Source organism: Anomaloglossus baeobatrachus, chromosome 2 (assembly GCF_048569485.1).
Source record: "Anomaloglossus baeobatrachus isolate aAnoBae1 chromosome 2, aAnoBae1.hap1, whole genome shotgun sequence".
Classification (NCBI taxonomy): domain Eukaryota; kingdom Metazoa; phylum Chordata; class Amphibia; order Anura; family Aromobatidae; genus Anomaloglossus; species Anomaloglossus baeobatrachus.
Window position 1 is genome coordinate 760511009 of NC_134354.1, and position 72089 is coordinate 760583097.

Sequence of the window (72089 nt, forward strand, 5' to 3'; positions counted from 1 at the left end):
ATAGACCAGTACCACCGGCTCACTACCAATGCGCCAAAGACATGCTCAAAGAAATGAAAGAAGCAGGGGTAATAAGAGACAGTTATAGCCCCTGGGCAGCCCACTAGTGCTAGTTAAGAAAAAAGATGGGACCATGAGGATGTGCGTAGACTACAGACAGATCAACCGCATTACACACAAGGATGCATACCCATTACCTAGGATAGAAGAGTCATTGGCTGCATTAAAATCCGCTACTTACTTTTCCACCCTAGATCTGACTAGTGGGTATTGGCAAGTTCCTGTGGCAGAGGCTGACAAGGAGAAGACAGCGTTCACCACGCCGATGGGCCTCTGTGAGTTCAATTGTATGCCGTTTGGACTCTGCAACACGCCTGGTACCTTCCAGCGACTGATATAGTGCTGCCTAGGACATAAGAACTTTGAAACTGTCCTCCTGTACCTGGATGACATCATAGTCTACTCCAAGACCTATGAACAGCATCTACAAGACCTGGCAGAAGTGTTTGAAGCCTTATCTGGATATGGCATGAAAATCAAGCCATCCAAGTGTCACCTTCTAAAGCCAAGGGTACAGTACCTGGGACATGTCGTGAGCTCAGAAGGGGTAGCACCAGATCCTGAAAAAGTTACCGTGATCAGAGATTGGCCGAGACCCACCAGCGTGAAAGAGGTGAGGCAATTCCTGGGACTGGTGGGCTACTATAGAAGATTTATAAAAGGGTTCACGAAGCTAGCAGCTCCCCTACAAGACATCCTGGTAGGACAGTCAAAGAAGTCTGCAGCCCGAAATCCTCCTTTCCAGTGGAGTGATGAGAGAGAAGAGTCCTTTAAGAAGTTGAAGTGGGCACTGACAGGAGAAGAGATCCTGGCATATCCAGATTACCATCAACCCTTCATTTTGTACACGGATGCCAGCAACGTAGGACTGGGAGCAGTATTGTCTCAAAAGCAGGAAGGCAAGGAGAAAGTTATTGCCTTTGCAAGCAGGAAGCTCCGGCCTACAGAAAGAAACCCAGAGAATTACAGCTCCTTCAAGTTAGAACTACTGGCAGTAGTTTGGGCTGTAACAGAGCGTTTCAAACACTACCTGGCAGCTGCAGAATTTACCATCTTTACTGACAACAATCCGTTGATCCACCTGGACTCTGCAAAATTAGGTGCGCTGGAACAGCGATGGATAGCCCGACTGTCAAACTACAACTTTGTCATCAAGTACAGGGCAGGCCACAAGAATGGGAATGCAGATGCCTTATCCCGGATGCCACACTCGGGGAACGTGGAAGAGGAACCGGAGGGACTGGAAGAAATTGAGCTGCCGGCCTTTCACCGTCCTAAGGTGGGACAGTATCAACCGAGTGTCTACCAAAAACAACAGCAGGCAACTCTCAACCCATTAGCACACCACGGATGGGCTGACACACAAGACAGCGATCCAGCTGTGAAGCTAGTGAAAGAACTGCTTACACAACAAGGTGCATACCCTAATCAGAATGCCCCAGCTGAGACACAACATCTCTGGAAAGAGAGAGGTAAATTGTTCCTGTACCAAGGGAAGCTCTGTAGAAGGCACACCAATCCAAAAACACATGAGTTGGTCTGGCAGATCATCGTGCCTAAGAGAGACGTCAAGATGGTTCTGGAAGCTTACCACGACGGTGCTGGTCATTTTGGTTGGAAAAAGTTGGAAGTGCTCTTAAGAGAAAGATTCTACTGGGTTGGCATGAGAAAATCAATTGAAGATTGGTGTAGAAATGCGGACCGTGCAACCTCAGAAGAAAGGATCAACAGAACCAGAGAGCTCCACTCCAGTCCATAGTAACCAAGCAACCACTTGAGCTAGTCGCATTAGACCACGTCAAGTTGTCACCAAGCCGGTCTGGCTATGTCTATGCCTTAACCATCGTGGACCATTACTCACGCTTCTTAGTGGTGGTACCCATGAAAGACCTTACAGCTAGAACAGCAGCTAAAGCATTCCAGACGTACTTTTGCAGACCCCATGGTTACCCAGAACAAGTCCTTGCAGATCAAGGTCCAGCTTTCGAATCACAGATCTTCCAAGAATTCTGCAACATGTATGGCTGTAAAAAGACCCGCACAACAGCATACCATCCCCAAACAAATGGCTTATGTGAGAAGATGAACCATATTGTGATTGACCTGTTGAAGACCTTACCAGAGTCAGAAAGAAATCAATGGCCAGAGAAATTGCCAGACTTGGTGGACTTGTACAATCATGTCCCGGTGAGTTCTACAAACTGCACCCCCGCTTACCTCATGCGTGCAAGGCCCGGTAAACTGCCAATTGATTTAGATATGGGAATTCTGAAGCCAGATGCGGAAGTTCAAGAATCCAATTAGGATACCCTACATCAGCAGCAGTATCGCCAAGTACAAGAGTGCGTAGAGAAAAGTCTCCAACAAGCTAGGGGAAGACAGGAGAGAACCTTCAACCAGCATGTTCTAGCAACCCCATTGCAACCTGGTGACCAAGTTCTCAAGCGGAAACGGCGCACAAACAAATTGGATAATCAGTGGGAAACCACCCCATATACAGTCTTACCATCCAGTATGGATAATCCCAAAGTGTGTCTCATCAGTAAGGATGAAGGAAGGACATCAGCTGTCGTGTCAAGAGATCAACTCAAACCGTGTCCTGAAACCCTGAAGACACCAGAAGTCACCTTACCCGTACAGGTACAACCTGTCAAGAAGGAAGAAGATGTATTCCATACAGTCTTAGGAGATTTCCCAAAAACATGGCCAAATTACTATGGAGCAGTAGTAGTCCCAATGATCGCCTTCCCTCAAGTGGTGGAACCACAATCAGAACCCATACCACAAGAAGTCTCAAGACAAGAAGAACTGGAAGTTGAAACCGTAGAGGAAGAACAGATTCCTGGTCCCAGTGAGCTTGCCAGTCCTACAGTCAGCCCCCCATCCTCACAAGTACCAGAAACACCAAATAGGTACACTTCCACCCACACCATTATGCTAAGTACATCCAGTACACCAGCAGTACGCAGGTCACAGCGTAGTACTCAGGGTCAGATACCAGCAAGATATAAAAACTAATGTGGAATTGCATATAAAATGTACATATGTTATAATGTTTATATGAAAAACCGTAACAGTTTAGTGTACAGAAAAGGTGAGAGAAGAGTGGTGTAAGGTGGCAGCACGGAGAGTTACAACTTGATCACATTGTTGGTGGCCCGAGGGCCGTGAGGCCTACTGCACTTACGACCAGAGTAGAGTAGAGACACCTGTAAGAAGCGTTTGGTTGTTTAAATGTTTATATAATTGCAACGTTAAGACCAAAAGCCCAGTACCTACAGAGACTATACTGTATGAACACTTATATATTTTTGAACATTTTGGACTCTTTTTGAGCTTTAAGGTTTTTGTATTTTTTCCTTTTGAGACTCTGTATATATATATAATTGTTGTGATAACTTGTTTGTTTGTTTCACAGTCCCAGAGTACTGTTCTTCACTAAGGGGGAATGTGGCACCCCAGGGTTGCCACAGTAACAACACAAAGGGTTAACTCCCCACACACAACACCAAGACCTCCTGGCCAGAAGGGGGAGACCAAGCTGCTTCCCTGTATATTCTGGTGGGAAGGGGAAATGGTCAGTAGTTTCAGTTTGTTTGTTTGTGCAGAGAGTGCAGTTCAGTGCAGAGAACTGAGGAGAAAGGATCTCTGCAGGTTGGAAGCTGGCTTTAGCTCACCTCAGGATCCACTGACCAATTCCAGGCCTAAGCCAAGGGTCTGAGGAAAGGAGACAGATTACACAGAGAACATTCCTGAGAGGCAGAGCATTGCAGAGCTCACCCCAGTGGAGCACACAGAACGGATGCTGGATCCGAGACTGCAGGTTACATACTGTACAGTTACCACCAGAGAAGTGAGGATTCCACATTCTCTATCTGTACCACAGACACAGCAACAAGCGCAGAGTTCAGGAACATACTAGGAAGGACTCGAGTTGCCTGTCAGGTCGGTACCTAGGAGCAGAACAGAGCCGGCTGCCTAGTTCACACAGCAGCAGGGCCACAGACACACAGTGCAGGCAAGGAAGCCAAAACAGCCCGGCTGGGTGGGAGAAACCCTGAACCCCTCACAGACTCCGTGGACAGTACTCTGCTGAATACCATCATCAATAAAGGACAAAGAAACTGCAAAACCGTGAGTCTGCCTGTTTATTGTGCTTGTGTCCTGCACTCCCCCCATAGACTATCTGTCACGCTCCCTGGGTCCCCTGCCACGCTCTCCGGCTCCCCTGCCTCGCTCCCCGGCTCCCCTGCCACACTCCCCGGCTCCCCTGCCTCGCTCCCCGGCTCCCCTGCCTCGCTCCCCGGCTCCTCTGCCAGGCGTCCCCCGCTCCACAGCCTCCAGGCCCCATCACCTGCGGTCCCCAGGCGGCCCGGTCCCCGCTCCCGGCGCCCGTCGGCAGCGCTGCTCCAGCCCGGCTCTCCTGCCTCCTGTTCACCGCTCCCTGCTCTGGCTTCTGGCACCCGGGCCTCGCACATGCGCATTAGGGCGCGCGCGCGGTCATTGACCCTCTCTTAAAGGGCCAGTGTCCTCCAACAGGATATTGAAGAATCAGGTACAGGGTATATAGGGGGATCCTTTCCAAGTGGGCGGGGCCTGTTCTTCGTGTTTTGCTAAGCTAGGAGTCAGGTCTCCTTGTGTTTTTGTGGTATACTTACCTATCTCTCTCCTAGAGCCGCTCCTGCCTCGCCAACCGGTTCTGACGATACCCGAACCCCGAACGGTGACGGTCTGCCATCCCGTCAAGTTCATACCATCTCCGATCCCTGTGGTGACCCGTCTTCTCGCTCCGTTGGTTCCGGACTCTGCCTGACGTCATCTCGGCCTCCGAACCTGAGCTCCGTCACCCGGACTACCTTCAGTGACTCCGTGGTCCCAGGGACTTCTACACTCCTCTGAACGGACTGTCCTGCTACCTGTAGTGCTCCGGCTACCGGGCACCTTGCCCTCGGTGAGGTGTTCAGCCCAGTGGATCCACCTCCTGGGCCTGCCTGTCCACCTGGCCCTAACAGTAAGAACAGGCCATGGATCCCGCCGAAGCACTAGCGGCCCAGCTGGGCACCCTGCAGCAGGAACTCGTACGACAGCGCGAGACCCAGTCCCGCATGCTGGCCTTCATGTCCTCTGTGGATACCCGCCTGAACACGCTGCAAGCATCTGCCACGTCCCTGGCATCTCAGGTTACTACTGCACAGTCCACGGCCACGGTTCCCGTGGCGGCTACCTCGGAAGCTTCTAAACTCCGCCTGGCCTCTCCACCCCGATATGCCGGAGATCCCAAGACCTGCAGAGGATTCTTAAACCAGTGCTCCCTCCATTTCAAGCTGCTTCCGCACTTGTTTGCCTCCGACCAAGCCAAGGTGGCGTTTGTGATGTCCCATCTAGAGGGTGAGGCACTGGCCTGGATTAACCCCTTGTGGGAAAAGGAGGACCCTGTGACCACTAACATCCAGGACTTCCTGCAGGCATTTAGAAACACCTTTGACGAACCCGGACGTGCCGCTGCATCCGCCTCATCACTCCTCAGGCTACGTCAGGGGACCATGACGGTGGGGCAGTATGCCATCCGCTTCCGCACTTTGGCCTCAGAATTGGGGTGGAACAATGAAGCCCTCACCGCCGCCTTCTGGGAAGGACTCTCCAGCCGTATTAAGGACGAGCTGGCAGGCCGCGATGTTCCTTCCACCCTGGATGCCCTGATCGCACTAGCCACCCGCGTGGACCTCAGACTCCAGGAACGATCCAAAGAGGTGTCCCGTGAGAGACGTCCGATACGGCATTCCTCTCCTCCGCAGAAGCCCGACGTACTACAGTCAGCGTTGTCTGGTGTCTCTGTCCACGAGCCCATGCAGATTGACCGTTTGCGGCAGTCCGAACAACGCCGAGCAGAACGGCTCGCCAAGGGCCTCTGCTTCTACTGCGGAGAGGGCACACACCTTCTACGCTCCTGTCCAGAGAGCCCGGGAAACTCCAAAGCCTAGGGTTGGTAGGAGAGGCCACCCTAGGTGCTGGGACTCTCTCAGACCCGGTTACGTGGACTGTTCAAGTGACAACGGGAGAGACGCGGTTCACGGCCGAGGCGTACCTCGATTCCGGGGCAGCAAGCAATTTCATCCAGCAGGCCATGGTGGACAAGTACCAGGTGCCTGTTACTCCACTCGACAAACCCCTCGTGATTGCCTCTGTAGATGGGAGACCCCTCTCTGACACCATCTCGTGGATCACCAAGCCGGTGGAACTACGTATCGGTGCCCTGCACACCGAGAACATCGCTCTCTACGTCCTTCCACACATGTCTCATCAAATCCTGCTGGGACTCCCCTGGTTACGGACACACGAACCGTCAGTCAGCTGGTGTACTGGTGAAATCACCCGATGGGGCTCCTCTTGCCACGAGAACTGTCTGAAGACTATACAGCCCATCCGACGACCTCCGGTTCCGGAGTCCCTACCGGGACTGCCCTCGGCCTATTGGTCCTTCGCGGACGTCTTTGATAAAAAGGAGTCAGAGGTACTTCCGCCACATCGTCCTTATGACTGTGCCATCGACCTACTCCCGGGAACTACACCACCTCGAGGACGGATATATCCGCTGTCTCCTGCTGAAACAAGGGCCATGTCTGCCTACATCACGGAGAACCTGGCAAGGGGATTCATTCGGAGATCCTCCTCTCCTGCGGGAGCAGGCTTCTTCTTCGTTAAGAAGAAAGAGGGCGACCTACGCCCATGCATTGACTACCGGGGATTGAACCAAATCACCGTGAAAAATAAATACCCCCTGCCGCTCATCCCCGAATTGTTTGATCGGCTTAGAGGAGCTCGTGTGTTTACCAAGTTGGATCTTCGGGGTGCCTACAACCTGGTCCGCATCCGCTCTGGGGACGAATGGAAGACCGCATTCAATACTCGCGATGGGCACTATGAATACTGTGTGATGCCCTTCGGCCTGTGTAACGCACCAGCAGTCTTTCAGGAATTGGTGAACGACGTGTTCCGGGACCTTCTCTACGTCTGTGTGGTGGTGTATCTGGATGACATCCTGGTCTTCTCTCCGGACCTCCAGACCCACAGAGAGAACGTGCAGCTGGTACTACAAAGACTGAGAGAGAATCGTCTGTACGCCAAGTACGAGAAGTGTGTCTTCGAGCAGTCTTCTCTTCCCTTCCTGGGTTACGTAATCTCCGATACCGGTCTGCAGATGGACCCGGAGAAGGTCTCTTCCATTCTCAACTGGCCCCCTCCTTCCAGACTGAAGGCAATCCAACGCTTTCTGGGATTCGCAAACTATTACCGTCAGTTCATCCCTCACTTCTCTGCTCTGACTGCACCTCTCTCCGCCTTGACCAAGAAGGGGGCTAATCCAAAGGACTGGTCACCTGCGGCCGATGCCGCGTTTGGCTCCCTGAAACAGGCATTTGCTTCTTCCCCTGTGCTCCACCGTCCTGAGTTAAACCGACAGTTCACCTTGGAGGTGGATGCCTCCTCCTCGGAAGCCGGAGCAGTGCTCATGCAGAAGTCCTCCTCCGGGAAGATGGTTACTTGCGGTTTCTACTCCAAGGGCTTCACAGCGCCTGAACGCAACTACACCATCGGTGACCGAGAGCTATTGGTAGTCAAACTGGCTCTGGAGGAATGGCACTACCTTCTGGAGGGAGCAGTGTACCCCGTGATCATTTACACGGACCACAAGAACCTGGAATACCTGCGGTCCGCTCAGCGACTGAACCCACGGCAAGCCAGGTGGTCCTTGTTCTTTGCCAGGTTCGATTTTCAGCTCCATTTTCGACCCGCGGACAAGAATGTACGAGCAAATGCCTTGTCCAGGTCACTCATGCCCCTGGAACAGGAGGAGGAGACATCCCAGCCCATCATCTGTCCAAGTAAAATCACTCAGGTGGCCCCTGTCACCCTGGCCCAGATACCGCCCGGGAAGACCTATGTCTCTGAGACTGACAGGAAAAAAGTGTTGCACTGGGGCCATGCCTCAAAAATAGCCGGCCATGCTGGTCAGAAGAAAACATGGAGTACAATTGTACGTCACTACTGGTGGCCATCCCTTCGCACGGACGTCGCTTCTTTTGTCTCAGCCTGCTCGTCTTGTGCCAGGAACAAGACGCCCAAACACCTGCCATATGGTCGTCTTCTGCCTCTGCCTATACCCTCCGTTCCGTGGCAACACATTGAAATGGATTTTATTACGGACTTGCCCCTGTCCTCCGGACACACAGTCATATGGGTCGTGGTGGATCGGTTCTCCAAAATGGCTCATTTCGTCCCTATGGCTGGACTGCCCTCTGCCCAGGAACTCGCTGACGCCTACATACAGCACATCTTCCGGTTGCATGGCTTTCCATCTCACATCGTGTCCGACAGAGGAACTCAGTTTACCTCCCGCTTATGGAGGGCCCTCTGCAAACATCTGGGAGTGACTCTGGACTTTTCTTCAGCCTACCATCCTCAGTCGAATGGCCAAGTGGAACGAGTCAATCAGATCTTGACCTCCTTCTTACGTCACTACGTTAACGCCCATCACGACGACTGGTCCACGCTTCTTCCTTGGGCTGAATTCTCCCATAACCACCACGTCAGTGAGTCCTCCTCCAGCTCTCCCTTCCACGTCATTTACGGACTTCAGCCTTCCGTCCCTTTACCTGTATCCTCTTCCTCGGATGTCCCTGCTGCTGATGCTGTAGTCCGTGACTTTACGACAATTTGGGACTCTGTCAAGACGTCCCTTGGACGCACTTCCCTGCGGATGAAGAGACACGCAGACAAGATGCGTCTGGATCCTCCGTGTTTCTCTCCAGGAGATCTGGTCTGGCTTGCTTCCAAGTACGTCCGATTGAAGCTACCATCATACAAGCTGGGTCCTCGCTACATCGGGCCGTTTAAAGTCCTCAGCAAAATAAATGAGGTCTCCTACAAGCTGCAGCTCCCGGCCACGATGAGAATACCCAACTCCTTCCACGTCTCCCTGCTCAAGCCGGTTGTCCTTGGTCCCTTCTCCGCTGCTGCCAATTCTGCTCCTCCTCCTATTGCTGATGATGACATCTATGCGGTAAGGGATATCGTGGCCATGAAAACCGTACGGGGCCGACAGTTCTTCCTGGTGGACTGGGCAGGGTATGGTCCTGAGGATAGGTCCTGGGAACCCCGGGAGAATGTGGGCACTCCCCTGATACGTGCCTTCCTGTCCCAGTTGCGGGGAGGGGGGGGCGTGGGGGAGGGGGTACTGTCACGCTCCACGGGTCCCCTGCCACGCTCTCCGGCTCCCCTGCCTCGCTCCCCGGCTCCCCTGCCACGCTCCCCGGCTCCCCTGCCTCGCTCCCCGGCTCCCCTGCTTCGCTCCCCGGCTCCTCTGCCAGGCGTCCCCCGCTCCACAGCCTCCAGGCCCCATCACCTGCGGTCCCCAGGCGGCCCGGTCCCCGTTCCCGGCGCCCGTCGGCAGCTCTGCTCCAGCCTGGCTCTCCTGCCTCCTGTTCACCGCTCCCTGCTCTGGCTTCTAGCACCCGGGCCTCGCGCATGCGCATTAGGGCGCGCGCGCGGTCATTGACCCTCTCTTAAAGGGCCAGTGTCCTCCAACAGGATATTGAAGAATCGGGTACAGGGTATATGGGGGGATCCTTTCCAAGTGGGCGGGGCCTGTTCTTCGTGTTTTGCTAAGCTAGGAGTCAGGTCTCCTTGTGTTTTTGTGGTATACTTACCTATCTCTCTCCTAGAGCCGCTCCTGCCTCGCCAACCGGTTCTGACGATACCCGAACCCCGAACGGTGATGGTCTGCCATCCCGTCAAGTTCATACCATCTCCGATCCCTGTGGTGACCCGTCTTCTCGCTCAGTGGGTTCCGGACTCTGCCTGACGTCATCTCGGCCTCCTAACCTGAGCTCCGTCACCCGGACTACCTTCAGTGACTCCGTGGTCCCAGGGACTTCTACACTCCTCTGAACGGACTGTCCTGCTACCTGTAGTGCTCCAGCTACCGGGCACCTTGCCCTCGGTGAGGTGTTCAGCCCAGTGGATCCACCTCCTGGGCCTGCCTGTCCACCTGGCCCTAACACTATCACACTGCCCCGAGGAAAAGGCTCTACCCGTGGGGAGCCGTCTCATCACAAGCTGCCTTCCATCCACCCCGGAGGTTCTGCAGCAGCGGTGGTCATCTCTGATCACATTCCACGGGTGGCGTCACGAACATAACCCCCCCTTTTTTATGATGGAACCAGGGAGCACAGACCGGGTCACGACACCGTGATCCCCTTTCCAGAAGCAACTCCTTGGCCCAATTCTGGGTATCCCCTTAACCCCTGGCGACACAGTTACACGCTACAATATATCTAACGATATGTCGTCGGGGTCATGTCGTAAATGACGCACATCCGGCATCATTTGACATATCGTAGCGTGTGACAGCTATGAGCGAGTCTGAACGAACAAAAATACTCACCTTATCGTTGCTCGTTGACACGTCGCTCATTTTCAAAATATCGAACGTCCTTTTGCGTGCCGGTTGTTCATTGTTCCCAAGGCAGCACACATCGCTCCGTGTGACACCCCAGGAACGATGAACTGCAGCTTACCTGCATCCCGCCGGCAATGAGGAAGAAAGGAGGTGGGCGGGATGTTACGTCCCGCTCATCTCCACCCCTCCGCTTCTATTGGGTGGCTGCTGTGTGACGTCGCTGTGACGCCGAACGTCCCTCCCCCTTCAGGAAGAGGATGTTCGCCGCCCACAGCGAGGACGTGCGGGAGGTAAGTCTGTGTCACGGGGGGGTTATCTACTTTGTGCGACACGGGCAACAAATTGCCCGTGACGCACAAACGATGTGGTCGGGTGTGATCGCAATGACATTGGGCGCCACAGGCAACGAATTGCCCGTGACGCATAAACGACGGGGGCGGGTGCGATTGTCGCGGGCGGAGGAGGGGACGCTGCGCTCACCCACTGCTTGGGTCCGGCTGCTGCTGCTGCTGCTCGGTGGTGGCTCGAGCGGGGGGCCGGATCCCGGGGACTCGAGCGGCGTTCTTCACCCGTGAGTGAAAGGGGGTGGTGTGGTTTGGGGATATTGTCCGTGACGCCACCCACGGTTGTGGTGAGGTTGTGACACCACCGCTGCTCTGGACGGGGATCCCGGGAGCGATGACAGGGAGCAGCTTGGGTGTTGGTTCTCCCCTCCGTGGGTAGGGGGGTTGGTTGTCCCGGGGCCCCAGTGAGGGTTAGGGATGGCAGGCGGGTTACGGGGCCTGGTGAGGTGCAGGGTCACGGGGGCAGCGCTGTGCCGCATGGCACGGTGGTACTCACTCAGCCAATGAATAATGCAAAGTCTCCGGCAAAACAAACGGCTGGATGGATGGGTCCCACAGACAGCTGCGGTGTTTTTCCCCTGACCCCAGGTTGGTAGTGTAAGTCCTTTCCTTCACCTTTGTGTACACTCCTCCTGCGCTCCGGTTTCCAGCTGGTTCCCCGGTTCGGTACCGGACGGGCCACTACCCTGTCCCGGCTACCTATGGTTCCACCAGGACTGTCTTCCCGGCTCCCACAGACGGCCACTACCGTCTGCCTGACTGCTACACGAGGGACCTAGGCTCCAACCTAGTCCCCAGTCTGCGTCTGCCTCTCTGCAGACTTCCTCTCTCTTCCTCTGCCTGGACTTGTCTAAGCTGGTTTTTGCCTCAGGCCAGCTAGACTCCTCGGTGGGCATGCCTATCTGCTTGACTCCGCCCACCTGGTGTGTCTGTCTGAACCCGACGGAAGAAAACAGGTCTCACTGGGGATGACTGCTGTGAACTGCTGGGGGTGGGGGTGTGTGTGTTGTTACCTGTGGCCCCTGGCTTGTCCAGGGCGCCACACGATCGCTCATGCGATCGCACGATATATCGTAGCGTGTAACGCCGCCTTAAGGTAGTCTAAAGAGTGCTTTACATGCTGTGACATCGCTAACGATATATCGTCGGGGTCACGTCGTTAGTGACACACATCCGGCGCCGTTAGCGACATCGCAGTGTGTAAAACCAAGGAGCGACGATCAACGAGCGCAAAAGCGTGAAAAATCGTTGCTCGTTGTGTGACGCCCTGGACTAGCCAGGTAGTCACAGACATAACAACATACACACCCCCTTCCCTAGACAGTTACACCAGTCAGACAAAAACCCTTGTTGCCTCCCTCCAGGGTCTGATGTCCACTCCAGGTGGGGCGGAGCCAGGCAGTTGGCCCCACCGACCGAGGAGTTCACAGGCCTGGAGGCGGGAAAAGAGACAGTTTCGTTTAGAAAGTGAAAGTGAGAGGAGTAAAACGTCTGCGTGTGCCTGGGTAGGAGCCCAGGCACTGACAGCAAGGTTGGCAGACGGTGGTGGCCGTCTGCAGGAGTTAGCGGAACTCTTCAGAGCCGTAGGACCGGGGTCGGGCGTTGGCCCGCCGGTACCGAACCGGGGAGCGGAGTGAAGCTAAGCACACAGGCAGGGCCATCGGACCCCGACCAGGCTTGGAGCCGCTGACAATAGTCAAATCCGAGTGTGACAGGAACCCCGACAGAAGGCAACAGTCCACACCAAGAGGATATACAGCCACCGCCATAGGCTAGAGATCCAAGGGCCAGCGCCTGCGGGTAAAACAGGCTCCTACGGCACCTATACGCCGGGGAGCGGACTACCGGTGGGCAACCACAGGAGTCAGAACATTCTAACAGGTGCAGGGAAAGACAGCCACTATCAGCCGTCCGGGGAGAGCACAACAACACTGCAGCCGGCTGCGGGACCCGTCCATCCGGCCGTTTGATTTACCAGAGACTCTGTCACTGACTGTCTGAGTGAGTACACCAGTGCCATCCGGCACCGCGCCGCACTGCCCCTGCAACCCTGCACCCCAGCCATCCAGCCTCCCCGTTACACCTTCGGGCCCCGGGATCACCAACCCCTAACTACAGAGGGGACAACATCCTAGCTGCTCCCTACCATCTCTCCCGGGATACCTGTCACCAGCAGCAGTGGTGCCATCATCACCACGTCCCGTGGGTGGCGTCACGAACTCTCTCCCCAAACAAACCATCCCTTTTCATTCACGGGTGAGGAGCGCTTCTCGAGTCCCCGGGTCCGGCCCACCGCTCGAGCCACCGAGCAGCAGCAGCAGAAGCCCCGGACCCGAGCATGGCGAGCGCGTCCCCTCCATCTGCGACAGTTGACGCGTCGCTCCTTTTCCAAATATCGTTGCTGCTGCAGTTACGATGTTGTTCGTCGTTCCTGCGGCAGCACACATCGCTACATGTGACACCGCAGGAACTACGAATATCTCCTTACCTGCGTCCATCGGCAATGAGGAAGGAAGGAGGTGGGCTGCATGTTCCGTCCGCTCATCTCCGCCCCTCCTCTGCTATTGGACGGCTGCTGTGTGACATCGCTCTGACGCCGAATGAACCGCCCCCTTAGAAAGGAGGCGGATCGCCGGCCAGAGCGACGTCGCAGGTAAGGTAAGTCCGTGTGACGGGTACTAGCGATGTTGTGCGCCACGGGCAGCGATTTGCCCGTGACGAAGATTTGCCCGTGACGCACAACCGACGGGGGCGGGTACGCTCGCTAGCGATATCGGTACCGAGTAAAGTAACCGTGTAAAGTACCCTTTAGGCTATGTGCAGAGAAAACTTTGGGGGTGGTCATAAATGACAATTTTTCCAAGACATGTTTCTTTGGGGAGTTTGTAATTTACTGAAGCAGTTTTGAAGAGTTGTTGAAGTGTTTTGGAGAGTTTTTCTTTGTAATTTTTTTTTTGTTGCAGCGTTTTGAGTGTACAGTGCTTAGATTGGAGCGTTTTCCATTAAGGGATGATTCATAAAAGCAGTTTCAGACTGGGACCACCAGTAACATTGTCTCAGGGGTGCCCAGTGTTCAGATACATAGTAGTTCATGCAATAATTTATAAGATACAAAGAAAGAAATCAAGTGTATTTTGCTAAGTACTGCGCATGTAGAAGGGCCTTCTACTGCCCGGGCCCACCTGAGGATTTACCGGTCCTCCGGTGGGCCAGTCAATCTGCATAGAATTGAGATATACCGTACTTTCTTTTGTCCACCAGGTGTTTTACTCAATAGACGAAGCATACCAACAGCAAAGTGTTTCTACAATTAAATTGAATAGGAAGAGTCTTTAAAGATTTTAAAAACAATTTTACAGGTGTTTGGGGTTTTTTTTGGAGTGTGCTCATAGCTTAAAACTCCCCTGCTGTCCGACTAAAAGGTCAGCCTGCTGCTCTGTTCTCTCTTCTTCAACGGAAGATTGGTATATTATGATTTGCTGCAGGAGCTCATCACAAGCTTATCAGGAACGGAGGCGGCAAATCTCCCTGGTGCCTCCTACCTGTTCCTGCCCGTCACTTCTGAACTCATCATCCTCACATGGAGTCCTGCCGCCAACAAAGCATGACCGGGAAGGTGTGAATATCCCAACAATGCAATATGCACTGTGTTCCATGGTTGGTATCATTGGTTTTGACGATGTGGTTGGCATTCTTCATAGGATCACTATTTATGCTGGCATTCTGGCTGGTGGTATTCATATAGGAACTCGGGCTTATAGCACTATGTCCTATACATGGTTGCTGGCACTATTTATTTTAGTATTCTAAAGGGGGCTAAATATATATCGCTGGTGAAAGCACCCGCCCCCGTCGTTTGTGCGTAACGGGCAAATCGCTGCCCATGGCGCACAAAATCGTTTGGAGCCGTCACACGGACTTACCTGCCTAGCGACGTCGCTGTTGCCGGCGAACCACCTCCTTTCTAAGGGGGCGGTTCGTGCGGCGTCACAGCGACGTCACTAAGCGGCCGCCCAATAGAAGCGGAGGGGCGGAGATGAGCGGGACGTAATATCCCGCCCACCTCATTCCTTCCGCATTGCCGGCGGCCACAGGTAAGCTGCAGTTCGTCGTTCCTAAGGTGTCACATGTAGCGATGTGTGCTGCCTCGGGAACGACGAACAACCTGCATGCTCAACAATCAACGATTATTTAAAAAGGAACGACGTGTCAACGATGGACAATAAGGTGAGTATTTTCCATTGTTAACGGTCGTTCCTTGCTGTCACACGCAACGATGTCGCTAACGATCCCGGATGTGCGTCACGGAATCCGTGACCCCAGCGATATATCGTTAGAGCCGTCGTTGCATGTAACGGGGCCTTTACTTGCACTAATCACAGAAGTTCGCTGATCTAAAATTTTCATGTGGACCCTTCAGCTCTTGCTTTTAACAAGGTCACTGTTATGGCACTAAACTGCACACGTTAAATAATGTAAAATAAGGTCTTACATAAAACTAATGCACCAGACCCGCCCAGTTCTTGTACAGACTAGAAGTCCCAGCTGTGCAGTCCCTAAATGCACCTGTGCAGAGTGAAATGACCCCAACTGCATGATTTAAATGACTACTCTGACATTTTGCTTCTTAAGCGGCCATTGAAGGTTCCACATACCTCCTAAAGAATCCACGGGAAGGTGCAGAGTAAAATAAAGTAAACCAAAAGTTATACTCTGCCAGGAGAAACACTAGAGAAACAGGCTGTAGTTCCAAGCAGAGTCCACTTCAGAAATATCACCATCAAGAGATGAAAGTCCAGAGAAACTTTATATTGTTATACCCGTCAGGTGATAGGACAGACTAAATTATATAATAGGAAAAACTTGCTGGCAGGAAGGCAATGAACACGCAATGTGTCCACAGAGACCAAAATTGACTATGGCTCAGGGGAGAAGGAAATGGACCACAGCACATGAGGCAACCAGATCAAATTCGAGGCATGACAGACACTATAGTTGACATTATGTATGTGGACATTCTGACTGACAATAGTGTATATGTACTGTATATGTCATGGTTGTCTCTATTTTTTAGAGACTAGTGATGATTTCAGGGTTGGGATCCCTCATTTCCATCTGGGTCTCTTCATTTAAACGTGGGTTCATTTCTTTCAGTACATCAGGAGTTAATGTCAGTTTTGTTGTCCAGCAGTCCTAGCTGAGTGTTTAAGCTGCAACTGCTTTGCAGCCACACCCCTTCAAGTTTAAATAGAGGTGTCTTCCCAGCAATCCTTGCTGAAGATACAAACTCATTTGTTCTCTGGCCGCCTTGGAGGAAGGTTCTGCTGCGGAGTTCTTTTGTTGCTTTTCCTCCCTGTTTGTCTTACCTTACCTTGTGCCTGATTAGTGCAGCGGTGGGGTCTAGTGAACCTCATGTGCCTTTCAGTAGCCAGGGCATCTATAGGGTCTTCTCAGGGTCTCATGTTATTGTTCGGTGACAGTTGCAGAGACTGTATAGGGACTGGCTAGGAGAGTAGGGACAGCTGCAGGTGAGGATAGGAGGTGTCCCACCGTTCCCTCTCAGTAGTTCCAGGGCCTCCCGCTGTTTGTGTGTCAGACGCACGTAGGTCTGTCATGCCCCCACCACGCTTGTCAAAACTGTTAAGCGTGACAATATAAGGGGCAGACACAAAAAGAAGAGGGCCCCTGTGCAAGAACAGTATAGGGGCCCTTTGCAGTTTAATTATCTATCAAAATTAGTCATTTTTTTACACAATCTGTTTGCTGTTTACAGGTGGACCTGGGCCCCCTTATCTTTTGGGCTTTTGTCCACCAATGGTACGTCTATCCCTGATAAGTTGCACTGCAGCTGGCACTACTCATAAGGGCATTCTGGCTATGTTAAAATATTTTTAGGGTATACCCGTACAAAGGTAGGGGGTCGTGCCTGGGTTCTATGTGTTTCTTTAGGGGATTTGGTTTGGTATGTATTTTTTTTATAGGGGTATGGTTTGTGTTCTGTATTCATTTTGGGGTGTGTTGATGGGGTTCATATATTCTTTTCCTTGGCTGGAGAGTGTTGCATAAGAAAAGATGGGGCATAAGGAAAAAATGTTACACTTTTTTAATCCCAATATCCCTTCTCAAAAGTTGTAGTCGTAAAAACATTGCGCCTTGTAACTCTGCAGACTTGCTGATTACAACAAGCATGTCTGAACCTCCACATTTCAAATTTTCGGTAGAAAGTATCTCTGATATGATAAAGTCACTGCGTCTAGCTTGATGATTTTAGGCAAAGCAATTTTGATTATTAGCCTTCAACATCCACGCGGCCTATATAATAGATTATCTTTGCTCTTATTTACATTGTAGTATTAATATTGCATACAATTTTTTTTGGAAAAATATATGGACAACCGTCCTCTGGAAAAGTTCTCTCAACTTTATGTGGTTTGCAGGCCCACCCGCTCCTCTAGTTCGTATTCACTGAGTGACGATGAGTCCTTCTGAAATACTTGGCACACATCCCACTGAATGGGCAAAATCTTCTTCATGAATAGAAACTGCGCCAGATAAGAAGTGACAATGATGGTGATCAGACTGACCAACATGGTAAATGTCTTAAAGGGAAATAACTGCACATATATGTCATCGACGAGGATGCATCCCGGGTAGTGGAGCACCGGAGGAATTTTTAGTGAATTCTCTCCTCCGAGGAGTCGTAAAAGAAAACCTAAGAAAAATCCGGCTGCTGAACCGTAGACGTTGGTGCTGGGGATGAAGAGGGCGCAGCAGAGCTGTGGGAACAGCAGAGCGTATACAAGCTCCCCGCTCAGGAACCAAAGGTCATACACTGAATTGGAGAGGAAGGCCAGTCCCATGCCCGCTGAGCCCAGCAAGACCATCGAGAGGCGCATGACCCATAAGACTTCTCGTTCAGAGGCCTGCAAAGTAGAGAAAAGATGTCATTCAAATGTAATTCAAATAATGTCCATGACCATGATGACCATGTTGAGTACACACTATGAAAGCCAAGGGCACATGTACTAAATTAGCAGCTGTTGTGAGTCTTTAAAAAGAGGGTAGACCCTTCCTCTTTACTATTAGGTGGTGAGAACCTGTTAGACCCTGTTACAAAATGGAGTAGAAGGGGTAACGAACAGCAGTCCCTTCTCTCATCCATTATCAGTGGCAAAGCTTAAAAGGGAACCTGTCACCAGATTTTTAAATTCTAAATCAAAACTAGCACCATAAGCAGCGCCTGTGCTGCCTTCGATAAAGGTTCATATTGAGATTTGCCGTTATGTGGCTGGGGTGGCTCAAAAAATTGACCAATTGTTTGCTATGATGATGATGTTGTGAATTTACACTTTTTATTTGATGAGTGCCATTTTCAGGCATTGCTGGCTTTCCTCTTTTTTTCTGTTATTGTTGTTGTGTCCCCGATGTTCTCCCCTTGTCTGTGGTATTTTTTAGGTGTGTTTTTTGGTATACGTCAAACTTCAGTTGGTCTGAACACGCGTGCCACGCTCGTTGCATGACAATGGTCTTCATTTGGTGTACAAATTTTGTGTGAGTACACAAAAAGGACTGGGAGGAATTAGTTGTGTGGCTTAACTGTTAAAAAAATGTTTGCCTTTTCAAAAAGGGTGTCCTTCATTCCTACCCTTCAGAGTTGGGAGGTAGGTTCATGAAACTTTCCAAATCCTCTGGCAGTTGGGGAACTTTCCCATTTTTTTCAGGATCATCCTGGATGTGTATTATTTTAGCAAATAAGCCAGTGCTTGAGAATCTTTGATCATTTTCATTGGTACCACAAGAGATCATCACAATCCATGTGACCATGGGACTATGTGAAAGTCACAGAGAACACCTTATTTTTGCTATATGCTTTGATTGATACCAGGCCAATATGAAAGTCGGCGAGAACAGTTTACACTTTAATGGTTGCAACATAACTCTGTAATTAGATATTACGATGTCACAACAAGTTGGAAAGCAGCTTAGTACCAGCCTCCTCCCACCGTGGGCGCCATGTTAGTCACCTTCCCTGCCTCATATGGTAGATGCGCCTCTGCCCACGATCTTACAGACATCCTGATAGCAGACTGGCAGAAAACACATAGTTTGTGCCACAGTACAGGCGATTCTCAGTTAAGGGCTATCTGACAACTCACTGTTTTCCGTAGCATCTTCTTGTAGATATTGTAGGCAAACATAGAGCTGGCTGACAGAAGCGAAGAGTCCGCAGAGGACATAACAGCCGCAGCGATGGCTCCCAGCCCAGCGACTGACACATAGGTTGGACATAGGTATTGGAGAACCAGAGGAAGAATCATATTTGCTTCATTTCGCTCATATGGCGTTGGCAAGCTGTAACTAGTCTGGTTCCAATCTGAAAGAAATACAACAAGTGGCAGATGGAGGCATCATAACATGGAATCTGCATTTATATAATTGTCTCTTTCACATTTCAAATGATATTTTCCTCTTAAAATGTTATTCCATATCACTTTTATGCTCCATATCATTCTGATAGGAGGGGGTCCGGCCTCTGGGATGCCCACCGATTACAAAAACTGATGGACAGTGGCAGTTCTTCTGCACAGTGGTGCTCCCGGGGGCACCCAATCTAAGAAAAAAATCTCACCTACGTGATCCCCACCTGAAGGAAAATGCACAGAGGTCTACTGCCGCCTGCAGCTGCAGGTCCCTGACAGTCATGATGTAGAGAAAATGGCTCAATGAGGATGGGGATACCACAGAGTCATTACCCACTCACATCCCAAGGCATGTTATGTAAGGAGACTTTTGGGCCTAAGGGTATGTGCACATGACATCTCTTTCAGGCGCACATGATTCATAAACCCACCTCAAAAAGGGCTTAAAGGGGTTGTCCACTACTAGGATAGCCCCTTCTGATTCCACATGTTTTCCCCAGGTAAAAAAAATAAAAACTATACTCAGCTCCCATTCCGGGGCCCTTCTAACGGTGTCAGGACTCACGTTGGGTTGTGACGTCTTGCAAGCCCCATGTCCAGTCAACGCTGGTTTCTGTCTCCCCGCCTTTGGACCAAACAAGTTAATCAATAGGAAGTGATAGCAGCGGTTGCGCTCACTTCCTGTTGATTGCTCGTTTGGTCCAAAGGCAGGGAGAAGGAAGCTGGGGCTAATTGGACACGGGACTTGCATGATGACACAACCCTACATGAGAACCCTCCATGAGACGCTACACCTTTATTATTTTACCTGGGGGAAAGATGTGGAATCAGAAGTTTGAATTCGGCCAAAGTGTTTACTGCTGATATCATTGCTCATCTACTTACCAGTGGAGGCCGCCACAGCCCCAATGAGAATAGATGGAATACCCATGATGGCGCAGAGCACTCCCGAGAGGTAGGAAGTCACCATCGCTTGCTTGGAAGACGATGCAGCAAGGACTCTCTGAAAATAAGTCTGCCATGCAATGCCTCCAAGACTCTGAAATAAAAGCACTAATAATCTAGAGATATTCTATTCTACGTTTTAGAGAAAAGGACCACTTTTTTTTTTTTTTAAAGTACAACCAGATTATCCTCCAGATGGTCACAAGAGGACCAACTGAATGGTTAGAAGAAAGATGATGATTAGAAGGGAGCCTCATTTCGGAGGACTCCTCTAATGTCCTCCAGCTTTCTAGAAATTTGGCACCAGACAGGGGCAGACATCCATTTCTCCACAGAACTTATATTAGCTGACACAGAAGCACAGCTGTGTGTCTGTGTGTGTGTCTCTCTCTTTCTGTGTCTCTTTATGTGGGTCTCTTTTTGTGTTACTCGCTTTCTGTATGTGTGTCTCTTTCTGTGTGTCTCTTTTTGTGTCTCTCTTTCTGTATGTGTGTGTCTTTTTCTGTGTGTCTCTTTTTGTGTCTCTCTTTCTGTATGTGTGTGTCTTTTTCTGTGTCTCTTTCTGTGTGTCTCTTTCTGTGTGTCTCTTTCTGTGTGTCTCTTTTTGTCTGTCTCTTTCTGTCTGTCTTTTTCTGTGTGTGTCTCTCTCTTTCTGTGTGTGTGGGACTCTCTGTGTGTCTCTTTCTCTGTCCATAATAGGAGTCTATCAGATCCATTCCCAGCTCCATTGACTTTAATGTAAGTAGTTTTTTTGCCGAATTACAGTAAAGCGCTGGGTTATATTTCCCCCTCAAACCATAGTCTGTGACGTTCCCTGAGTCACATGGGGCGTTTGTGCAAAATTTCATGATTGTAATTGCGACGACGTGGATTCTTTTAGCGGACATGCATACATACATTTACATTTACACACACACACACACACACATGCATACATACACTCAGCTTTATATATTAGATATCGTGAATAAAGCCTCGTGAAGCGATGCCGACCTATACTCAATAACAAAAAAACTTACCAGAAAAGCCAAATCATCCAACCATCTTGCAATGTACTTTGGTTGTATATTACCAATCCAGGGCCCTTGGTATACTTCATGCACTGCTGTGTAAGCAATGTTTTCAGATGCAGAATTTAGAAGAGCAAATGGTACACAAATCCACTACGTTTAAAATAAGACAGATGATTAGTATTCATTTCATATGTAATAAAAGTTAAAAACAATAAGGATCGGCGCCTATCATTTCTTTCATGTCACTTAAAGGCCATGTCCACCCAAAATATATAGAAACAGCCTTTAAATAGTGATTCATAGCAGCCATTTTGAAAAACAAACAGGAAGTGCAGACATATTAGTTGTCACCAAGGCCAGACTGGGCATGGGAGGGTGGTAGGTGGAGTAAGCGGTTATTGAGGGAGGTAGTTGGGATTTAGGAACTCAAAAACATATGTACGGCCAATGAAGAATGTATCTTAGCTCTGTTAATGTTGCAGGTGCTGAGCTACAATGGGTACTTCTATTTATACATTGGTCAAAGATAGATACTAATATTTTTATTGGCAGCAAAAGGACATTTAAGTCTCCATCAGCCCTATCTAGAAAAATCCTAAAATGTTGGTTGGGTTTACTTAAATCCTGCCATTTTTAGCTGGGGGAAATCTCAAATTGACCGGGATTGTGTCTAAAAAATTAGGAGAGTCCCAATCAATTTTAGAATGTGTGAGGGCTGAGGCGTATCTATAGCAGATATATAGGGGACAAGATGCTCAAAGGTCACAACAAAAACTAGTATTATAAATGGAACATGGCTGGTGAGGCCCTAGTACAAATTCAGCATTGGGGCCCAAGACCTTATACTCAACGGCACCTCCATACAGTACAAGGAGGTTGGTTGAAGAAAGCGAGTGACGGGAGACCGATCTTACATTGGGGCAACTAGATTCAGAAAACTTCTCATAAATATAAGGAAAACTCTTATTAATTTATCGTGCTCAACTCCCTAACAAGTGACAATTTCACTTTCAGTTTCTGACAAACTATCTACAAAGTATCAACCAATATGGCCGCACTTCCTGTTGTCCCTTTTGGTAACATGGCTGCCACACCAAAACAGAAAAATGACTTCTCTAATTTCCTATTGTCTATTTGGACAATTTTACATTTTGGGTGGATATAAACGTTGAAGGGTTTTCCCGAAACTGAGATTTATGACAGCTAAAACAGTCTGGTAGCTGAGGGGCCAACCAATTTCATAGGGTTCATGGTCCCTGAAGAGATGGCGATCCATATATTAACATGAGATGAGTAATCAATTCAGTAGCAATCAAATTTATATTGAATGTCAGGAAATTCACAGGTCTGGGTGAATTTAAAGGGAACCTGTCAGGTCCAATATGCAACCTTGTGGGCGTGCTAACATGCTAAGAGGGCGGACTACTTGGGGGAAATAACGCCCCTGCGACTAGTTCCTGAGCTCATTAGCATAGCATAAAGTATCTTTAGAAATACTTTTTATGTATGCTACTAGATACAGGGACAGTTAGGCAGGGATTAGCAATATGCACCCAGAATGCTTGTGGTTCTGGGTGCATATTACATTTGACAGGTTCTCTTTAAACAATATGGGAATGGCCAAAAAGATGCCCAACGCCATTTTTCACATTGCAGAAAACTGCATCAATCAAAGAAGGTACATATGACTTCTAGTGCTTCAATATGGGCTTCTACATAATACTTTGCAGCTATCACATCACATGTTATAGTGCAGCCAATCAGGAGCCTGTATAAAAGCCAAGGCAGGGAATGCAGCAGCCATTTTAGGGTGATTTGTAATAGTGAGTGAATGTCAGCTTAGTAATAGAGCTAAGAAGGGAAAGTCCTTGAAACTTTGGACAAATACACCAGGCTGAAACATATTGTACAACTACAGCACTGAAGAACAAAAGGAGAGTGAAAGAGTCTGCGAATAATACAGATATTGAATTAATAGGGGCTGAGAAACTGTATTACAGTGTTTTACAAAATGTATAGTAAAAGAAAAAAGTGGCAATGGCAATGGATGGGGCAGTGTAAAGCAAAAGAAATGCCCTGCCACTGCCAAGAATGTGGGAGCTGCGAACAGCTGCAGCAGAGGCAACACAACCACCACTGGCACAAGCTGTCTGAGCAATAAAACCAACAAGGTTACAATTGGACTTTTTTGTGTCGGGCAAATGTAATAGTATGGAGAAAATGAACAATGTTAAGGCATATATAGTGAAACACCCCTCTCAGTCAAAACAGGATGCTGCTACCTCTGACAGTGACACCGTCAGTTTGAGTAAATGTTCTGCACAGAATGATCTGCCTAAGAGGGTTACACACATCTTTTCAGATCAATTTAGAGGCTTAGCAGTATTGCTATTCGCTGCAAATCAAATTTTTGGGAGAAAATCCTCAAACTTGGAAAGTTAAATTTCAAAAGATTTGATGAGCTCTAATAGAGACCATTTAGGGCTGCCACATAACCGGTAGACAATAATTTCATATGTCGATGTCTAATAGACGCTTCATAAATTTCAGTTTGGGGAAAACCTGTGCAAATCTCATGTTTGTGGCGGATCTGACAGCCAACAGTCCCTATGTCATCTTAGGCTTCTGCCACACTCACGTGAAATTCACGCACGTGCCGAGAGACACGTATTTTCCCTGCGTGTTGCGTGCAGGTAAGTACGTGTCTCTGGTACGTGCGTGACACGTGTGTTCTACGTGTGCTATCCGCGATAGCACACGTAGAACCGGTAATTATCATACTCACCTGGTCCTTCCTGCTGTCCGCGGTGCTGATCCTCGGTCTCCAGCCCTCCCGTCTCCCCGCTGCTGCTGCTGCCAGGCAGTGAAGTGAATATTCAATGAGAATAATGAGCGGCGGTCGGCAGCAAGAGGCAGCAGCGGCAGAGACAGGAGGGCTGGAGAAGGTGAGTAAATGTTTTGTTTTTTTTTCACTGACATGTGTGTTTTCTCCGGCGCGTGTCACACGGGACCGCATCCACACTACACCCGTGTGGTACGGGTGCGGGCCGTGTGACACCCGTGCTGCGGGAGAAAACACTGACATGTCAGCGCTTTGAAAAACGCACACACGTACAAACGCACACGGACACACGTTCCGTGTGGTTTTACGTGTGTGTGCCTGCTACAATAGGGTAGCATTGCTGAACGTGTCTCCGTGCCGCCGGGACGTGTAAAAAATGACAAACACGTGCCGGCAGCACGGATGTGTGGCGCTAGCCTTAGACAGTACTGTGCAAAAGTTTAAGGTAAGTTTGGAAAAAATGTTGCAAAGTAAGAATTCTTTCAAAAATAGAAGTGTTAATAGTTTATTTTTAGCAGTTACCAAAATTTTAAAGTGGATGAACAAAAGAGAAATCTAAATCCCATCCAAATTTGCTGTGACCTTCCAAACATCATCCAATCTCCTAGGAACTCTTGCACACTGTTTTTAAAGGCACTCAGCAAGGAGGTTGTTCCAAACATCTTGGAGGACTAACCATAGATCTTCTGTGGATGTAGTCTGGTACAAATCCTTCTGTTTCAGGACAGACCAGATGATGTTGAAAAGGGCTAAAACATTCTACAAAATTTGCACCAAACAATTTGGCTCAAAATATTGTTGATCATCAAACTGTTTAAAACCTTTGGTCCTATCTCCTATTTAGTGCATTTTTAACCATTTTTAGCTTGTAGATAATAAATAGTGTAAGTTTAGATACTATAGTAGTAGGGCATAGGATTCCAAATCCACAAATTACAAAATCAGAATTGTTCTCACGTATCACTCACCAGACTGACGATCATAAAGAGTAGTTGGATGACATCTGTGTAGGCGACGGAATAGAGGCCACCGAGTAAGGTGTACAGAATGACTGTACAGGCCGATATTATGATAGATAAGTATCCTTTGACGTCAAGAATAACCCTGACGGTGGCTCCTATGAGATAACATAGGACTGATGAGATTATTCTTACCAATATTGCAGATGGATGCATAGAGGGCACAATTAATTACTGCATTACTGTCTTCTTTTTCTAGTTTTCGGTGATTTTTGCTTATATTTGAATTACAACAAATCCTTCTTTTAATATGCATCTTTTTTTCAAAGGGAACCTCTAACCTCAGAAAATTATATTATCCTGCAGACTTATGGTTAATCTGCAGGCTAACAGCAATACAATGCTTCCTGGACACCTTATCTTCTTCCAGGAGCTGTAAGGGGTGGTGAACAGAAGATACAGTGCTGGCCAAAAGTATTGGCACCCCTGCAATTCTGTCAGATAATACTCAGTTTCTTCTTGAAAATGATTGCAATCACAAATTCTTTGGTATTATTATCTTCATTTAATTTGTCTTCAATGAAGAAAAAATAAATTGTCATAAAGCCAAATACTTATATATAATTCCACACCAAACATAAAAAAAGGGGGTGGACAAAATGATTGGCACTGTTTGAAAAATCATGTGATGCTTCTCTAATTTGTGTAATTAACAGCACCTGTAACTTACCTGTGGCACCCAACAGGTGTTGGCAGTAACTAAATCACACTTGCAGCAGTTGACATGGATTAAAGTTGACGCAACCTCTGTCCTGTGTCCTTGTGTGCACCACATTGAGCATGGAGAAAAGAAACAAGACCAAAGAACTGTCTGAGGACTTGAGAATCCAAATTGTGAGGAAGCATGAGCAATCTCAAGGCTACAAGTCCATCTCCAAAGACCTGAAAGTTCCTATGTCTACAGTGCGCAGTGTCATCAAGAAGTTTAAAGCCCATGGCACTGTGGCTAACCTTCCTAGATGTGGCAGGAAAAGAAAAATTGACGAGAGATTTCAACGCAAGATTGTGCGGATTGTGGATAAAGAACCTCGACTAACATCCAAACAAGTTCAAGCTGCCCTGCAGTCCGAGGGTACAACAGTGTCAACCCGTACTATCCGTCAGCGTCTGAATGAAAAGGGACTGTATGGTAGGATACCCAGGAAGACCCCACTTCTTACCCCAAGACATAAAAAAGCCAGGCTGGAGTTTGACAAAACTTACCTGAGAAAGCCTAAACATTTTAGAAGAATGTTTTCTGGTCAGATGAGACAAAAGTAGAGCTTTTTGGGAAAAGCCATCAACATAGAGTTTACAGTTAAAAAAAAGAGGCATTCAAAGAAAAGAACACAGTCCCTACAGTCAAACATGGCGGGGGTTCTCTGATGTTTTGGGGTTGCTTTGCTGCCTCTGGCACTGGACTGCTTGACCGTGTGCATGGCATTATGAAGTCTGAAGACTACCAACAAATTTTGCAGCATAATGTAGGGCCCAGTGTGAGAAAGCTGGGTCTTCCTCAGAGGTCGTGGGTCTTCCAGCAGGACAATGACCCAAAACACACTTCAAAAAGCACTAGAAAATGGTTTGATAGAAAGCACTGGAGACTACTAAAGTGGCCAGCAATGAGTCCAGACCTGAATCCCATAGAACACCTGTGGAGAGATCTCAAAATGGCAGTTTGGAGAAGGCCCCCTTCACATCTCAGGGACCTGGAGCAGTTTGCCAAAGAAGAATGGTCTAAAATTCCAGCAGAGCACTGTAAGAAACTCATTGATGGTCACCGGAAGCGGTTGTTCGCAGTTATTTTGGCTAAAGGTTGTGCAACCAAGCATTAGGCTAAGAGTGCCAATACTTTTGTCTGGCCCATTTTTGGAGTTTTGTGTGAAATGATCAATGATTTGATTTTTGTTTCATTCTCTTTTGTGTTTTTTCATTGCAAGCAAAATAAATGAAGATAATAATACCAAAGAATTTGTGATTGCAATCATTTTCAAGAAGAAACTGAGTATTATCTGATAGAATTGTAGGGGCGCCAATACTTTTGGACAGCACTGTACAGGCAGCAACACCTCACAATATTCACCAGGAAACATTGCCATCTGTTGGTTGGATAGAGCAGGTGGGAACTGAATAATGGGAAATGTGCTCCTTGAGAGAAGAATTTGAAGAGGACAAAGGGTCAGGTGACAACTGTGGCGCAGTTACAAAATAAAAAAGGCCGGGACAACAAAGGAGAAGAGGCATCGGCGCCAAGACTTGGAATGAAGCAGATATGTGAGCAGCAGAGCGGCCTCATAACCCCTATTCCCGCAGACATATCAAGGAGAGACCATACCCTGGAGAAGGCCTGAGCAATATCGACTTTAGGAGGAACCCAAAGACTGAATACCAAATACCAACCATCGACTTCAGGGGGAACCTGAAGACCGAATAACAAATACCAACCAACAATTTCCAGAGGAACCTGAAGACCAAATAAAAAATACTGACCATCACTTTCGGAGGAATCCGAAGACCAAATAACAAATACTGACCAACAACTTAAGAAGGAGCCTGAAGACCGAATAACAAATACCGACTGATGACTTCAGGTGGAGCCCAAAGACCGAATAACAAATACCAATTAAGAAATAACATCTGGAACACCATTCTAAGTCTGAACTGGGTGCAAAAACCCTAAAAAAACCCTTCCCTATATAAAGAGAAGGGCTGCAAACCAGTGACAGTGCTAGGGTAATAAATGTAAAGCAGAAACTGCTGTGTGAATACTGGCATGATAAATACAACAGCTATATGTAGGAAAGAAAATATGACAATGGGATCTGCATAACTGCCATGAACTTTAAGAAGAAGGAAAAATGTAGCTATTGAATCGATCAATGCAACAGAGCCCCAACACCTTGTCACGGTATTTTCTTACGTTGGGGTCCCTAGCTAATGTGTCCTCTCTTGCAGTTAAAAAACTTATCATGTGTGGGAAGGTGAGACCCAGGTTATATATGTATAATGTTGAGTGGCAATAGTTTTTTAACTGCAAGAGAGGACACACATTAGCTAGGGACCAACCAAATATCGACCAACAACATCAGGGGGAGCCCGAAGACCGAATCACAAATACCGACCGATGACCTCAGGAGGAGCCCGAAGACCAAATAACAAATACCAACCGATTACTTCAGGTGGAGCCAAAAGACCGACTAACAAATACCGACCAATGACTTCAGGTGGAACCCAAAGACTGAATACCAAATATCAACCAACGACTTGAAGAGTAGCCCATAGACCAATTAACAAATACAGACCATTGACTTAAGGAGGAACATGAATACCAAATAACAATACCAACCAACAACTTCAAGAGGAACTCGAAGACCAAATACTGAAAACTGAAGACCAAAGACTGTTTCCAGAAGAAGATCTGGGCTACTGCTTCCTGTCCAGCTACACGGTACTCAGTAAGGGGAATTACCCACTAAAATTGGACTTGTGGCTTAATGAGTTGTACTATGATGTGGGTGATGTCCTCCATATATGACTAAAGGGGGCTTTACACGCTACGACATCGCTAATGCGAACTCGTTGGGGTCACGGAATTGGTGACGCACATCCGGCCGCATTAGCGATGCCGTTGCGTGTGACACCGATGAGCGATTTTGCATCATTGCAAAAAACGTGGAAAATCGCTCATCGGTGACATGGGGTCCATTCTCAAAAATCGTTACTGCAGCAGTAACGAGGTTGTTCCTCGTTCCTGCGGCAGCACACATCGCTCCGTGTGACACCGCAGGAACGAGGAAGCTCTCCTTACCTGCCTCCCAGCCACTATGCTGAAGGAAGGAGGTGGGCGGGATGTTACGTCCCGCTCAGCTCCGCCCCTCCGCTGCTATTGGGTGGCCGCTCAGTGACATCGCTGTGACGCCGCACGGACCGCCCCCATAGAAAGGAGGCGGTTCGCCGGTCACAGCGACGTCGCCGGGCAGGTAAGTATGTGTGACGGGTCTGGGCGATGTTGTGCGGCACGGGCAGCGATTTGCCCGTGTCGCGCAACAGATGGGGGCGGGTACCCACACTAGTGGGTATCGGGACCGATATCGCAGTGTGTAAAGCCCGCTTTAGCCTTAACTAGCTGTTTTGAATATATGACTTACCCAGTGAGGCTAGGATTGATGCAAACCAAAAAATGTCTCCCAGCAGTGGTGGGATAAATAGAATACTCCCCATTGTATCTCCAAATGTTTCTTGTAATGGATCCATCATTGTCACATAATTTTTGGACCTCATTGGCTTAACAAAGAAAAGTGCACCTGAAAATACATGAGATTGTCAAAGATTAGATTCATATCTGATAGAAGTGGTTAAGGCTAATACGATAGAATATCAAATTGGTGGGACTATTACACAAAGCATTAGTATTGGTGAGTTTTCAATGTTTTAACTAGGCACTAATCTTGACCACAATCTTTAAGAGAATGTCATACGAATGGAGGGTTGAGAAGATGGAAAAACTGATAGCTGCCTCACCTGGATCATGGTGTTGTCTACCTTTGAGGAGTTTTTTTTTTAAATGCATTTAATTCAGGCTTAAAATAATTATTGCAGTTGGGTTTCAGGAAAAATATTACAGTCTCTTTTATAGCCAACACATAGGTTAAAGAAGGCAAACGGTACAACATTTTTAATGAAACTTAATTGCAAAAATAATTTTTGATGATAATAGTTCTACTTCTGGATTCATGGACTGACGATTGCTCTGGTGCTGAACTCATGTACTGATGGTAATTCTGGTGTTGGATTCAAGGACTGTCAGATGGAGCTTTGCTCAAAACTCACCAATTGTCATGGTGGCATCAGACGCTGTTCACATTACAAATTCTGACACTCCACCATATGATTTCGCTGGTGTTTCTCAGTTACACAGGCAGGTTCGGGCATCGGCCAACTGTATGCTCATTCATGGTCAGGCTAGCAAGAGTTAACCTCTGCTAGCCTGCTGGCTATCTCTGGGATCACATGTTGTTGGAAAATAGAAAAATATTCAGCAAACCGATCTTCTAAAAATCCAGATTCTTTATTTTCAAAAGATTAAAATCAAGAAAATGGTAGTACAATAAAGCCAGATAGCCATAATGTCGGAAAACAGACGCGTTTCGGAAAGTTTTTAGTCCTTAATCATTGTTACTGACTTGAAACTCGTGCTACATGGCGTAGTACGTCATTTCCTCAGGGTCATGTGTGATGGAAACACCAATACGAATTGATTCTATAATCGCCATGGAGCACCTGAATATAAATTTCTAAAAAGAGGAGAAAAACAAATATATAAAATCCCATAGTGTACAAATGACAAAAGAGAGAGAACATACCGTCTTAAAAAGGCATAAATGGTCAATGATTCTGAGAAAAAATTGATTATTCATTGTAATGAAATAGCAAATCCTGTTTAATATTTAACCCTTGTGGACTCCTGCTCTGCAGCATGAACATCCACAGCATTTGTTATTTCATTACAATAAACAGGATTTGTTAATTCGTTACAATGAATAATCCCTTTTTTCTCAGAATCATTAACCATTTAGGCCTTTTTAAGATGGTATGTTCTCTCTCTTTTATCATTTGTACACTATGTGATTTTATATATTTGTTTTTCTCCTCTTTTTAGAAATTTATATTTTTTACTCAGGTGCTCCATGGTGATTATAGAATCAATTCATATTGGTGTTTCCATCACACATGACCCTGAGGAAATGACGTACTACGCCATGTAGCACGAGTCTCAAGTCAGAAACAATGATTAAGGACTAAAAACTTTCCGAAACGTGTCTGTTTTCCGACATTATGGCTATCTGGCTTTATTGTACTACCATTTTCTTGATTTTAATCATTTGAAAATAAAGAATCTGGATTTTTAGAAGATCAGTTTGCTGGATATTTTTCTATTTTCCTATATTCCCCTGTCTGGAATTGCAGCATCCGAGCAATAGATCTTCAAAGGGGTAAGGTGAGCTGAAAGATTTTCTCTTCTTTCTCATGTTATACACATGTTGTTGGAAACCTATCACATTTGCTCCCTGCCTTTTTAAGATGGTGGGATCTGTCTTCCCGTGCTGACTATAGTTTATCGCTGTGTTGGTCTGTGTGCTGTTGTGTCTCAGTCCTGCTAGTGATTATATTGTGTGGTGCTTGGAATTCTTGTTGAGTCCTCCCGTTGTCCTGTTGTTTCCTCCCTGCTCCTATATTCCTCCTTACCTCTTATTGTCTTATATCTCTGTGTGAGCATGCTGTTAGATAGACAAATTGGAAAAAAACAAAACTCTATCTCTGTTGGCTTTATCACACACCTCTCCCGGCCCTCCTCTGAGGTTGGAAGAGGGGATATAAGATCAGGGCTGGTCAGGAACAGGGCCAGGAAGGTGGGTCAGACATTATTACCTTAAGAGGTAACTCTCAGAACAGGGATAGCTAGGGACCCTCTAGCCTGAAGGTCAGTCTAGGAGCCCCTGTGTACATAAGTGACAGTAATTTAGGGTATGTTCACTTTTAGTTTTTGGAGCAGAAACTAAACAGAAACTATCCAAATCCTCCTCAAAAACTCAAATCTTCTTCTGGTGATGTATTCATGCAATTACAAATTTAAATCTCCTTGGAATTGGCTGAGTATGACAATGTGGCCCATAGACCAAAAATGTTGTACTCTCCTGCTGTACAGTAGAAGGTGTCAGGGCCTGAAAATGTCTCCAGGAGCAGCACAGTGTCCATCCAGGAAAACTTTGTAATAATTGACCTTGACCAGTTTGTCAAAGTGTGATTCTCTCTATAATCAGGCAGTTGTCTGGAGCAGGAATCAGATGAAAACTAATGAATACCAATCTCTTGCCCTTTACTATAATTTCTTAAAATTAAGAACCTGTATCTAATACTTAGTTTTTAAGTGTGTAAGTGTGATGGACTGTGGCTATCGCGTTCCTAGCCCTGAAGACACCAAATGCTTCATTGTGTTGTTTTATTGTGTAATGTGAATAATGTCTTGTATCTTCTGAAAATATTGTATTATGTGAATTGTATTGTAATGTGATGTTCACTTTGTATGTAGGGTATAATATGTAGCAGTGTTATATGTAGAAATGCAATATTTTTCATGTAGGATATTTGGTAAGAGTTCTGCCCAGCAACAGACAGCAGGGTCAGAGACAGTTAAGTGTTGGGATAAGCCCACCATGGGATTGATCAAGTGAAAGGAAAAGTGACGGTTCATTCTAGAAGAATCTGTTAAGACCCAGTGAGCAAAAGCGATAGACGTATTGTCAGACGGTAGTGAAGGTTGCATAAAGTGGGTGGCTTGTGGCAACAAAGTAGTAAGAGAGGGGACAGAAGGTGAGATAGCGTGAACCTAGAGTGCTGCCAGAAGCATAGGATTTGAACAACGTTAAATGAGAGACTGATCCTCGAGAGAAACAGCTCCACACAACAGGAGTCAGAGGACGAGACCCAAGCAACCAGGCCCCTTAACACTAGAACTACTGAGGTAGTCATTTTGACTACTTTGCACCATGTATTTCTATATAGGTGTCACGAGTCCAGTAGTTCTAGTGTTAATCGTCAACGGGTTACCTCTACTGGTGTAAGACTTTAGTAGCTAAGCCACTTAAACGTCAAGGTACTGGCTTAATCTTAACTGGCATGTGAATGTAGTTGACTACCCAAGTGGTTTCCCACTAAGCGTCCAAGAATGCAAACCTTTACTCCTGCCATGATGGAATCTTTAAGTAGACTCGATGTGGGACTGCTGGGAAGATGACCTTTACGGTGTGTGCAGTAATGCTGGTATGGACTGCGCTAGGACTTACAGGTCTACAAAGAACTGTTGCAATCCAGTGGGAAGTTGAACTGTGTTTGAAAATGCTGGAAAAAACTGTAACATGCTTGAAGATATGTGCACACTATCTGCAACGTAAAATTTTTGACAGCGTATGAACTATACAGTAAAGAGTAGTTTAAAGTGAACTGTTGATTTTCTTATGAGTGTGAGTCATCATTTGGTCCTGGGCAGCCGATGTCAGTGGCAGTATGCGCGGTTTACATGGGTTCTCAGCCTGCACGGCTCAAGTTCTCACACCCAACAAGGACAAGGTATTTCATGTAGCATGTCGGGACATTTGGAGTCAATCTTTCATCCACAACTACCGCCCCGCATTACTCTACACTTGGCATAGTTGGCAGGATGAAGCCTTGCCATCGTAAGATTTGAGTGTTGCGGGGAAGGCATGGGCAATGTTGAAGATGGAGACCATGGTGAGGTCAAAGATGGTGCTGAGCATAGGCTTTAAGATGGAGGACTGTGGCAGAGCTCCAAAAGTGAACTCTGCCCATTGAGGGCATTGGAAAAGTGGAAGGATGTGAACATCTGGCCAGTTCTCAAGAAGCTATACTCATTGACAGAAATGCAACACCTTGAGATGCCAGTCCATGACGACCACTGTCCATACCCATCAGACTAAGTTGAAAGAGAAGGTCCGCCTGTTTGAAGATTCACAGCTTGTAATGGGAAGACCTGGATGAAGCGAGAGGGAAAGTCAGTAAATGCCCCACCCTTCAGACCTGTACAAATGGCCACTGAGGGGTGAGTGGGACAGTGCCATTTTGTAAGGAGAAGCTGGAGAAGTAAGGAGGATTACAGATCAAAGATCCTGGTTGGGGAGCACTGGGCTCTGGAACAGCATACCCAATCAGGGAGCACTGGGGTGTAGCGAGTTGCGGAGGTTTGTGGACTTGGTGGAAGAAGAGGCAACACCAGACGGCTTGGCGGAGAAGGTTGTCTGTTCCCCCAAACCAGAGGCAGAAGTGGGTGCCTACATTCCAGCCTGACCTCTAGCTCATGGGCAGGCCAAAAAGCTAAAGGCTCTACTAGTTGAGCATCCATTGGTTTCTTCCTTGGCCCTACTAAAGGCCCCACTCCCTGCCTATCCCTCACATCCATCAGGGCTCTCTACCCTGAATGATGCCCATTCAGCTGTATACGTGAGGAAAGAGGAGGCCAAGGAGAAATAGGTGTGAGCATGGCTGTGCACTTGAAGATGTGGACTTGGATGCCTTGAGTGGAGGTCCCTGTTATGCTGGTTGCAACCTCAATGGGGATAGTTGATAAGTCACTGAGTGCCTCATAACCAGGAGGACTGTCTTTTGTTGATAGCCGCAGACTGCCAAAGTTTGTATAACCCCTTCCTTTGTTTTGTTGTGCATGTTGCACATTTTCCTGTTGGATTGAGGGACTAGAGCTGTGAGAGGGTCATACACCATTTACCCTGGACCCTGCACAACCAGCCATAGATTGTACCAAAATTCCTCCATGGACTATGCCCCAATGCCCCTTGGACTTTGTCCCAAACCCACTGATGGACTCTGCTCTGGGAAGGGCATCATCCACCTTCTGGAGCAGAGACTGTCATTTATTTTTTGGCTGACATGATTGATATCTTATAGGTTGTTGAATGGTTGGGTACAACCATTGTAAAAGAGGGGAGGAATGTAGGAGTGGTAGACTGTGGCTGATGTGATGTTAAACCTGAAGATACCATTCGCATCATTGTATTGTTACAGTATATTGTGTAATTTGAAAAATGTCTTGTGGTTTTTGTAAATATTGTGTTGTATGAATTGTCTTGTGATGTGATTGTTACTTGTGTAATGTATAGTAGTATGTAAGGTATAATGTATAGCAGTAGGAATGTAATATTTTTTCATGTAGAATGTTTGGTAAGAGAGCTCTGCCGAGCAACAGACAGTGGGGTAAGAGACAGTTTAGTGTTGGGACTAACCCACCCAGGGCAGGGTCAACTGAGAGGGAAAGTGATGGTTTATTAAAGAAAAGTAAGTGAGCGAAAGTGACGGATATATAGTCAGTCGGCTGTGAAGGCCACATAGAATGGTTGATTTGTGGCAATGAAGGCGTAGGAGAAGAGACGGAATGCCAGGTAGCGTGAACCTCGAGTGCTGACAGAGACATAGGGTGTAAACAATAGTGAAACAAAAGACTGATCCTCTAGAGAAATGGCCCCAGACGATAGGAGCAAAACGACGGGACCCTGGAGGCCAGGCATTTTAAATGTCAATAGGTTACCTCTACTGGCGCAGGATTTTAGTAGACAGGCCCCTTAAACATCAAGGTACCGGGTCAACCTTGACTAGCAGTAGCCCGCTAAACGTCCAGGAGTGCAAAGCGTTTTGTTGCTATAATGCCTTGTTATAAAGGCATTGTACAGAATTAGAAAAAACATGGCTGATTTCAAGAACAGTGCCACACCTAACAACAGGTTGTTTATGGTATTGCAACTGATTTCTGTTCATTTTAAGCCCTGTGTAGAGTCTGTGCTCTTCACAGAGTAGTAAAGAATTATCAAAACATATATACCATACTTTGTGCAATGGCGTTACTAACTATATATGTGACACCCTGGCCTATCAGGTCGTCACAGGGTATTGTGCAATCTGCCCTTCTGTGCAATATACATCTCCTCCTTGGTTACGGGTCCCTCACCTTTGGTGTTGCCAAGAACAAGCTAATTAAAATCCTAGGAACACTCTGCACCACACCCACCAGACACACCAGTGGACGGCCTGAGTGGAATAGGGTCGCCCACTTGGGGAGGTGGTAAGGGGGGGGTCAGGAGTGTCAGGAGACAGTCAGTTAAGCAGTGACTCTCAAGAAGAGAGGTCACAAGGGAGTTAAGGAGTAACTCTCAGAAAGTTAGGAGGTCAGAAGCTGGGCTCCTTGGAACTACTAAGTAGCAGACATTGGTCTGGGCCTGGTAGGAGCTGGACCCTGGTCACAAGGGGATCATGACAAGGGGCACGGACTGTCGAAGATGACAGCCGGCGGCCTTGTGCCATCACTGGGCAGGGGCCAGGGCACGACAGGGTATGTGGACCCTAGGTAAGGGAGTAGCTTCAGGTGTCCTGACAATTTACCCGACGAGGACAGAGCCTTCAAGATCTATTCTCCACCCGCTCCAAAATCGGGGTACTAGCACAACAAGGGGGATAGGACTTTCCACTACACGGTCCAGAAAATCCCAAGCGTGAACCCTGAGAGCAAGCTTCCCCAGTTAGCCACACTGGGGAGCGGGACCCGATTAGTTTCAGACTAAAGGGACCAACTAGAAGACAAGGTGCCACAGGAAAAGGTCATAGGCCAACAGGCAACACCAACTGACATGGGACCCAGGCGTGCTCCCCCTCAGTGGCAGCGGTGTCCAGAACTTTGGTTTACTACAGTTATCGGTGTCAGCGTTATTGGACTGAGTGAGTACGCAAGTGACCCTCATCTCCCCAACGGCACCTCCCTGTCTCCATCACCGAGTCCCGGGGCATTCCCCCTACCCGTGGAAGGGTTAAACACCTAGCTGCCTACATCATCGTCACCGGGTACTCCCAACCGCAGCGGTGGTACTCCATCTTACCACGCACCAAGGGTGGCGTCACAAACTTTCCACACCATCCCCTGTACATAACCCCCTTTGTTTGAGGAGCCGCACGACTCCCGGGTCCGGAGGCCTCTCGAGCCACCGCGGATCCGGATCCGAGCAGCCCGGCTGCCGACACGGGGGCGACACACCCTCAAACTAAACTTGGCACCACGAACAGAATCCGAGCAGGACCAACTTACCCTGGTGACGTGTATTTTGAGGACTGGGAGCCACAAGTCAAGATTCCTTTTCCCGCCAATTCCGCCATTTTTTTTGCGCCAAAACGCCGTCTTCCCCGCGAAAGTGCGCGAAGCCGAAGCCCCGCTCTTCGTACCGAGTGTGAGGCCGGAACCAGAAGTTCCCAGAGGGCCACAGCGCGCGAAGGAGTGCTGAGTGAAAACCAAGGGGGCATGCAAAGATGTCGGCGCCAGACGATGGAAGTGTAGCAGCACTGCCTCCACCCGACCAGGGTAACACTGGTGCGGCGGACACCACTCCGGTCGCAGGAGCGGCGGCATTGGGACCCATGGCGATTGTTCCAATGATGCCGATAACCTTGCCCTATGAGCTGGGTGCCGCCTGGCTCCCACAGTATGATGGCCGACCAGACTTGCTGCAGGGATTCAAGAGAAAGATATGTAATGTACTTGATATGTATGCCCCGACCGGATGGCAGCGAGCGTCTGTAGTGCTCGGGCAGCTGACCGGCGCTGCCGAATTGGAAGTGGAGACATGGACTGAGGCGGATCGGGTCTCGGTACCCGCCATCTTTAAGAGACTGGGAGCTGCGTTTGAGACCTGCACTGAAGCTGAGCTGAGGATGAGGTTCTACAGCTGCAAGCAACGGCCCCAAGACAGCATTAGGGATTACGCCTTAAAGTTACAAGCGGCGCTGCGGACCCTGAGACTGACCAACAATATTGGAGAGCCAGAGGGGAACAAGATGCTGGTGGAGCAGTTCCTGTAAGGCTTATGCGGGCGTCACACGGTACGATATATCAGGCGATATGTCGTCGGGGTCACGTCGTTAGTGATGCACATCCGGCATCGTCTGATATATCGTAGCACGTGACAGCGGTGAACGAGCAGAAATACTCACCTTCTCGTTCATCGTTGACACGTCGCTCACTTTTAAAAAATTGTCCGTCCGGTTGTTCATCGTTCCCGTGGCAGCATATGTCGCTCCGTGTGACACCCCGGGAACGGCGAACACAGCTCACCTGCGTCCCACCGGCAATGCAGAAGGAAGGAGGTGGGTGGGATGTTTACGTCCCGCTCATCTCCGCCCCTCCGCTTCTATTGGCCGGCTGCCGTGTGACGTCGACGTTCAGGAAGAGGATGTTCGCCGCCCACAGCGACGTCGCCCGTGAGGAAAGTACGTGTGACAGGGGGTTAACGACTTTGTGCGCCACGGGCAACTAATTGCCCGTGACGCACAAACAACGGGGGCGGGTACGATCGCTCGTGCAATCGCACGATAGATTGTACCGTGTGAAGCCCACATTAGGGTCAGAGGAGGACCGCAAACAGCTTCAGCTGTAGGCCCTGGAACATCCTGCTTTGGACTTTGTTACTTTGAAAGAGCAGCCAATCAAGGCCCTGCAGCCCCTGGAGGCTCCTGACTCTCCACTCCCGTCTTGGTAAGCAGGTACATCATTACAAGTGAAGCCTTGGCACTGCTAGAGCCAGCTCCTTTAATAACGTCCAGGAACAGAACAAGTGATTTGTCTGCCCAAGTACAGCAACTGAGTAACGATGTCGCAAGGATTCTGGAGGCGACTGCCCAGAGGACGTTCCCTTGATGAGGAAGCGGACCCCGACATATAAAGGACGGAGCAGTGACCGGTATGGACCACCTGTTTGTTGTAAATGTAGCAAGACTAGCCACTACGCAAGGAGCTGTCCTTTAAACGGGCAACCCCAGGGGCCAAGGGCCAATCCCCAGGAATAAACTCCCAAGGCCCAGCAGACTGGGGAGAGCGGTATGTAGGGGGAAGGACCATCGTTTCCATCACCCTGGATGGGATCCCGACCTCTGCACTCCTTGATATCGGCTCCCAGGTACCGACTATTCCCTATGTACTATATAAGAAGTTTTGGCTTGATGACGAACTTACCCCACCAGATGACAGCCTTACCATCTATGCCGTTAATGGGTTACCAGTGACTCAAATCGGGTTCAAGGAGGTGACCATTAAGGTGGGCCGGGTAGAATTGATGACGCTGTGGCACCCTGGACAAGCCAGGACGTCACAGGTACTGCAACAACACACCCCACACCCCGGTTAGGCACATTAGCCGCACACACAAATCCTTGTTGCCTCCCTCCAGGGGCTGATGTCCACACCAGGTGGGGTGGAGCCAGGCGGTTGGCCCCACCCACTGAGGAGTTCACAGTCCTGGAGGTGGAAAAGGAAGTCAGAACAGTTAGAGTTGAGTTAGGGAGAGTGAAGGAGAAGGAGTGAAGTGGCAAGTGAGGAGTGGACTGACCGTGTCCGGGTACGTGGCCCGGGCACATACAGCAAGGTTGGCAGACAGTGGTGGCCGTCTGCAGGAGTGGCCTATCGACGCGGAACCGTAGGGCCGGGGCTGGTACCCTGCCCGTCCGCCCAAGCGGACCGACCTGCAACAGAAGCCCATAACCGTCCTGAACCGCTTCCCTGGAAGCTACCAAAGACGGTGCCCACCCGCGGAGATGCACCGGAGACACCCGCAGTGATCGTACCTAGTCCTGTACCGGCTCCGGCAGTCTGTCCCATGCAGGAGGAGGCGGAGGTCAAGCGGGAGAGGAACCCTGTACCCATTCCCCACGCCTCGGCTGAGGCTGCGCCGTGTCATTGCTGCGAGGCAGCGCCCCAGGCCATGACACCGCGGGACCTTCCACAGAGGGCGCCAGTGATGGGCAGCGTGGTGGAAGTCTCGCGGGGCCCGACCCGCGCGCAGGGGCAAGCAGTGGCCCCTTACTGGGACAGGGAACCGACCCCGCTAGGCCGAAAAATTGCAGAGAGAGAAAAGCGGAGAGCTGAAGTGATAGCCCGCACCATCCAGGAGAAGGAGAGTCTCCACAGAGCCACCTTCCGGGTACGGGGCCCGATCCATGAGGGGCAAGTCAGGAAGTTTGATGTCCGTCGGGGGTATGGATTCATCCTTGAGCCGGGCCTGGAGGCCGAAGTCTTCGTAGACCGCCGGGACGTTAATGCCCACTTACCGGAGGACCACCCGGGCCGTAACCTGCTCCCAGGGGATCTGGTCCAGTACACGCGACATTGCGGAGAGAGGGGCTGGTTTGGCCTGGACGCCAAACTGAGAGGAGGCCAGGAGCCCCAAGCACCAGCCCAGCCCCCTCCCCCGGTCTGTGGGGTGGACCTGAAGTGAGTCAGCGTTCCTCCGTTGCACAGTTGTCCATTGGGACCATCAGCACCGTTATGAGAGTAAATGAAAGTAATCAACCAGATTGTCAACCGTGATTGAACCAGCCGTTGCCGGCAAGTTTGTCCCAGTGGGGACCTTTTGCACCGTGCGTAAGGAACTGCTTACGGACACGCCCGAGAACTTGCAGGGCAACCACAAACTTGGGGCATGTAAATATTTGGCTTAATTCCGTTGCCGCCTCCGGAGAGGCAGATTGGAGGAAGGGCCCGCAGTGGAGTAGGCTGGGGCCCGGCCACCACCTGGACTGGTGGCCAACCTCCGGGGGTCAGGGGTTCCCCATGGACGTGGGTCCCCCTGAAAAGACCGTAGGGTATGAAATACCGTACCCGTACCCGCTCGGGCAGCCTGCAACTGGACTGAGGTCAAGGGATGCTGCCCATTTTTTTAGGGGCAGCATCAGGACCAGGTTGTTTGGGTGGGAGAGAGCGGAAGCCGTGTGTTGTTAATAAAAATGTATCGTTAGTAACGTTAAAGAAAGTGCCTCCCGTTAAGGGAAGTTTCATGAAAAATGCTTATGTTAATATGTTTGCCGTTTACCATATATTTATCTTTTTCAGTTGCAAAAATAAAACCGGTGATGGACGGGAAGCCCGCGGACGGTCTGCATTTAACCAAGGGGGAATGTGGCACCCTAGACAAGCCAGGACGTCACAGATACTGCAACAACACACCCCACACTCCGGTTAGGCACATCAGCCGCACACACAAATCCTTGTTGCCTCCCTCCAGGGGCTGATGTCCACACCAGGTGGGAGGAGCCAGGCGGTTGGCCCCACCCACTGAGGAGTTCACAGTCCTGGAGGCAGAAAAGGAAGTCAGAACAGTTAGAGTTGAGTTAGGGAGAGTGAAGGAGAAGGAGTGAAGTGGCAAGTGAGGAGCGGACTGACCGTGTCCGGGTACGTGGCCCGGGCACATACAGCAAGGTTGGCAGACGGTGGTGGCCGTCTGCAGGAGTGGCCTATCGACGCGGAACCGTAGGGCCGGGGCTGGGCGGTGGCCCACCGGTACCGAACCGGGGAGCGAAGAGAAGCCAGCACAAACCGGCAGGGCCTGCGGACCCCGACCAGGCTGGGAGTCGCCGTTAAACTGGTTAAATCCGTTAGCGACGGGAACCTCCTGGGTTTCCTAGCAATCAAGACCCGATTGAAGGCAACCGTCCAAACCGAAGCGGGAGAGACAGCTACTGCCAGAGCTAGAGCTCCCAGGGCCAGAGCCTGCGGGCAAAAGGGGCTCCCCCGGCATCTATCCAAGCTGGGGAGCGGGTTACCGGTGGGAAGCCATCGGGACCGAAGACACACACACCAGGTGCAGGGAAAGGCAGCCACTACCAACCATCCGAGAGTGATCACAGCAGCCGGCTGCGGGACCCGTCCATCCAGCCGTTTGTTTTACCGGAGACTCTGTATCTGTTATTGGCTGAGTGAGTACTACCGTGCCCTCTGGCACCGCGCTGCCCCCGCAACCCTGCAACTCACCTACCCTGCATTCCTCCCTCCACCTTACCGGGCCCCGGGACCACCAACCCCTACCCACGTAGGGGAAAACATCCCAGCTGCTCCCTAACAACGCTCCAGGGATCCCCGTCACCAGCAGCGGTGGTGCCCCAACCTCACCACGACCCGTGGGTGGCGTCACGAACCAAATTCCCAAACCAAACCAACCCCTTTCACTCACGGGCGAGGAGCGGCGCTCGAGTCCCCGGATCCGGCCCACCGCTCGAGCCACCGAGCAGCAGCAGCAGCCGGACCCGAGCCGCGAGCGCGGTCGAGCAGCGCAACCCCCCGCCCGCGACAACGCAAGGCCTCATAGTGGTACAAAATGACCCTAGTGATCAGAACCCGAAGATCATTTTAGGCACAAATGTCATTGAGAATTGTATGGGAGAAGTACTGTTTTTGCTTTCACAGCTGTCTGAGACTGCAGGAGCAGGGCTATGAAAAAAAGATTCAGAGGAATTATACATATACTACCGGGGTTGTGCAAGGGCGCACAACCTAACCAGGTGAGCAATTTCATAATATAAATATACAGAAATCACTCCAGGGGTGCGTCTCATATGCGCTATACTTTTTTTCTGCAGGAGCAGGGCGGCAGAGAGTCCTGCAACGTGAGATCCGAGCAGCCTCCTGCAGCGGCAACAGGTAAATCTCTCTGGAGGTGAGATAGGTGGTGTACAGGTAATAGATGTGACCCCTCTTGTAGTGCCCCCACGAAGTGAAATGATGATATGGTGCAGGGCAGCTGTAGGCTCCCGTGGACAGGATTACCAGGCAGTGGTAGAGCCCTCAGAGCATTGGCCCACCGTGTTTACGGCCAGAGGGGTAGTTGACGTCTGGAAGGGGAGAGTGCCCGTGCGAGTGTTAAATTGTGTGGAGGAGGAAGTCACACTACCCAGATATGCCACCATAGCCAAGCTGTTTGTAGTTAATGCAGATGACATCCATGCAACAGGTTCCTCAAACCAGCGTAGTCAGTTGCCCAGTGACAGCCCCCAGGGCCCGGTAGAGAAGTGGTGTCAGGAATTACACGTGGGCACCAATTCTACACGCGCACATCATAAACAAGGGGTCTACAGGGTTGTCAAGGAGTATGAGCAGGTGTTTAGCAAGCACCCATTGGATTTTGGGCGGATAAAAGGGGTACAACATCACATACACACAGGCACTCACCCACCTATCAAGGAGAGGTTTAGGCCCATACCACCTGCCCACTACCAATGTGCCAAAGATATGCTCAGAAACATGAAGGAAGCAGGAGTGATCCGCGACAGTTGCAGTCCCTGGGCTGCCCCACTGGTACTTGTGAGAAAAAAGATGGTACGATGAAGATGTGTGTAGACTACCGACAGATTAACAAAATCACACACAAGGACGCCTACCCCATGTCCCATATTGAGGAATTGTTAGCTGCCTTGAAGTTTGCTACTTACTTTTCTACCCTTGATCTCACCAGTGGGTACTGCTGAGGAGGACCGGGAGAAAACCATGTTCGCTACCCCGATGGGCCTATGTGAGTTTAACAGCATGCCATTCGGGCTGTGTAATGCACCGGGGACGTTTCAGAGGCTGATGGAGTGCTGCTTGGGTCACTGTAACTTCGAAACAGTCTTGCTGTATCTGGACGACGTCATCGTCTACTCCAAGACATACGAAGCACACCTGGAGCACCTGGCTGAGGTGTTTTGACGCCTTGTCCAAATACGGGATGAAGCTTAAGCTGTCCAAGTGCCACCTGCTGAAGCCGAAGGTACAGTACTTAGGGCATGTGGTGACTGCCGAAGGTGTGGCACCGGACCCCGAGAAAATCACAGCCATACAGAACTGGTTAAGGCCCACCACCGTCAGAGAAGTGCGGCAGTTCCTGGGCCTGATGGGATACTACCGGAGGTTCATCAAGGGGTACACACAGATGGCGGCCCCCTTGCAGGACCTTCTGGTGGGTCAACCGGTGCATGGCAAGTCCTCGGGACCTCCATTCCAGTGGGGTAAGGAGCAAGAAGATTCCTTTGAGTGGATGAAGTCTGTCCTGACCGGGGACGAAATCCTGGCCTATCCCGACTACGGTCTTCCGTTCATACTGTATACGAATGCCAGTAATGTGGGGCTCGGAGCTATCCTATCACAGGTGCAGAAGGGCAAGTAGAAGGTGATAGCCTATGCTAGTCGGAAGTTGAGGCCCACGGAAAGGAACCCAGAGAATTATAGCTCCTTCAAGCTAGAGTTCCTGGCACTCACATGGGCCGTGACAGAAAGGTTCAAGCACTACCTTGCTGCTGCCAAGTTTACTGAATACACGGACATTAATCCATTGACTCATCTGAATACAGTAAAGCTGGGAGCCTTGGAACAGCGCTGGGTCACAAGGTTAGCAAACTACGATTTTTTTTATAAAGTACAGGGCTGGTCGCAAGAACACTAACGTAGACGCGCTGTCCAGGAAGCCCCATCTGTTCGATGATGGGAGGGATGAAGATGACCTGGGAGAGGTTGAATTGCCTGCGTTCCATCAACCCCCGTCTGTGGAGCCGCCTCGACCATGTGCCCATCAGCAAGAAATGAACTGTGACCCATTGCCTCACCATGGCTAGCAGAAAGCCCAGGATAGGGACCCTGCAATCAAATTAGTCAAAGCCTTGCTGACCAGAGCTGATGCCCGTCTTGAACTAGGCGCCCCAGAGAGGCCAGAAAATTGTGGCAGGACCGGAGTTGGCTTCATCTTCACCAAGGCAAGCTATGCAGGAGCTTGACCAACTCCAAGACCCATGAGAGGATCTGCCAGATCGTGGTACCCCGGGCGTATGTCCCAGTGGTGCTGGAAGCATACCATGATGGTGCCGGGCACTTTGGATGGAAGAAGCTGGAGATGTTGCTGATGCTGAGAAGTCACTTCTACTGGATAGGAATGAGAGACTCCATAGAAGGCTGGTGTAGGAATTGCGGCCATTGCGCCTTGAGAAGGCAGGATGGCACCGGTCAGCGAGCACCACTTCAGCCGATTGTTGCCAAGCAGCCCCTGGAGATCGTGGCTCTGGACCATGTCAAGTTGACCCCCAGCAGAAGTGGGTATACGTATGCGATCACGATGGTCGGCCATTACTCACGGTTCTTGGTGGTGGTGCCCGTTAAAGATTTGACTGCCAGCATTGCGGCAAAGGCGTTCCAGGCACATTTCTGTAGGCCACTTAGGTACCCCGATCGAGTCCTGATGGATGAACGCCCTGCATTCAAGGCTGAAATCTTCCAGGAGTTCTGCAGTCTGTATGGGTGCAAGAAGATATGTACCACACCCTATCATGCACAGACGAATGGGATGTGTGAGAAGATGAACCACCTAGTGATCAATCTGCTAAAAACCCTTCCTCTTGAGGAGCGGAACCAGTGGCCTGAAAAACTACCAGACCTGGTAGACATCTACGACAACATTCCGGTGGGATCCACCAAGTGTATCCTAGCTGACCTGATGAGAGCTCGAAGAAGACTTCCAGTGGATTTGGAGATGGAGGTGTGATGCCCTGGAGACCCCAGGTAGTCACAGTTAGGCCCCTGCATAACATCTTCCCACACTTAGGCAACACCCAGCCAACCAAAAACCCTAGTAACCCCCCCTTAGGGAAAGATAGACACACCAGTGGGAGTGACCAGGCGATTGGTGCACGCCCACCCAGGGGTCTAGACAGCCCGGGGAGGGAAAACAAACAGAGAAATCTGAGGTTCAAGTTGAGAGGAGGTGTGCTGGGGCTGTGTGCGGCTCCAGCACAGGAGGTCAAGTTAAACGGTACCAGGGTAGGAGCCCTGGTGCCTTTGGCTAGGTGGCAGATGGTGGTCTCCATCAGCAGGAGATGGGAAGACAGTTCGGTGGAACCGAGGTGGACCGGAACAGGGTAGTGGCCCGCCGGTACTGACACGGTGAACTGACCCGGAAACCGTAGCACAAAGGGGGGTACTCAGACCCTGAAGCCAGAAACCGGAAACAAGCGGACTTAATTAACCGATTGAGGCCAGGACTAGAGGTCCTGTCCCACCCAAAGTCCCTCATAGAAGACAACAGCCCACCGATACGTGATAGGAAGTCACCGCCAGGGCTCTTAGATCCCACGGGCCAGCGTCTGCGGGCACGGCTCCTTAGGCCACATCCAGCAGGGAGCGGACACCTGAGTTTCACACTAGGAACGTCCACCTTACACAAAATAGTAGCAGGAGGAGGATAGAAACCACCAGCTGGGTGGGGGACCTGAACGCAACCCGCCGCGGCATCGGCCACCATCACCTTGGTTTACCAGAGATTTGTGTGTTTTACTAACCGTGAGTACACTAGCACCCCCGGCGGTCACCATCCCCTGCACCAAGCCACCAGGTCCTGGGGCCACCATCCCTGCCCACGGAGGGGTTAAAAACTTGCTGCACAACATCTCCCCCGGGTGCCCCGTAACTGCAGCGGTGGTGTCCCAACTCACCACGCACTGTGGGTGGCGTCACGAACTTACTACGGCCTAGCCCGTACATCTACGTCCCCCCATTTATTCGGCGTGTCCGCGAGACCCCCGGGTCCGGAATCCCTCGAGCCACCACCCCTGAAGGCCCAGACCCGAGCTGCGCCGGCTGCTGGCACGGGGGCGGCACAGAGGTCAAATTGCCTGAAATCTACGCGCCCGGAGAGGATTGGGACTCACGTCGCCAGATCCAGTACAAGCAGATTCAGAAGTGCATTGAAGAGAGTTTGAATCAAACCCGGGAACGGCAAGAAAGAAACTTTAACAAGCAAGCAAAAGCAACTCCATTCGCCCCCGGTAAGATTGTGTTAAAAAGGAAGAGGAAGCTGCATAAGTTAAGGCGGCGGCACACGCTACGATATATCGGGCGATATGTCGACGGGGTCACGGATTCCGTGACGCACATTCGGCATCATTCCAGATATCGTAGCGTGTTACAGCTACGAGCGACTGTGAACGAGCAAAAATACTCACCTTATCGTTGCTCGTTGACACGTCGTTCATTTTCATAATGTCGGTCACATTCTTGGATGCAGGTTGTTCGTCGTTCCCGAGGCAGCACACATCGCTCCGTGTGACACCTCAGGAGCGACGAACACAGCTTACCTGCGTGCCACCGGCAATGCGGACGAAAGGAGGTGGGCGGGATGTTACGTCCCGCTCATCTCCGCCCCTCTGCTTCTATTGGGCGGCCGCTGTGTGACGTCGGTGTGACGCCGAACGTCCCTCCCCCTTCAGGAAGAGGATGTTCGCCGCCCACAGCGAGGTCATTTGGGAGTAAAGTACGTGTGACGGGGGTAAACGACTTTGTGCGCCATGGGCAATAAATTGTCCGTGACGCACAAACGACGGGGGCGTGACCTGTTATCTGTGACAACCTGGACTAGCCAGGTCGTCACAGATAACACACAAACACCCCCACCCCCATTAGACAGTGACACCAGCCAAACACAAAACCCCTGTTGCCTCCCTCCAGTGTCTAATGTCCACACCAGGTGGGGCGGAGCCAAGCGGTTGGCCCCACCCACCGAGGAGTTCACAGGCCTGGAGGCGGGAAAAAGAACAGTTTAGTCCAGGAGGTGGAAGTGAGATGAGTAAACACTGGGGTGTCTGGGTTTGTGGCCCAGGCACTGACAGCAAGGTTGGCAGATGGTGGTGGCCATCTGCAGGAGTGGTGAAGCAACGCGGAACCGTAGGATCGGGTTGGCCCGCCGGTACCGACCGGGGAGCGAAGTGAAGGCAGCACACACAGGCAGGGCCATCGGACCCCGACCAGTCTTGGAGCCGCCGACAATAGTCAAATCCGAATGTGACCGGAACCCCAGGGGTTTCCTAACAACCAAAGACCCGATAGAAGGCAACCGCCCACACCATGAGGGTATACAGATACCGCCTAAGGCTAGAGACCCAAGGGCCAGCGCCTGCGGGCAAACGGGCTCCTCCGGCATTCATCCTCCGGGGAGCGGACTACCGTTGTGGATCCATAGTAGTCAACTGAGTACATCACCTGTCCGGGGAGAGACACTGCAGCCGGCTGCGGGACCCGTCCATCCAGCCGTTTGGTTTACCAGAGACTCTGTCATTGACTGCCTGAATGAGTACACCAGTGCCATCCGGCACCGCGCCGCGCTGCCCCTGCAACCCTGCACCCCAGCCATCCAGCCTCCCCGTATCATCACCGGGCCCCGGGACCACCGACCCCTACCCACGGAGGGGGAAAACAACATCCCAGCTGCTCCCTACCATCGCTCCCGGGATCCCCGTCACCAGCAGCGGTGGTGCCCATCTTCACCACGACCCGTGGGTGGCGTCACGGACTAAATCCCCCAAACCAACCACCCCTTTCACTCACGGGTGAGGAGCGCCGCTCAAGTCCCCAGATCCGGCCCACCGCTCGAGCCACCGAGCAGCAGCAGCCGCAGCAGCGCTGGACCCGAGCGTTAGCGAGCGACCAGCCGCAGTGACGGCGTCCTCCCCGCCCGCGACATTAACATTCCCACAACCCGTGGCAGATCCAGAACAGGAAAGGCTTACTAACACTGCACCCACTCCAGTACCTAGAGTAGCGCCTGTACCCTGGCCACGCACATGTAGGATCCTACCAGCAAAACCTAACACTGAGGGCGAGGAACCTGTAGATAGTGTTGCTGCCATGCCACCAGAAGGGACTGAGGAGTTAAGGAGGTCAACCCGTCCTAACTTTGGTCAGCCTCCACGGAGGTATAGAGAAGAATGTTAAAAATACCAGTAGTTTAATGGTGCCATAGAACTGTTAGGTATCAGTGTTTTCATTTGTTGTTTTCCATAGTTTATTATTTTCCATATAGAAAATGTTAGCAAATAAGTCTCGAATCAACCAGTTTTTTAATGAAAAGAGTGAAAGTTACTTGATTTACAAGAAGATTGTTAAAATGTGTACACCCGGTACATGGACTTTGTTGAGTTTACATATATAGTAAAACTGGAACACGGTCACAGGACTGGATGTGACCAATACGAACTTGTGTTGCTGTACATAGTTGTACCTCCTGTGCCCACCAGAGTTGTCTAACACAACGCCCGGGACCTTAACCTGGTCACGGACCCACCATAGGTTTCCAGGGGTTCAGGTTGTTTGGGTGGCGGGTTAATGGGATCCAGGACATTGAGACTGGACAGTCATGGGATGAGGCTGCAAAGGTGCAGGTTGAGTCTCCGCTACCACTGAAACCGGTAGCGTCCCACCGTTGAGCTGATGAACTCTTAAAAATGTTGCATAACATTTAAGTGACAAGCCTCCCTGATGAGGGATGTATGTATAAATAAAAATGTTAATTTTTCTTACCTTTTTCCACAGTTAAAAATAAAAATAAAAAAATAAATCTCTGATGTCCTGTAGCTCGGGGACGAGCTACATTTAACCAAGGGGGAATGTAACGCCCTAGCCTATCAGGTCATCACAGGGTATTGTGCAATCTGCCCTTCTGTGCAATATCCACCTCCTCCTTGGTTACGGGTCCCTCACCTTTGGTGTTGCTAAGAACAAGCTAATCAAAATCCTAGGAACACTGCACCACACCCACCAGACACACCAGTGGACGTCCTGAGTGGAATAGGGTCGCCCACTTGGGGGGTTGGTAGGGGGGGGTCAGGAGTGTCAGGAGACAGTCAGTTAAGCAGTGAATCTCAAGAAGAGAGGTCACAAGGGAGTTAAAGAGTAACTCGCAGAAAGAGAGGATGTCAGGAGCTGGGCTCCTTTGAGCTACTAGGTAGCAGATGTTAGTCTGGGCCTGGTAGGAGCTGGACCCCGGTCGCTGGGGATCGTGACAAGGGGCATGTACTGTCGAGGAGGACATCCGGCGACCTTGTGCCATCACCGGGCAGGGGTCAGGGCACGACGGGGTACGTGGACCCTAGGTCAGGGAGTAGATTCAGGCGTCCGGACAATTTACCCGACGAGGACGGAGCCTTCAAGATCCGTTCTCCACCCGCTCCGAAATCGGGGTACTAGCGCAATGAGGGGGATAGGACTTTCCACTACACAGTCCAGAAAATCCCAAGGGTGAACCCTGAGAGCAAGCTCACCTAGTTAGCCACACTGGGGAGCGGGACCCGATTAGTTTCAGACTAAAGGGACCAACTGGAAGACAAGGTGCCACATGAAAAGGTTACAGGCCAACAGGCAACACCAACGGACACGGGACCCAGGCGTGCTCCCCCTCAGCGGCAGCGGTGTCCAGAACTTTGGTTTACTACAGTTGTCAGTGTCAGCGTTATTGGACTGATTGAGTATGCAAGTGACCCTTACCTCCCCAACGGCACCTCCCTGTCTCCATCACCGAGTCCCGGGGCATTCCCCCTACCCGTGGAGGGGTTAAACACCTAGCTGCCTACACCATCGCCACTGGGAACTCCCAACCGCAGCGGTGGTACTCCTCTCCATCTTACCACGCACCACGGGTGGCGTCACGAACTTTCCACACTATCCCCTGTACATAACCCCCCTTTGTTTGAGGAGCCGCACAACCCCCGGGTCCAGAGCCCTCTCGAGCCACCGCGGATCCAAATCCGATCAGCCCGGCTGCCGACGCGGGGGCACCACACATACATCTATTTGTATCACCTGCAACTGAATAGTCTCATTCCACCAGATAATTGCAAAAAAAAATAAATTGTTTTTTTAACTAATTATTAAAACATACTGTTCATTATATTGAAGCTCAGATCTTTAAAACACCACTCCAATGGGTTTTTTTTCCATCACTGGAGTGGTGCTTTTAACCTAAGTTCCCTGCCCTGAGTGATATACTTACCCTCTGGCATCTTCACCTATTACTGACAACGTTCCGGTCCTGCGGCGCCATCTTGTGCCCCTATCTTCTGACTGTCCGGAAGTTAAAAGTTACTTCACAAGCTTTCAGTAGTACAAGTCTATCGGAGCCAGGACGAGGCTCTCATTGACTTGTATTGGAGTTGTGACCTCCGATGCGCTCCATGAATTGCCGAAGGCAGGTCACAAATCGCTAGTGATCGTCAGGATCGGCAGTGATAGAAGATGAAGGAGCCAGAAAGGGAATATAAGACAAGGGACGGGAGACATATTTAAATCATCACTCCAGTGCTGAAATAAAAAAAAAAAGATGGAATGGTGATTTAAATGTAAGTCCCCTGCCCCCTGTCTTATACTCACCCTTCAGCGTCTTCATCTATTTCCAACGTCGCTTTGGTTGATCTCCTATGATTTGTGACCTGCTGGCAGCTTCAATGTTTCATGGAGCGGCCGGAGGTCACAACTCAATACTAGTCTATGGGACCCTCGTTCTGGCTCTCATAGACTTGTATTGAGAAGTTCCAGGCACAAGATGGCGTCATGGGCATCAGTAAAAATTGAAGATGCCAGATTGGGAGTATAAGAACGGCGGCATGGGGCTTAAATTTAAAGAGCCACTCCAGCCTTGAAATTAAAAAACACACACGGGAGTGGTGCTTTAATCAGAGATTAAAGGGGACCTGTCACCAAGTTAAAAATAGCAAATTTTTGCTCACATTTTACATGGAGTAACTGCAGACTTTAACCTCAAGCATGGGAAAGCCCTTTAAAGAAAAAAAATCCACATAGATGAAAGAACTGCTGATGTCTCATTCTCAGCTAAGTACTGAGTACGATCACTAAGGGGTACTTTGCACACTACGATATCGCAGGTGCGATGTCGGTGGGGTCAAATCGAAAGTGACGCACATCTGGCGTCGCTGTCGATATCGTAGTGTGTAAATCCTTTATGATACGATTAACGAGCGTAAAAGCGTCGTTATCGTATGATCGGTGTAGGGTCCGACATTTCTATAATGCCGCTGCAGCGACGGTACGATGTTGTTCCTCGTTCCTCCGGCAGCACACATCGCTGTGTATGAAGCCGCAGGAGCGAGGAACATCTCCTTACCTGCGTCACCGCGGCCCACGCCGGCTATGCGGAAGGAAGGAGGTGGGCGGGATGTTTACGTCCCGCTCATCTCCGCCCCTCCGCTTCTATTGGCTGCCTGCTGTGTGACATCGCTGTGACGCCACACGACTCGCCCCCTTAGGAAGGAGGCGGTTCGCCGGCCAGAGCGATGTCGCAGGGCAGGTCAGTGCATGTTAAGCTGCCGTAGCGATAATGTTCGCTACGGCAGGAATCACAAGATATCGCAGCTGCGACGGGGGCGGGGACTATCGCGCTCAGCATCGCAAGCATCGGCTTGTGATGTCGTAGTGTGCAAAGGACCCCTAAGTATATTCAAAGACTTAAGTCATTTTCATTTCAACACAGACAAAAGGTTAGAAAAACAGCTGCATAATCTTAAAGTGGATCTATCAGCAGATTTCACAAGAAAACAGTATGCATTATCAAACAGATCTCTTGGACCTGAAAAGACTGGTGTACTTACACTGAAAATGTAGGTAAGACTGTCAGTTTAATTCTGATATTACGATTAGTCTTTTTTTAAGTTTAGATGTGTTCGGTCTCTGCCCACCCGTCCTGACTCTCGGCTGCAGCTTGTACTGAGCAGGGTGAGATTTTAGTAGGTCAACGAAGAGGAGGGACACTGAGGAGCTGTCAATGCGGGTATATGAGCGGCGATTCAGCAGCAGAGATTGAGATATTACTTTTAATAAGGATTATACCGACATTCTGATTTGGATTATCAAAGTAACTACACCAGCCTCATCAGGTATACAATATCTGTTTAAGCATTTATGTCCGGTTAGACGTATCCTTTAAATCAATTAAAACAGTACCTAAATAATGCTGCAGCAAACATATATCAAGGCTGGGTCTTTATTTGGAAATTTTAGTTCAAACATTATATTCCTGGAAAATGAACAGCAGGAGGCAACAAACTCACCGATAATGAATGTTGCTGCAAATCCCAGCGGGGCGTGAACCCATGCAAGTCCTTTTGTAGGAAGGTAAACGATTTCTGCCGTGCCATTTATATAGGCTCCTCCGACCCACGTCGCTGGCAAAGAGAACAGAGAAAAGGCAATTGTGCTGATAAACCTCATATCACTCACAATGAAGCTGCAGGTGTCACATAGCTCCACTATCACCTGTATACACCTGATATATAAGGGTCTCCTGGCTGCGGTTTTGTCGCCCCCGCTGTCACGTGACCTAAGAGACCCCAAACATATGGAGTAATGTGGGGTGAACGGCTGCCTATGTACAGAGGTCTTCTGAGTCTCATACTTCAGTCCTTTTCTACCCCCTGGGCCCACAGTATATCCACAAATGTAAAAGTCATGAGATGTAAACAGTCTATTTATATCATATACGTCTTTTATATCTCGAGCTATTCCAGATCTAACATCTAATATTCATCTATCTATATACAGAATGTTCAGACAAATATATCTATTATTAAGCATTCTATTTATCATCTATCAATCATCTACATTTTGTATCAGTCTATCTACAGTTTCTCATTAATATCTATCTATGCATCTATATATATCATATATATCTTTTATATCAAACTCTGCTATATCTATTTATCCATCAATCTATCTCATATCTATCTATCTATCTATCTATCTATCCCTCTATCCCTCCATCTATCCCTCTATCTGTCTATCCATCTATCTATCTATCTATCCCTCTATCTATCCCTCTATCTATCTATCCCTCTATCTATCCCTCTATCTATCTATCTATCCCTCTATCTATCTATCTATCTATCTATCTATCTATCCCTCTATCTATCTATCTATCTATCTATCTATCTATCTATCCCTCTATCTATCCCTCTATCTATCCATCTATCTATCTATCTATCTATCTATCTATCCCTCTATCTATCTATCTGTCTTTCTATCCCTCTATCTATCTATCCCTCTATCTATCTATCCCTCTATCTATCTATCTATCTATCCCTCTATCTATCTATCCCTCTATCTATCTATCCCTCTATCTATCTATCTATCTATCCCTCTATCTATCTATCTATCTATCTATCTATCTATCCCTCTATCTATCTATCCCTCTATCTATCTATCCCTCTATCTATCTATCCCTCTATCTATCCCTCTATCTATATATCCCTCTATCTATCCCTCTATCTATCCCTCTATCTATCTATCCATCTATCTATCTATCCCTCTATCCCTCTATCTATCCCTCTATCTGTCTATCCATCTATCTATCTATCCATCTATCTATCTCTCTCTTTCTATCTATCTATCTATCTATCTATCCCTCTATCTATCCCTCTATCTATCTATCTATCTATCTATCTATCTATCTATCCCTCTATCTATCTATCCCTCTATCTATAACTCTATCTATCTATCTATCCATCTATCCCTCTATCTATCCCTCTATCCCTCTATCCATCTATATATCTATCCATCTATCCCTCTATCTATCCCTCTATCTATAACTCTATCTATCTAGCTATCCCTCTATCTATCCCTCTATCCCTCTATCCCTCTATCCTTCTATCCGTCTATTCCTCTATCTATCTATCCCTTTATCTATGTATCCCTCTATCTATCTATCCCTCTATTTATCCCTCTATCTATCTATCTATCTATCCATCTATCCCTCTATCTATCCCTCTATCCCTCTATCCATCTATATATCTATCCATCTATCCCTCTATCTATCCCTCTATCTATAACTCTATCTATCTAGCTATCCCTCTATCTATCCCTCTATCCCTCTATCTATCCCTCTATCCCTCTATCCTTCTATCCGTCTATTCCTCTATCTATCTATCCCTTTATCTATGTATCCCTCTATCTATCTATCCCTCTATTTATCCCTCTATCCCTCTATCCGTCTATCCGTCTATCTATATATCTATCTATCTATTTCTCTATCTATTCCTCTATCTATCTATTTATCTATCTATTCCTCTATCTATCTATCTATCTATCTATCTATCTATCCCTCTATCTATCCCTCTATCTATCTATCCCTCTATCTATCTATCTATCTATCTATTTATCTATCTATCTATCTATCCCTCTATCTATCCCTCTATCTATTCCTCTATCTATCTATTTCTCTATCTATTCCTCTATCTATCTATCCCTCTATCTATCTATCTATCCCTCTATCTATCTATCTATCTATCTATCTATCCCTCTATCTATCTATCTATCTATCCCTCTATCTATCTATCTATTTCTCTATCTATCCCTCTATCTATCTATCCATTTCTCTATCTATCCCTCTATCTATCTATCTATCTATCCCTCTATCTATCTATCTATCCCTCTATCTATCTATCCCTCTATCTATCTATCTATCTATCTATCTATCTATCCCTCTATCTATCTATCTATTTCTCTATCTACCCCTCTATCTATCCCTCTATCTATCTATCTATCCCTCTATCTATCTATCTATTTCTCTATCCCTCTATCTATCTATCTATCTATCCCTCTATCTATCTATCTATCCCTCTATCTATCTATCCCTCTATCTATCTATCTATCTATCTATCTATCTATCCCTCTATCTATCTATCTATCTATCCCTCTATCTATCTATCTATCCCTCTATCTATCTATCCCTCTATCTATCTATCTATCTATCTATCCCTCTATCTATCTATCTATTTCTCTATCTATCCATCTATCTATCCCTCTATCTATCTATCTATCCCTCTATCTATCTATCTATCTATCTATCTATCTATCTATCTATCTATCTATCTATCTATCTATCCCTCTATCTATCTATCCCTCTATCTATCTATCTATCTATCTATCCCTCTATCTATCTATCTATCTATCTATCTATCTATCTATCTATCTATCTATCCCTCTATCTATCTATCTATCTATCTATTCCTCTATCTATCCCTCTATCTATCTATCTATCTATCTATCCCTCTATCTATCTATCCCTCTATCTATCTATCTATCTATCTATCTATCCCTCTATCTATCTATCTATCTATCTATCCCTCTATCTATCCATCTATCTATCTATCTATGTATCTATCCAACCACTTGTTCATCTTTCAGATTAATTAATTTAACTTTGACTATTTTTACCAATTATCTCCTGCTCAGAGATCCTTCGTCCTAATCCCTTCCACTTCACGTAGAAGATCCTTAACTTCCTAATCAATTTACTATTTCAAGAGACAGAATACATAATTAACAAGAATCCAAAACGTAATTAATGAATTTAAGACAGGAAACTGCAATAATGATGTGAACACTGGAAAATGGAGTAAATGACAAACAACCTAAGATGACTTGAGATTTGATGACAGAGGTTAAAATGTACCAAATACACCGTGAATATTACTGGCTTCGACAATGTGGAGTAATAAACTTGTGCACATAACATTCTGGGAGTAAATTTGGGGTTCTCATCAAGCTTTCTAGGGTTTGGGATGGAACGAAAAGTGCATAAAAAATCCCAGAATCTGACAGACCCCAAAAGAGTAAATGATGAAGGGTCCATCGTCCATCAGTGCCCACTTGGATTAGTTGGAAAACAGATTGGACACCTTGGTGATCCTTCTTGTATGGGGGATCCCATTAAAGTCCATAGTCCATGGTCTGTTGGGAACCACTTAGATTAATTGGAACATGGATCCGCCATAGGGGTCATGCCTAATTTATAAATAGTATTCATGATAAAAATTCACCATCACTTGATAAAGCAAATGCACATTCAGTTCGAGGATGAAGGAAACCCAACTAGACTTTCCCGTATGAGAATGTTGGTTTATACAAACCAAATTGGACATGTAAAAAAGCCAACTAATAATATTTTAGAAAATATAAAAAGTGTGCATTAAAAAATATCATCTTTTCAAGCTCTCTTTTCGATCCCATAGACATTGGTTGTTTCCTTCACTTACCTGTAGTTGTGAATAGACCTACGAATATATTCAAGTTCCTTCCCCCTACAATGGCCACCTCGCTCTGCTTTGTGTTTTTCTCGATTCGTTTGGCTTTCCAAGCAGCCCAGAGACCGGTCACTAGAGTCATCGCATAGAAAATGATGACAGCTATCAAGCCGGGAACATTCAGAGCCATCTTCTCCTAACAACTTTCTAAAGTGGATAGAAAGAGTCAATCATAATAGATTCACCGATGGCTCCTCCGGCAGAAAATCCTTTGAAATTTCCCCACTTGTGCTTGACTGATCTATATACTGGGTCACCATATGCTGCAGTAGTGCTGGGTCAGCTCATCTCCTGGACCTCCTGTACTTGTGCAAGAAAAAACTTTTCTAGTTCCTCCAACAACAACTGGCAGGGGGGGACGTATTTGGCTGGAAGCCCGGGAGCTTCATTCACATGTGGACGAAGTAGAAGGGAGCTTGTGTTTATGTTCTTTATGTTTGCCTCTTTTTGTGTTTTGCTGTGTTTTTTCTTTGTTTCTTTCACTTTGCTCTTGCTCAGAATTCAGGACCCTACTGCAGAGATGGATTCCGAATCAGGCAGCCCATAATTAAAACATCATAAAAGTTTCTCCCCCCGCACCTGGGACAACATGGCCAGCCATACTAGAGGGGTTGTCTTCGTTGGATTTCTTTGAAATTTTGTAACATAATTTTGATTTATTGTAGGTCCTTACATCAGTTTCTTGAGAACCCCACCAATGACTACAATCACAGTGAAGAGTGATGTATGAAGATCTCACCCCTGGAAACCTATCCAATTATAATCCACATGCTCTGTTCATGGTCTCACAGCTCAGCCCCATCTACTTAAAGGGTTTTCCCATTTTCATAAATGGCTATTATCGGATACTCCATGTAAAGACAAGCAATTTTGCAATTTACAGCTTCCTAAAATGTTCAGCCATTCTTAGGATATTAATACTTTTGTACAGCTCATTTCCTAGGAGACAGACCACCAGAACATGTTGTCACGGGTGTCTCTTGTGCTTGACTTTTGACAACTCTGGGACCAGAGCTTCACATTTCTCTGTGAATTCAAATGTGTTTTGATGAAGCAAGGGTTAATGACTTTTTTTCTTGCTAGTAACTCCTGATTAGTTCACCTCAAGTGCGCCGGTTTGTGACCACTCGCATCTCCTTCAAATAGTTACATGATCCATCACCTGATGCCGGTAATAGAATCTCATTCTCTTCTAACCACCGTGGAGGGAGGAATTTCTCTTGGAGCTGCTGGTGTCATGCTGATGTTATGCTCCTGTAGCTTAGCAGTTGCAGTGCCCATTTTGTAGTCTAGTCAGCTGCAGCCATGGTGTCTGGCTGCAGCAGTCAAGCTTGTTTGTATATCCTTTTGTCTATGTCCCCCTGTTCGTTCTCCTTCCCCTGTCTACCTTTGGTGCAGTTGGTTTGTGATGACTCCCATCTCCTTTAAATAGTCACATGATCCATCACCTGATGCCGGTAATAGAATATCATTCTGTTTTGTCCACCGTGGTGGGAAGACGTTTTCTTGGAGCTGCTGGTGTTATGCCGCTGTAGCTCACATGTTGCAGTGCCATGTTTTGGAGTCTAATTGGCTGCACCCTTGGTGTCTAGCTGCAGCAGTCAAGTTTGATTGTATATACTTTTGTCTATGTCACCCTGTTTGTCCTTCTTCCCCTGTGTGTCATTACTCTAGTGGTGATGTCTAGCGTACTCACCGGCCTTGTCATTATACAGGGTGAGTGGAGGGACAGTAAGGTATTAGGTACATGAATGACTCATATAGGGATGTTAGGGGAGCTCAGGGACCAGACACAGGTTAGTGTCAGGAGGGGGAGCATCCCCCGCTCCCTATTGTCAAAGTCCTCTTCTCCTTTACCATCACCAATGATACCCGTGAATTTTGCAGCACGCATCTGTCACGTCATGTGTTGGACACTCTGTAGTCCACCCCTCTGGTAACATCAGCAGAAACACTCTGCCGGGAGTTAATGGATGAGCATCTGCAGCAGCCATAATTACCAAGCACAATGCTGAGCCATACATCACCAAGCATGATGGAGAGCATCGGATGAAGTGGTATAAAGCCACTACCACTGGAATCTGGAGGAGATATGTTCTCTATCTGCGTCTTATGGAGGCGTCTGTGTTTGGTGATTCCAGGAGAACGTTATCCCCTGACTGCATTGTGCCTTTTGTAAGGTGTGATGGAAGAGGGATACTACTATTTGTTTTTTTTAATAGTGTTGATCTTGACCCCTTTGCTTCAATGAAGGGAAATGTTAATACTTCAGCACAAGACATTGTGGACAATCGTAGCTTCCAGCTTTGTGGAAACATTTGGGGAAGGCTCTTTTCTGTTCCCCATTACTGTACTCAGTGCTCCAAGTTCATAAAGACATGGCTGGGGGAGTGTGCTGGAAGAACATGACTGGCACATACAACCTCGACCTCAACTACATCCAACTTCTTAAGGCATTAACTAGAATGGAGCTTGTGAGCTCAGCATCTCGCCAACATCAGGGTCACATCACAAATGTTCTTCTGGATGAAGGAGCAAAAATTCCCAAAGATGCCTCCAAAATCTTGTATATATCCTTCCTAGAAGAGCGGGAGCCATTATATCTGCAGAGTAGCGACTCCATATTAATGTCTATGGATGATAAATGGGAGGTCAGTAAAGTTAATGGAGAGGCAATGTGGGGGCCATAAAGTCTACCTAAGTGGGGTACTGACACGGGGATTTTAATTTTTTCTCTTTGAAGCTCTATGCCACGTCAGCTCCGGGTTCTTTGCATCACACAGTTTTTTTCCTGATGTATCCCTTTAAAATGGCATCTCGTAAATGAACCTTCCATTCCTGGATCTCAATGTCCGTCTCGCTTTACAACACAAATACTGGATAAAACCGCATTCACTTACAACAATTTACTGTGACAAGTGATTTGGCTTCACTGCTGCACGATACGCGTCCAGAATGGCAATCGCCCCCGAGAACAGTAACAAAGAAAAAGTTACAAAACTTCCCCAAAAAAATCCCAAAACATGACATTAACTTCAGCTCCTTTCCATCCCCCGGGGGCAGATACCAGGGTAAGTGGATTATCCTCTTCATCAGTATAATGCATGGGGTATTTAGGAATGTAAACTCCTGCCAGCAATTAAGAGTTGCTTTTTAACTTTTTGTATAGGAGCTCGAGGCACAAGGATTCTTTGTCAGATCTTATTGTACAAAATCAGATCAACAACTCATTTTGGGAACCATTAAACTGTGGACACAATGCCGACCTGGCCTCCTGCCATACTGAGCTAAAGCGTATATTCGGGCTCATTTATGAAAACTGTTAAATAAAAATACTGTAGTTTAGAGCTATCTGTAGAAACCAAAAAGTTGTTGACATGTCTATTTTTGCGATAATTAGACCAGTGAGCCAAACCAGTTGGTGCTGGGGAAGGATTGTACAAAGAAAAGGGGTTTTGTGGTACGGTCCATCATCATTAAACGGTTGCTCCGATCTTCATAGGTGGTTATCGTTGGATAGTGCTTCTAGGCTATGTGCGCACGTTGCGTACTAGCCCTGCAGATATTTCTGCAGCGATCTGAAGAGCACATGTGCGCTTTAGATCGCTGCAGAAATGTCCGTAGTGAGCGCCGATTCCATGCGCTCTGCCTGCAGCTCCTCCCATAGACAGAGCAGGAGCTGCCGGCAAAGCGCAGGAAAGAAGTGACATGTCACTTCTTTTTGCGCAGCGCTTCGGCAGTAGCCGAAGCGCTGCGCTCTGAGACGCCACGTGCGCACGGCCCCTGCACAATCTCCATAGACTGTGCAAGGGACGCAGGACGCATGCAGTTACGCTGCGCTGCAAAGCGCAGCGTAACTGCATGAATTTACGCAACGTGCGCACATAGCATAAGGGTACGGTTCCACTTGCGTGTGACTCATGCGAGTCTCGCATCAATATCACCCGGCACAGCGCACAATCAACTGACAGTAGCGGGTCGGCTGCATGTATTTCCATGCAGCTGAGGCGGTCCTGTCAGGAGATTGTGCGCTGTGCTGGGTGATACTGTGCCGACCCCGTGTTAGCAGCCGGGCTGCTCGGATCCGGATCCGCGGTGGCCCAAGGGGCGTCCGGACCCGGGGGTCGTGCGGCCACTCAAATGAAAGGGGTGTTTACAGGGGAATTTATATTTAGAGTTTGTGATGCCACCCATGGTGTGTTGTGATATGGAGTACCACCGCTGCAGTTGGGAATTGGGTGATGGAATGGGGCAACCAGGTGTTAGAACCCTCCACGGGTAGGGGGGATGCCCCGGAACTCAGTGATGTTGATTAGGGAGTGCCATGGAGAGCCAAGGGGAACACTTTCGTACTCACACAGTCCATAAAGCTGACACCGACAACTGTATAAGCCAAAGTTCTGGACACCGCTGCCGCTGAGGGGAGCTAGTTTGGGTCCCATCCCCGATGGTGTTGTCCTGATGATCTGTGACCTTCCTCCTGGCACTTAGTTCACTTCTTGGTTGGCCCCGGTAGCATAAAACTATTCGGGTCCCGCTCCCCAGTGTGGCTTAAGCGGGCTTTACACGCTACGATATATCTAACGAGATATCGTCGGGGTCACGGCCTAAGTGACACACATCTGGCATCGTTAGTGATATCGTAGCGTGTGACAGCTATGAACGAGCAGAAATACTCACATTCTCGTTCATCGTTGACACGTCGCGCATTTTCTAAAAATCGAACGTCCAGTTGTTCATCATTCCCGAGGCAGCACACATCGCTCCGTGTGACACCCCGGGAACGATGAACACAGCTTAACTGCGTCCTCTAGCAATGCTGAAGGAAGGAGGTGGGCGGGATGTTTACGTCCTGCTCATCTCCGCCCCTCCTTTTCTATTGGCCGGCCGCTGTGTGACCTCGCTGTGATGCCGAACGTCCTTCCCCCTTCAGGAAGAGAATGTTCGCCGCCCACAGCAAGGTCGTTTGGAAGGTAAGTACGTGTGACGGGGGTTACAGCATTGTGCGACACTGGCAAGAAATTGCCCATATAGCCCAAACGATGGGGGTGGGTGCGATCGCAAATGCAACCGGACGTTTAATTGCAGCTTGTAAAGCAGGCTTAACTGTGGGAGCTTGCTCTCAGGGTTCACGCTTGGGATTTCCTGGACCGTTTTGGTGGAAAGTCCTATCCCCCTCGTTGCGCTAGTACCTCGATTTTGGAGCGGGTGGAGAACGGATCTTGAAGGCTCCGTTCTCATCGGGTCAATTGTTGCCTGAAGTTACTCCCTGACCTAGGGTCCACGTACCCCGTCGTACCCTGGTCCCAGCCCGGTGATGGTACAAGGCTGCAGGCTGTCCTCCTCGACAGTTCCGTGCCCCTTGTTCCGATCTCCTGCGACCGGGGGTCCAGTTCCTACTAGGCCCAGACCACCGTCTACCACCTAGTTACTTCCAAGGAGCCCACCTCCTGACCTCCTCTCTCCTTCTCCTAACTTCAACTCCTCACTTCAACTACCTGACTTCAACTAACTGACACTCCTGACCTCCTCAACCAACCCCCAAGTGGGCGACCCTATTCCACTCAGGCTGTCCACTGGTGTGTCTGGTGGGTGTGGTGCAGAGTGTACCTAGGACTTTAATTGGCTGATGTAGGCAACACCATGTAGTTGGGGACCCATAACCAAGGAGGAGGTGGATATTGCACAAAAGGGCAGATTGCACAATACCCTCTGATGACCTGATAGTCCAGGGCATCACAATACCGATGCGAGACTCGCAGGAGTCATACGTAAGTGGAATCATACCCTAAAAACAAGCCTTTTTGCAATTTACTGCTTCACCCCCGGGTGATTTTCCATTTTTCATTTCTATTTTCCCTCCTCTTCTTCCAAGAACCATAAAACTTTTTAATTTTTCTCTAATATTACCATATGAGGGCTTATTTTTAGTGGGATGAGTTGTACTTTTGAATTGACATCGTTCATTTTACCATATAGTGTACTGGAAAAGGGGAAATGTGCAGAAATAGTGAAAAAAGTCAAATGGTTTGAGGGTTTTTTTTATTCACCATGTTCACTCTATGATAAAACTGATGGGTCTATATGATGCCTCAGGTCGGTACAAGTTTGTAGATACCACAAATGTATACTTTTACTTTTATCTAAGTGGTGAAAAAAAATTCAGACGTGTAGCTGACGCACCCCATGGCCCTGTGATACTCAGTCCCGGACTTTGGATTCTGACGGGTGGCCGGTGCCCGGTTCTGTGACCCTCGCTTAAAAAGGGGAGGAAAAATAAAAAGGAAAACGGTTTTCGTGACGCCACTTGCGGTGTGCGGCTATATGGGGAAAGCCGCCACTGCAAAGTCTCTCACTACTGGGGCTAGTGGTATTAAGCAGCTTGGATGTTATGGCCCTCAGCAAGTAGAGCTAGGCCCCAGGGGAGGATGATGGTGGTGGTAGTATGGTGAAAGTTAATGATGCCACGTTGCAGGAAGAATTCAGACAACACAGGGGCTGTGGTTTAACTTGTTCTTTACTCACTGGTTTCTTGGTTTCTTGGAGCTGGTGCTGGTCTCTACCAATCTGGGCCTCAGGTGATCCGTATTCTCTTGATCCCAGTGCCGGTGTAGTGATTTGGCCCTTATGGCAGGCAGCTTGAACCTCTCTTGGGTCGGAGCTCTAACGTTGGTGAGGAACCTTGATGATTCCCTCACCTGGCAGATTCATCAGGTAAGCTTAAAGCATCGTCCTGAACTAGGGCTCTGCACCCCGCCAGTGCCTGGTCCTGTGAGTACTCACACCGTACTCTCCCGGGCGACCAGACTCCTTTTGCCAAACAAGTCACTTTACAATTGTTGTCTGACCGTCGACTTCTGACTGACTTCAGACTCACTGTCTGACTCACTGTCTGACTGAATTTCTTCCAAGATGTCGGTCTCCTTTCAACTGACTGACTAGCCCATCCTCCTCCCAGGTGTCTGACTAGCAGATTGGATGGCCCGACCAATAGGTGGCTATCCATTAGATCCGCCCCTAACCTGTTACCCAGTCAGGAAAAAAGGGCAAAATTATATGTGTTTGAATGTTATTTACTGGCACTGGTCTTCCAGGAATCTGTGGTTAGCACTGCACCTGTTACTGGATGCTATACCCTGTGGCACCTGACGCATCAGGGGCGCCACATGTCCAAAAAAAAGATTTGCGCTTTTGTCACCAATTTACGAGACCTGTAGCATCCTCATTTTTTGGGGTCTGGGGGTCAGTGACTGCTTATTTTTTGTGTTTTGTGCTGACATTTTTAATTATTCCATTTTTGTGTAGATGCAACGTTTTGATTGCCTGTTATTGCATTTTAATGAAATGTTGAGGTGACCAATAAAAGTAATTTTGGCGTTTAGAATCTTTTTCTCGCCATGCTGTGCACCGATCAGGTTAATTGATTCTATATTTTGATATATCGGGCATTTCTAAACGCGGCGATACCAAATATGTGGGGTTTTTTTTCATTTTTTAAATTATTTTCAATGGGGAAAAAGGGGGGTGATATGAACTTTTACATTTTTTATTTTTTTCATATTTTTTCAGTTATTTTTCATTGATTTTACTAGTAGTTTATGAAAAAAAACAACACTCTGATCAGGAGAAATACCGATCTCCTGTGAGTGCTGTGCTCTGTCGGCTCTCACAGTAATAGATTACATACTGTAGGAGAGGAAATTGGGCATATACTGCGCTAACACCACGGAATCTGAAATTAATATAATTCCTTTATTTTTTTTTCTCCTTCCCGTTACTTGAGTCCAACTGTTATTTTGGATATTGTATGTCATGTTCAGTATGCACCAGTTCAGACTATATGATTATGTAAGTGACGTCAATTTTTTCTAGTTTGTAATATAGAGTTGTCGCGGGCGGAGGAGGGAGCGCTGCGCTCACCCACTGCTCGGGTCCGGCTGCTGCTGCTGCTCGGTGGTGGCTCGAGCGGTGGGCCGGATCCCGGGGTCTCGAGCGGTGTTCCTCGCCCGTGAGAGAAAGGGGGGGATTGGTGCGTGGTTTGGGGGATATTGTCCGTGACGCCACCCACGGTTGTGGTGAAGTTGTGACACCACCGCTGCTCTGGACGGGGATCCTGGGAGCGATGACAGGGAGCAGCTTGGATGTTGGTTCTCCCCTCCGTGGGTAGGGGGTTGTTTGTCCTGGGGACCTGGTGAGGGTGTTAGGGATGGCAGGCGGGTTACGGGGCCTGGTGAGGTGCAGGGTCACGGGGGCAGCGCTGTGCCGCACGGCACGGTGGTACTCACTCAGCCAGTAATTCACACAGAGTCTCTGGTCAAACAAACGGCTGGATGGACGGGTCCCACAGGCGGCTGCGGTTGTTCTCCTCCCGGTAGGTTGATGGTGACTGCCTTTCCCTGCACCTGTGTTGTGTTTACGGTTCCAATGGCTTCCCACCGGTAACCCGCTCCCCAGCTTGGATGGATGCTGAGGGAGCCCCTTTTGCCCGCAGGCTCTGGCCCTGGGAACTGTAGCCTTGGCGGTGACTGTGTTTCCCCCTACGGTGTGAGCTGTTGCCTTTAATCGGGTCTTGACTGCTGGGAAACCCCGGAGGTTCCCTTCGCTAATAGATTTGACCGGTATTACGGCGACTCCTAGCCTGGTCGGGGTCCGTAGGCCCTGCCGAATGGTGCTGGCTTCTCTTCACTCCCCGATCCGGTACCGGCGGGCCACCGCCCGTCCCCGGTCCGTACGGTTCACTCCAATCAGCCTCTCCTGCAGACGGTCACCACCGTCTGCCAACCTTGCTGTATGTCCGGGCCACACACCCGGACACGGTCAGTCTCCTCTACTACCACTTCTCTCTCCAAAACTGTTCTGAAACTTCCCGCCTCCAGGACTGTGAACTCCTCGGTGGGCAGGACCAACCACCTGGCCCACCCCCTGGTGTGGACATCAGCCCCTGGAGGAAGGCTACAAGGATTTGTGTTTGACCTAGGTGTGCCTAGCCGGGGTGTAGGGTGTGTTGGTGTAGTACCTGTGACGACCTGGCTTGTCCAGGGCGCCACATTCCTCCTTAGTAAAATGCAGACCGTCCGCGGGCTGCCCGTCCATCACCGGTTTTATTTTCACAACTGAAAAAGAGTAAAAACGGTAAAACATGTAAAAACATCATAAACAGTTTCAACAGTACGGCTTCCGCTCTTCTCCCACCCAAACAACCTGGCCCTGATGCTGCCCCTAAGAAGTGGGCAACACCCCTTGACCCCAGTCCAGCACCAAGTTGCCCGGGTGGGTTCTGTCTCTTTCAGGGGACCCGCGTCCAAGGGGACCCCTGAACCCCCGGAGGATTGCCACCGGTTATGGTAGTGGCGGGCCAGGGCCATCCCTTTCCTCCAGGCCCATCCTCCCAAATCAGCCTCTCCGGAGGCGGCAACGGTTTCAAGCCAAAAACATTTTTATTTACATTCCACTGAGTTTGTGGTTGCCCTGCAAGTTCTCAGGCTTGTCCGTAAGAGGTCCCTTACGCAACGGTTGCAGACAGTCCCTACGGGGACAACAGTTGCCGGCAACGGCCGGTTCAATCACAGTATAATCAGGTAAACTTCTTCGGTTGATTTTCTTTACTTATCAGTCAAAACTTTCAAACTGGTACACTCAACACATAAAGCCCCCCCTTTTAAAGAGTAGTTTCCGTGTACCTAAGTGGGGGTCTACCTAGGTTGGGGCGAGTGGACCTTCGGGGTCCGGTGTCAGCGGTGACAGGCAGTGGGGCAGAGGGAACAATTAGTTCCTCCTCCCTGCTATCATGTGGGGCAGGCGGAGGCGTAGGGGAGCTGGGTACAGGTACATCCCTGGGCACTGGCTCGCGGTTAACCGTTTCCATCATTTCTTCATCCACGGGTTGTGGGAACAGTATCACTGGAAGGATCACCGCGCCGTTCTGTGTAGGCCAGTCTGCTGGAAAATCACCCATCAGAGTGTGGATTACCTCTTTTTCCTTCTCCACTGGACTGGGAACTGGAGCCTCATCCGCTACTCTCAATGCTGGTGGGCACTTCTTCAGGTAACTCGGGAAACCGTAGCCAAAGTCCCCCCCTGGTCGCGGCTGATCTGTTAGGCCTACCCATTCTCCCATCCTGTGGGCTGGACTACATACGGGGTTTTTTCCCATTGATCATCCAACTTGTGGGCCCTTCTTTTCCGCTTCAGCACTACATCTCCAGGTTGGAAGGGACCGGCAGGCATCTTCTTGTTGAAGCACTGCTCCTGTTGTCCCCGGCTCCGGCACAGGTTCTTCTCAACATATTCCTGTACCTGTCGGTACTGTACTCTCCGCCGAGTGTCCCATCCAGCTGTCGACGGGAGTGCTTCTGGAGCTTCCAAGCCCATTTCCAGATCCACCGGTAGCCGGCCGGGACGAGCTCTCATCAGGTATGCTGGAGTACATTTCGTAGAGCTGGAAGGGATGTTGTTGTACATATCGACCAGGTCAGGTAGCTTCTCCAGCCACAGGTTCCGCTCTTCCAGTGGTAACGTCTTGAGGAGGCCCAGGACCAAGTGGTTCATCTTTTCACACATGCCATTGGTTTGGGCATGGTAAGGCGTGGTGCGGATTTTCTTGCACCCGTATAACTGGCAGAATTCCTGGAATACCTCTGCTTTAAAGGCCGGACCCTGGTCGGTAAGCACCCTCTCCGGGTACCCATGCGGTCGACAGAAATAAGCCTGGAAAGCCTTAGCAGCGGTGCGGCCGGTTAAGTCCTTGACTGGGACAACCACCATGAACCTCGAGTAGTGGTCTACGATGGTCAGAGCGTAGATGTACCCACTTCGGCTGGGGGTGAGCTTTACATGGTCAAGGGCAACCAGCTCCAGCGGTTGGTGTGTAATGATCGGATGCAGGGGTGCCTTCTGGCTGGCCTCGTCCTTCCTTCTCAATGCGCAAGGGCCACATTCTCGGCACCAGGCCTCCACAGATTCCCGCATTCCACTCCAATAGAACCGCTCTCTCAACAACATCTCCAGCTTCTTCCACCCGAAGTGCCCAGCACCATCATGGTATGCTTGCAGGACGGTGGGCACGTTAGCCTGGGGAATCACCAGCTGGCGGATCTTCTCGTGAGTCTTCGGATTAATCAGCTCGCGATACAACTTCCCCTGGTGTAGGTACAGCCGGGTCCGTTCTCGCCACAGACGTTGGGCTTCTGCAGGGGCAGCAGGGTCTATCCCAGCAGAACCCTGTTCCACTAGGGTCTTGACCAGTCGGGCAGCAGGTGCCTGGTTCTGAGCTTCCTGCCACTCCTGTCGGGGCAGCGGATCCAGGTTCACCCGTTGTTGGTGGACGTTTACCTTCTCAGTGAACGGACGGTGAAATGCAGGCAACTCGATCTCTTCGAGGTCATCATCCTCTGGCCCCTCTTCCGACAGGTGGGGCATCCGGGAGAGTGCATCGGCATTGACGTTGGTACGGCCGGCCCGGTACTTGATGGTGAAATCGTAGTTGGCTAACCTGGCCACCCACCGCTGCTCCAACGCGCCCAGCTTAGCCGTATCTAGATGGGTCAGCGGGTTATTGTCTGTATATGTGGTGAGCTTGGCCGCTGCCAGGTAATGGCTGAACCGCTTGGTGATAGCCCACACCAGTGCTAAGAGCTCAAGCTTGAAGGAGCTGTAGTTCTCAGGGTTCCTCTCAGTCGGTCGGAGTTTTCGGCTAGCATAAGCTATCACCTTTTCCCTTCCTTCTTGGACCTGGGATAGAACAGCCCCCAACCCCACATTGCTGGCATCGGTGTAGAGGATGAATGGGCGGCTGTAGTCAGGGTACGCTAGGATTTCCTCTCCGGTCAGGGCCGCTCTCAACTGGCAGAAGGATTCCTCATGCTTTTCTTCCCACACCAATGGGGCTCCTAGGGGTCTACCACCCTTGGTCTGTCCCATGAGGAGGTCTTGCATGGGGGCAGCCATCTTCGTGTACCCCTTGATGAAGCCTCACCGTGGTCGGTCTCGGCCAGTCTTGGATGGCGGTGATCTTCTCGGGGTCGGGGGCGACACCTTCCGCACCAACCACATGTCCCAGGTACTGCACTCTGGGTTTCAGCAGATGACACTTTGAGGGCTTCAACTTCATCAAGGGACGCGAACACCTCGGCTAGGTGCTCCAGGTGGGCTTCATACGTCTGTGAGTACACAATCACATCATCCAAGTACAGCAAGACGGTTTCGAAATTTAGATGCCCCAGACAGCATTCCATCAACCGTTGGAAGGTTCCAGGGGCATTGCACAGCCCGAACGGCATGCTATTGAACTCACAGAGTCCCATAGGAGTGGTGAAGGAAGTCTTCTCTCGGTCTTCCGGTGCCACGGCCACCTGCCAGTACCCGCTGGTGAGGTCAAGGGTGGAGAAGTAGTTAGCGGTTCTCAGCGCGGCCAGGGACTCTTCAATGCGGGGCAGAGGGTAAGCATCCTTATGCGTTATCTTGTTAATCTTCTGGTAATCCACACACATTCGCATCCTTCTTCTTAACCAGCACCAACGGGGCGGCCCAGGGACTACAGCTGTCCCTAATAACCCCTGCCTCCTTCATGTTCCTCAACATGTCTTTGGCGCATTGGTAGTGCGCGGGGGGAATAGGCCTGTATCTCTCTTTAATAGGGGTGTGTGTACCGGTAGGGATGTGGTGTTGAACCCCTTTAATCTGCCCAAAATCTAGAGGGTGCTTGCTAAAAACCCGCTCATACTCCTGTACCACCCGGTATACCCCTTCCTTGTGGTGTGTGGGGGTATCACCAGTGCCGACGTGTAGCTCTCAATACCATTCGTCTAACTCCCCCAGGGGTGAGTGGGAACCGGCGGTAGGCGGCGTGACCGGGGGAACGGCTTCATGGATGGTGTGGGGGTCTAGAGTGAGCAATTTGGCAAGGGTAGCGTACCGGGGAAGCCTAACCTCTTCCTCCCCACAGTTCAGCACTCATACGGGCACTCTCCCTTTCTTGACGTCTACCACCCCTCGGGCGGCCATTACTGTGGGCCAGTGTTCGGAGGATATGGGCTCTATCATGGTGGGGTAGTCTCGTCCTTGGGGCCCTACTGCTGCCCTACACCAGATCATCATCTCACTCATGGGTGGTACAATCAAAGGGGCCGCATCCATCACTCTCACTCCTCCAATCTCTCCTCCTGTCAAGTTCACATGCTGGCGATACATCAGGGCCCGGATATCACGCTGCACAGCTCTCTGTCGGCTCCCTGCCGCCGTGGCGGCCAGCTGCTGCAGTAGGGTCAGCACGTCACTCATACAGTGCTCCATCACATTAGTCCCTAGCACTCCCTTCAGGTTATGATCACTGGGTTCATTCATTATCACAATCAAACCCTAGTGTTGCAGTTCAGCTCGTCCCATGGTCATGGCCACTTGTTTGTACCCCACTTGGGTCAATGGGAGTCCATCAGCGGCAATCAGTGTCATACTGCCATCTGGGGGGTTAGTTCGTCTTTTCCCCAATATCGCTGATACAGTGTGTATGGTATTGTGGTTACCTGCGATCCAGTGTCCAGGAGAGCCATCAGCGGGATGCCGTCCACTGCCAGGGGGATGATGGGCCGAGCTCCGATGTACCGGTCCCGCCAGTCGGGGGGGCCACTGGGTTCGACTCCTGAGGACTGGCCCGTGGCCCCAGGGGTTGCTCGTTTAACGGACACCATCGGGACTAGTGGCCGGGCTTGCTGCACCTGTAACAAATCGGGGGTCCATATCGTGAGTCGTTGGCCCTTCTCCGCTGCATCCAGGGGACGTCCTCGGGGCGGTCGGCGAGCTGCAGCTTCCCCGGGGGCTGGGACCTGGCCGAAGGCTGGAGTGCGGCGAGGATCTTGGCGAGGTCCCCATCCATGCGGCGGACCTGGGCAGCCAGTTCCTCCATCATTCCGCTTGGGGCTACAGGTACCGGAGGTGTTGGGAGGGCAGGGTCCACCACGACAGGAGCCGTCTCAGCTGGCCATGGGGCTGCCTCAGGGACTTCCGATGCTGGAGGTTGCAGAGCTTTAATGGCCCGTTCCTTTAACACGACAAAGCCCACATCAGGGTGTTCTAGGGCCCACAGCCGGAGTTGCTTGCGGTCCTCCGAGGACTTCATCCCCTGTACAAACTGCTCCACTAGCATTTTGTTGCTGTCCGCATCGTTGATGGTGTCTACCCGCTTGAGTGTGCGGAGGGTGGTTTGCAGATGCAAGGCGTAGTCCCGAAAGCTATCCGCAGGCCATTGCCGGCATTGATAAAACTGCATCCACAGCTCAGCTTCGGTACGGGTCTCAAAGGCAGTCTGTAGCTTCTCAAAGATGGTCGCTACAGAGGACCGGTCCCCCTCGGCCCAGGTCTCCGCCTCCTGCTCAGCTGCGCCGGTTAGCTGCCCCAGCACTACCGCTGCACGTTGCTTATCAGTTAGGGGGTATAGTTCTAATAGCGGGCTAAGCTTCTTTCGGAAGACCTGCAACGCATCAGGCTTCCCATCGTACTGCGGCAGCCAGGTAGCTCCGGGCACGTAGGGCAAGGAGAACGGCATCACCTGAGCAAGAGCTGGGGCCGCGGCACCTCCCGCCAGTGCGGCCGGGACCTGGGCGGGCCCATTCCCATCCGCGGAAGCCACCGCGGCTGCGACCGCCGCTCCTCCAGCGGCTCCGTCGGGCGCAGACATCTTGTTTCCGTCCCCCTTAGTCTTTTCCCGGCTCCTCCTCTACAGGGGCGGGGTTTCGGTTTTCGCTTCTCCAAATTTTCAGCCGGACACCTCCAGCGGTCACAAGGCGCACCTCTACCAGACGGCAGAGCGGTAAGATCCTGTTCGTGACGCCAAGTTGTCGAGGGCGGAGGAGGGGACGCTGCGCTCACCCACTGCTCGGGTCCGGCTGCTGCTGCTGCTCGGTGGTGGCTGGAGCGGTGGGCCGGATCCCGGGGTCTCGAGCGGCGTTCCTCGTCCGTGAGAGAAAGGGGGGGATTGGTGCGTGGTTTGAGGGATATTGTCCGTGACGCCACCCACGGTTGTGGTGAAGTTGTGACACCACCGCTGCTCTGGACGGGGATCCCGGGAGCGATGACAGGTAGCAGCTTGGATGTTGGTTCTCCCCTTCGTGGGTAGGGGGTTGGTTGTCCTGGGGACCTGGTGAGGGTGTTAGGGATGGCAGGCGGGTTACAGGGCCTGGTGAGGTGCAGGGTCGCGGGGGCAGCGCTGTGCCGCACGGCACGGTGGTACTCACTCAGCCAGTAATTCACACAGAGTCTCTGGTCAAACAAACGACTGGATGGACGGGTCCCACAGGCGGCTGCGGTTGTTCTCCTCCCGGTAGGTTGATGGTGACTGCCTTTCCCTGCACCTGTGTTGTGTTTACGGTTCCAATGGCTTCCCACCGGTAACCCGCTCCCCAGCTTGGATGGATGTTGAGGGAGCCCCTTTTGCCCGCAGGTTCTGGCCCTGGGAACTGTAGCCTTGGCGGTGACTGTGTTTCCCTCTACGGTGTGAGCTGTTGCCTTCAATCGGGTCTTGACTGCTGGGAAACCCCGGAGGTTCCCTTCACTAACGGATTTGACCGGTTTTACGGCAACTCCTAGCCTGGTCGGGGTCCGTAGGCCCTGCCGAAAAGTGCTGGCTTCTCTTCACTCACCGATCCGGTACCAGCGGGCCACCGCCTGTCCCTGGTCCGTACGGTTCACTCCAATCAGCCTCTCCTGCAGACGGTCACCACCGTCTGCCAACCTTGCTGTATGTCCG

At 49.5% G+C, this 72089-nt stretch overlaps 1 protein-coding gene across 1 annotated transcript; it reads right to left on the reverse strand.

The window, feature by feature from the left end:
- Window positions 1-16947: 16947 nt before the first annotated feature.
- On the reverse strand, window positions 16948-56694 carry LOC142292266 (high-affinity choline transporter 1-like). The gene is made up of 8 exons (XM_075337498.1): window positions 56303-56694; window positions 52322-52435; window positions 29227-29382; window positions 25049-25197; window positions 21245-21388; window positions 20166-20319; window positions 19017-19234; window positions 16948-17783 (listed from the first exon to the last, which is right to left on the reverse strand). Exons 1-8 carry the CDS (start codon window positions 56478-56480, stop codon window positions 17283-17285), a joined length of 1614 nt encoding a protein of 537 aa, XP_075193613.1. The 5' UTR covers window positions 56481-56694; the 3' UTR covers window positions 16948-17282.
- Between the last annotated feature and the right edge of the window lie 15395 nt (window positions 56695-72089).

What these genes read in the sequence shown, in the direction of transcription:
- LOC142292266 (XM_075337498.1), bottom strand. Translation starts at nt 56,480, where the DNA reads ATGGCTCTGAATGTTCCCGGCTTGATAGCTGTCATCATTTTCTATGCG. An exon ending in AGGTCTATTCACAACTACAG is followed by an intron (nt 52,436 to 56,302) that starts GTAAGTGAAGGA and finishes TCTCTTTGCCAG; the next exon opens with CGACGTGGGTCGGAGGAGCC. An exon ending in ATCAATCCTAGCCTCACTGG is followed by an intron (nt 25,198 to 29,226) that starts GTAAGTCATATA and finishes GTTATCTCATAG; the next exon opens with GAGCCACCGTCAGGGTTATT.